This window comes from Physcomitrium patens, chromosome 16 (assembly GCF_059467195.1).
Source record: "Physcomitrium patens ecotype Gransden chromosome 16, ASM5946719v1, whole genome shotgun sequence".
NCBI lineage: Eukaryota > Viridiplantae > Streptophyta > Bryopsida > Funariales > Funariaceae > Physcomitrium > Physcomitrium patens.
In genome coordinates, this window is record NC_143425.1 from 1,249,189 (window position 1) to 1,321,277 (window position 72,089).

General features: G+C 34.4%; 3 protein-coding genes and 1 long non-coding RNA gene across 9 annotated transcripts; 2 read left to right on the forward strand and 2 right to left on the reverse strand.

The window, feature by feature from the left end:
- Positions 1–20,986: 20,986 nt before the first annotated feature.
- Positions 20,987–24,538, reverse strand: LOC112293473 (uncharacterized). The gene is made up of 8 exons (XM_024542934.3): positions 24,102–24,538; positions 23,833–23,888; positions 23,432–23,540; positions 23,088–23,176; positions 22,680–22,809; positions 22,379–22,471; positions 22,047–22,149; positions 20,987–21,922 (listed from the first exon to the last, which is right to left on the reverse strand). The coding sequence occupies exons 1-8, from the start codon at positions 24,267–24,269 to the stop codon at positions 21,594–21,596; spliced, it is 1,077 nt and encodes a 358-aa protein (XP_024398702.1). The 5' UTR covers positions 24,270–24,538; the 3' UTR covers positions 20,987–21,593.
- LOC149987585 (uncharacterized) lies at positions 24,318–26,257 on the reverse strand. Of its 6 annotated transcripts, none has more exons than XR_016506851.1 (4): positions 25,982–26,257; positions 25,132–25,175; positions 24,686–24,797; positions 24,318–24,441 (listed from the first exon to the last, which is right to left on the reverse strand). It is a non-coding gene; the product is annotated as an uncharacterized LOC149987585 (long non-coding RNA). The 6 variants fall into 6 exon arrangements; XR_016506850.1 differs by having other exon boundaries at positions 24,686–24,788; positions 25,132–25,185; XR_016506853.1 differs by having other exon boundaries at positions 25,132–25,185; positions 25,982–26,117.
- A 164-nt stretch (positions 26,258–26,421) lies between these two features.
- Positions 26,422–28,597, forward strand: LOC112293472 (uncharacterized). Its single transcript, XM_024542933.2, has 4 exons — positions 26,422–27,129; positions 27,267–27,524; positions 27,649–27,972; positions 28,183–28,597. The coding sequence occupies exons 1-4, from the start codon at positions 26,422–26,424 to the stop codon at positions 28,243–28,245; spliced, it is 1,353 nt and encodes a 450-aa protein (XP_024398701.1). The 3' UTR covers positions 28,246–28,597.
- Positions 28,598–51,134: 22,537 nt separating this feature from the next.
- LOC112293834 (calcineurin B-like protein 3) lies at positions 51,135–52,953 on the forward strand. Its single transcript, XM_024543740.3, has one exon. The coding sequence runs from the start codon at positions 51,692–51,694 to the stop codon at positions 52,331–52,333; it is 642 nt and encodes a 213-aa protein (XP_024399508.1). The 5' UTR covers positions 51,135–51,691; the 3' UTR covers positions 52,334–52,953.
- The last annotated feature ends 19,136 nt before the right edge of the window (positions 52,954–72,089 follow it).

Genomic DNA, 72,089 nt, shown 5'->3' on the forward strand with positions numbered 1-72,089 from the left:
GACTGGACTAGAAGCGCCTTCTAGATAATGACGCCATTCTTGAAAGGAATCCACGATCGCAAGAAGTTCTTTATCGTGGATCTCATAATTGATCTCGGCTGCTGAGAATTTTCTTGAATGAAAAGCTATCGGATGAAGTTTGTCATTTGTTCCCATTTGTGATAAAACTGCACCTAAGGCAAAATCTGATGCATCTATTTCCATAAAAAATGCCTTGGAAAAATCAACACGATATAAGACTGATGCAGAGACAAACGATGTCTTCAAGGCTTCAAATGCTGCTTCCGCTTCTTGATTCCATTGGAATTTATCTTTACTAGTCAAACGTGTAAGTGGAGCTGCAACTCGTGAGAAATCTTTGATGAAGATCCGATAGTAATTGGCAAATCCCAAGAAACATTGGACATCTCTTACTGTCCTTGGAATCTTCCAATCTATGATTGTTTGGACTTTCTTAGAATCCATCATGAGACCATCATTTGAAATGATGTATCCTAAAAAGTCAACTTGAGTAGTGTGAAATACACACTTTTTCATCTTGGCGTATAATCCTGCATCTCTAAATTTTTGTAATACTTGACGAACATGTATTTCATGTTCTTCGACGTTCTTAGAATAGATTAGGATATCGTCTAGATAGCAGACGATAAAATTGTCTAAGAATTCATGAAATACATCATTCATGAGATGTTGAAAAGCAGCTGGTGCATTCGTGAGTCCAAAGGGCATGACATTATATTCGAAATGTCCATACTTGGTTCGAAACGCAGTCTTCCATTCATCTCCTTCTTTGATCCGTACTAGATTATATGCTCCTCTTAGATCTATTTTTGTATAGATCTTAGCTTGATTCAACTGGTCAAGGAGTCCTGATATCAAAGATAATGGATACCTGTTCTTGATTGTGATCTTGTTGAGTCCTCGATAATCAACACACATTCGTAAAGATCCATCTTTTTTCTTTACGAATAGAATTGGAGCTCCTGCTGGAGATTTTGAATGGCGTATGAAATTCTTCGCTAAATTCTCGTCAATATATGTCTTGAGTTCAGCCATCTCATCTTGCGATAAACTATAAATTGGTCCAAATGGTGGCTGAGTTTCTTCCTTGAGGTCGATTGAACAATCATATGGGTGATGCTCAGGAAGAATATCTGCATTCTTTTTCTCAAAAACGTCTTGATACTCCTGATATTGACTTGGAATGCCAATTGAAGTCTTTACGTTTTCAGAAATAGGTGCAGCATAAATAACAAAAGTTGATCCTTCTTTTGCTACGTGTATAAATGCTTTTGCACCTATCAATACGGGTTTTACTATACTAGACTTATAATTTTTTATTTGGTTGGTAGAACTATTAATAACACTTTGGGAAAAGTCAAGTTTACGTGAATTCCAATCTATTCGAGGATTATATTTTTCTAGCCAGGATAAACCTAAAATAACTGGATTGGACGGGGATTTAATTATGTTAAAAGCTATGTAGCTATCATGACCGTCTATTGTTACTTTTATAGGATGAGTTTCATGAGTGACATCTCCAGAAGACAAGGGACGACCATCTATGACTTCTACATGTACTGGTTTAGGTTTCTGTACAAAGGATATTTTATGACTTTTAACAAATTGTTCATCTAAAAAACATGCTGAGGCTCCCGAATCTAATAAAGCAGAGGCTTTGTAATTCTTAGGTCCTAAATATAAGTCTATTATAAAATAAGGAGAGGGTTCTGAGGAGAGGATAGGACCTTCATTAGGAATTGTACAAGGTTCCAGCTGCACGGTCCCTATTGTAGCTGGACGAATCCGTTTTCCGACATGTTGTCTTCTTTGACTGTCGTACCCCTCATTTTATAGTTGCGTCATTTCTTTGGACAATGTTGAGCAGTGTGCTTAGGTTCTCCGCAATATAAACATAATCCTTCTTGACGACGATGAATCTTTTCTTGCTCAGTTAGGGGTTTAAAACGTACCGCGTCAATTTGCATGTCTTCTACTTCTGAATGTACGTTTGGCAAAGATGTTGATGTTGCCATTGAGTAGTAACGTTGAGGTTCCCGTGAATGATTCTCGGATCAAAATTTGAAAAGTCGATTATCACATTTTACCGCAAAATCGATTGCTTGACTCAAAGTTTGAGGATCAGGTAAGTTGAGCATCAATTTCTTTACTTCGTATTGCAATCCATAAAGAAATTGACTGATGAGTGCAGCATCATCCCACTTGATGTCAATTGCAAGTTGTCGAAATTGTGAAGCATATACTGTTACTGAGCGATTTCCTTGTCGCAGAATTCGGATCTTATTTGTTGCAACACGAGTTGCATCGTGTTCACCATACATAGATCGAAACTCCGCCAAAAAAGCTTCCAAATTGTCAAATATTAGATTTCGTTGTTCAAGAAAAGACGAAAACCACGATAATGTAGAACCAGAAAGTAGAGTGTCAATAAACCTGACTTGTGATCTTGGAGTTGGATAGCTTTGCGGTTGAAGTTCAATTGCCAATTGTACTTGATTGATGAACCCTCGAAACTTTGATCTTGTACCATCAAATTTCTCAGGTAAGGCAATTCTTGGTTCTCTAGTGCTTATAGGGTGTTGTACAATTGGAGAAGGAACGTGATTTGTTATAGATGTTGAAGCAGCTCCGATCATCTCTATATCTCCACTTTCTGCTATTCTTGTTCTTTCTTGTGTTGGTGAATTGAGTTGATGCATCGCAAGTATTAATTCCCTCATTTGCTCTTGTATTTGTGCCATTGCACTCTTCATTTCAACAAGCTCTGCCATAATGACACTAAGAAGAAAAATTTGTTTGATATTGCTCAAGACAAAAGAAAAGAAAGACTTGATAACAAAGAAGATACTAAGAACAATATCAGTTTAGAAGTGGGTAATCCGCAAACTTCTAATACGCTTATGCCTTATCAAGAGAAAGGGGTAATCCACTCTTACTCAAGAAAAACAAAGCTCTGATATTGTAAGTACACTCTTGTCAATCTGTCAAGGACAAGAACTCGATGAGAAAACAGTTCGGACAAGTAAGCCTTCACTTAAAGAAAAGTAACAAAATATGAATAATAAGTATGTATATTGAAAAGAGAAACTAGAATGGCTATTGCCAAAAGACAAGAAAACTAGAGACCCTTGAAACTAGACTAGAAGCAAGAAAGGAGTTGACAAGAGTGAAGAAGCCTTCACTCTTGTCTCTATATATACTATCTAACTAGGGGCTATGTGGCGACGTTCTATAGGACCTCCAATATGTGTTGACTTTGTAGGACACATGCCTTAACTTACAAGGCAAGTTTTTCTACGTGTGGGCCACATAGTTAGCTTGATCTTCAAGCTAACAACATGTGTGGCACATGGCCAACTTGTTGACCACGTTTCTAATCCAAAAAGTCAATTAAAGTCACCTATGAAGTCAAAGCAGTATCTAGGAAGTTTCTAGGAAGCTTCTATATTAAATATTAACTTACTTTTATCTACTTTTACTTACTTCTATCTATTTCTATATGTAATTATTAGCTTACATGATTATGGCCGTGACATACATTTTCATCTCTTCAAAGAAGAATATCCAATCGACAAAGAAATAAGTACTTATATTTGAAGCAACGGAAATGTTTATAATGAATCTCGATCCTAAGACATCTTTGGCTGAAACCAAAGTTGCTAAGTTTTTGCATCTAATACGGATTGCAGATGAAATACTTAATCGCTTCAATGATGCACCTAAGATTACAAGAGTTCCTATTAATGAGGCTCACAATGTACCTACTCAGATTGTAGTACCACTGACTATAATACTTCAAGTTATAACAACAACAACTGAAAGAATTCGTGGACAAAATAAGCAACTATGTAAGAAGAAAGCTATAATATTGACTAATCCTCATATTATTTCTCAAGAAATTTTCACTCATCCTGTAGAACCACTAATTCATGATGATATATCTATACATAATGTACCTTCAATTCTTTTGAAAAATAATCTTAGAATTGGAAGGAATAAGATTGAGTTGAGTAAAGAATTATCTATTTTGTATTGTGCTACAGACAATATTTGGAAGAAACCAACTATTACAGTAGATGAATTATTTACATATATGAATATAGAAGCTCTTTCTTAAAATGAAGATGATCCTAAGCCTCAAACCATCGAGGAAGCGATGCGTTGCTTTAACTAGTTAAAATGAAAAATTGCCATCGAGGAGAAGTATGCTTCTTTGTATAAGAAGAAAGTCTTTGGTCCAATTGTAGACACTCTTACTTCTTATCCTATGGAATATAAGATGGTATTAATGTACAAGCAAGATGCTAAAGATCAAATAACCTCCTATAAAGCTCGTCTTGTTGCCCAATGATTTATCCAATGGTTTGGCATTGATTATGAATCCACATATTTTTCAGTCATGGATTCAATTACATTCCAATATATTATTAGAATGGCAGTTCATACCACCCTTGAAATACATCTCATGGATGTGATAACTGCATATTTATATGGTTCACTTGATGCATATATTTACATGAAAGTTCCACCTAGTTTAGAAATAGGAACTCCAAATGTACCTGCTTCAGGATGATATCATAGTATTAAATTATAGAAGGCCTTATATGGTCTAAAACAATCTGGACATATGTGGTATTAATGTCTCCAAGATTATTTAATTATAAATAAATTTATAAGTGGCCCACTAATCCCTTGTTTATTTATTAAACGAGATAAAATTGGTTTTGTGATCATCGCTATATATGTTGATGATCTTAATCTAATAGGCACTAGATCTGCATGTGTTACAACTACTAGCCTATTTATAAGTGAATTTGAGATGAAAATACTAAAAAAAATAACTTTTTGTATTGATCTTCAGATTATGCATCTCATGATGGTAGCATTTTTTTCTATCAACTAACATATATTAGACAAATCTCACAGAAATTCAATATGATTGATGCTTATTTATTGTCTATACTAATGGTTGGATGTGTTGATGATGGTTATGATTCATATCGTTTGTACGAAGAAGAAGAAGAAATATTAGGAGAACAATATCCATACCTCGTGGTGATTGGAGCACTTTTATATTTAGCCACATCTATCAGATCAAATATTGCATTTGCAGTTAATGTTCTTACAACACATAATGCTTGTCTAATACTACGATATTGGAATGACGTCAAATATTTACTACATTATTTAAAAAATATAGAAGACTTGGAATTATACTACTCACAATTTATAGATCCAAAATTGATTGGATATTGTGATGTAAGATATAGATTTGATATTGCAACAACTAAATCTCAAACATGATATGTATTTTTAAGACATAGAGCTGCAATATCATAGAAATCAGTGAAACAAATTATAATTGCAATTTCATCTAACAATGCAAAAATTATTGCCTTACATGAGGCATCTCGGGAATGTATTTGGTTGCGATCAATTCATAAATTCATTCAAACAAATTATAGATTTTTATATAATGATTCTCCAACTATCTTGTATGAAGATAATAGTGCTTGTGTTATACAGATGCAAATTGGTTTTATTAAAGGGGATAGGACAAAACATATTGATCCAAAGTATTTTAGTTATATCCATGACTTGATTACTGATCAAGCACTTATAATTAAGAAAATTGAATCCGCAAATAACCTTGCTGATCTCTTTACTAAACCTCTTCTATTGTGCAACCATTGTCGACTTATGGCATTAATATGCAGTGGCTTGCTTTTCTTAAATAAGAAAGTTAATGAATTCTTTAAATAATTAAGAAAAATGATGTACTCTTTTTCCTTCATCTACGGTTTTGCCTTTAAATACAATAAGGTTTTCCTAGATAAGGTTTTAATGAGGCAACAATTGTTGATCTTACGAGATTATAGAAAAGTATAGATCATAATTCTATACAAATTTTATATTATGTAAATATTATGATGAGCAAGGAGAAGTGTTGAGAGCATTAAATGTAGCTGATTCTCTCCACAATATATACTATAGTCTACTACAGTAAACACTATAGGTACAATATTTGGAATGTAGTGGAGAGAAACTATTTATCCTCTCCCCTTCTCCTTTTGTATGTGTGACACAACCAAATCAATACATTGTGTGTGAACCTTTCTCTCCTTAGAAACTGCTCTTGTTTCTTTCTAAACATTCTCAACAATTTTAATGTTCAGTCTCTGGAGCATGAAGTTATCTGAGTGTTAGACTGGATACTGGCTCAGATGGAACAGGGAAAACATTCTCAACAATTTTAATGTTCAGTCTCTGGAGCATGAAGTTATCTGAGTGTTAGACTGGATACTGGCTCAGATGGAGCCGGGAAAACATTCTCAACAATTTTAATGTTCAGTCTCTGGAGCATGAAGTTATCTGAGTGTTAGACTGGATACTGGCTCAGATGGAACAGGGAAAACATTCTCAACAATTTTAATGTTCAGTCTCTGGAGCATGAAGTTATCTGAGTGTTAGACTGGATACTGGCTCAGATGGAGCCGGGAAAACATTCTCAACAATTTTAATGTTCAGTCTCTGGAGCATGAAGTTATCTGAGTGTTAGACTGGATACTGGCTCAGATGGAACCGGGAAAGAAGAAAAACGAAATTAAATCATGATGAGTGGTCTGACTGGTCAGGGAGAACCACCCTGAGCATAGATGTTTTCCGCGGATTTTTGTAGTTGAATGGCTTGATTTTTTCTGGGAATGCGCTTCGAGAAGAGACCCTATCGCCACGAGAGGGGCTGCCATGGGCCGCTAGCGTCAGCTCCCGCAACCAGAAGCTTGAGGACATGTATGCCCCATTGCCAGGCTCGTTGAGCTGAATCGTATTCCCAGAAGCGATGTAAAACTGATTCATCGGATCCGCGGGGGCAAACTAGGCAGCGGAGAACGATTTCTTGGCTGATTCGACCTTGCCAAACATTGACTGCCACGGCTCTATGCCATAGTAGCCATGGAAGGCCCGCCTCATTCTTGCACCGGCTCCTTAACCAAACAGTCCGCCACCGGAGGCGGTAGGTGCTCGGCAGGACCCCGGGCCACTTGTTTTCTACTTGGTTGGGAATGATATGTTTATCCCGTAGCATTCCCCGCCCAAGTCTAGTTGTGTAGGCCATGAGAGGTACTGAGCCTTGTGCTGACTGCCACTATCATTTTGCAGTGTCCCATTCCAGCTGATCTACGCGACCGTAGAAGAGTTGTGATTTCTTGTGTGAGCCCCTTGTGATTGAGACTAATCGAACTCTGCGAATAAACCTATGGGCGAGTCTACTAACATTCTGAGCTTGCTGTTGAAGGCAGCGGAAGACGGACTGGACCTGGTATTGTGACGTTCGGCAAGGTAGGGGGCATGCAGCGGCAGCTTCCGCACAGTCAGGCTGTGGGCCTTCCTTGACCTGCCGGACTTCAGCGGGTAGAGGTGCACGAAGGTATGGGTGCATTAGTTTCTCTAGAGCAAAGCTATGAATATTGTTGACTATTTTATCAATTGCTTACATACAACCATGAATCCAAATTCACAAACACCGTGTCAAAGATTCACATGTAAGATTCTTTTACTTCGTCACATTCGAGTTTTTGGCTTGCAAGTCTACATACTAAAAAATAATTGTATTGCTGACAAGCTCTCAATGCGGTCATACAAAGGTCATGCTAGTTGGATTCAACGAATAGACGAAGGGCTATAGATGTTTAGTTCTCAGTTGACATAAGTTGGTAATTTCAAGAGATGTTACATTTATCAAAACCATAGTACTAAAACACAAACTTGATACTAGCGGAAATCCATCTTTGAATCTTGTTTGTTTTACAACTCTAATATTGACATCACCAAATAACGATGCTTCATCAACCTTTCCTGCATCTCCAATCACTGCTGCCGTATTGGTGGATAAGTTACTATTAGCAACCACCAAAGAGTACACTTCTACACAAGACAATCTAACTAATTTCAGTTAAGTCTAGCAAAACAGACCAATTTTTTAGAACATAATGTATATCACCACAAACCAATACTGAAACTCATACTCTCCCTCCGTGTGATCGGTGACCTTCAGTTAGTCTCACAGACAATAAAGTTAGGTACATGAATCATGATTCTAATCTCAACTATATTGCATTTGACTGTTTTTATGGTTTGGCAAAAGAACCTGTAACTATTGACGACCCATTCTCTTATGATAAAGCTATAAAATCCCCGACTTAGCAAGCCGCCATTTAACTCAAAAAAGACAATATTATAAAAAATCAAACCTGAAACCTAGTAGATCTTCTTACAAGTTCTCACCCAATCACAACATGCTGGATTTTCAAGACAATGTTAGGAACAAATGGAAAACCTACAAAGTTAAAAGCAAGATTGGTTGCTTGTAGATTCTAAAAAAAGAAAATATTAACTACTCCAAAGTTATTGCCCCAGTTGCTAAATGGAACAGAGTTTGAACTGTACTTGTTAGGACAACTTCAACTCACTGGGAGTTGTATCATCTTCATGTAAAGACCACCTTTCTCAACAACAATCTTCTTGAACCAATATATATGATTCAACCAAAGGAATTTATTAAGCCTGAATCAGCTCACAAGGTTTGTCTACTTCAAAAATCACTCTACAATCTCAAGTAGGCTCTCACAGCATGGTTCAAAAAAATAGACAATTTTCTTCAGAAGTATGGTATAAATCATATTAAAGAAAATTACAATTTATATTATTAAAGCAACAATGGAGAAATTACAATTTTTATATTCTACATGTATGATTTACTTCTCACTGGCAACAATACTACTTGCATTCACGGATTGAAATTTTTGATATGTTAGATTTGAATAAATTCAAATTCTATCTTGGTATGGAATTCCTATCAATACACAAGGACTTGTTTTTAACATAATGAACTTATGCTCATGGCATCTTGCTAAATTTAAAATGGAAGATAGCAATCCAATATCAATTCATTTTCTAAAAGAGCTTAAATTTGGAAAGGAAGAAGACTCTCTACTTGTCAACAAAAAATATTACTAGAAACTTGTAAGAAAAATTATTTACTTATTAAACTCTAGACTAAATCTAATGTATGCTATAAGATTTCTAAGTTGATTCATGCTCTCACCATGACAAGCCTATCTTCAAGTTGTAAAATATGTATTGAGATATATAAAAAGAACTTTGGATTTTGGAATTCTTTATCTAAAAAATAAAATTATAAAGATACTTGGATATATAGATGTTAATTGGACAAAAAATCCTAACAACAAAAAATCCTTGATAACATACATTTTCAAGCTAATACAAGGACTTATTACTTAGGCTTCAAAGAAACAAACAGAAATTTCAATAACTTCTACAAATGTACAAATAACAAAACAAAACAAAACAATTGAAGAAGGTATTGAGGAGGTCATATGATTGAAAATATTACTCCAAAGAATTGAAGTTAAAAAAATTAAACCAATTTTGATTTATTATAATAATCAAAGTATAATCAAATCTACCAAGAATCTAATTTATCATGCTAGGTCTAAATATATTGAAGTGTGGCATCATTTCATTTAAAAGAATGTTCTTATATACATGGTTGAACTATTTTATATTCCTACATTAGAATAAATTATAGAAATCATGACAAAACATCTTAAAATTCCTCAAATCTAAAAAAGATCTTAGAATCTACAATCTTACAAATATACAATAAGATTAGAATTTGAGACAATATCAAATTCTATCTTTCTCACATAATGTTAAGAAAGATTTAAAATATGTGGCATCTTTTGGCATATAGTCTTGTAGTTAAAATATGAAAAATCCAACAAGGTCTTTACTAAGTTTTTTTTAAAAAATAAACAAATTTATTTCTTAATCTTTCAATTAGGCTAGTATAACTTTGACCACTTATTAAAATTATTACTACATAACTTAGATGATTGATTCTCATAATTTCAAAAGCTTGCTAGTCTAATATTGAAACTACAAACTTCAACCACTTCTAATTTACTTGTCTAAATTGCCAAAATAAAAACAATGAACAAGAATGGTTCAACTTTGGTTAAAGTACTTGTTTTATAATTATATCTAAAATAAAGAATAAAAAAATAGACAAAGGCTTAGTGTAATAAGGAGAGATTATAACAAGCAAAAGAGGTTCTCAAAATTGTTGAGTAATAGATTCAATAAAATAATCTTCTACAAATATAGAAATACGATCATATAGTTATTGCAAGAAAATGAAGCAAGCATAAATTATTAAAAGACATGAAAAATTATATTTTTTTGGAGCAATAAGTCTACAAAAATTTGCTACATAATTTCATAATGTTTCTAATTCTTAAAATTTGGACAATGTGAAATAAGACCAGACTATCTTAAAAAAATCGAAAATCCTTCTATTCCACAATAACATAAAATTTTATTAAAAAATAAGATAAAACAAACTAGAACAAAAATAAATAGAGAGAGCCATGCTCCAAAATGTTGTCCACTTCATATTCTTATTGATCATCAACTACAACTAGTAGTGGTGGTGGTCGTTAGTGTCAATTCAGAAAGTGCTTTGGTTTAGTATGAAATTCCTTCAGTTGTAAAACGTAGAAGATTGGATGGACCCAAATATATGGCGGAAGCTTAAAGTGGTATGCAACATTAGAAATCAGTGCAAAAATGCGGAAAGGTCCAAGCCACCGAGGTGCTAATTTACGGATTTGGATTGATGTAGCAAGTGATAAGTTGGCATTGGAGAGTAATACCTAATCACCTTCTCAAAAGGTCTTGTGTTGCCAATAGTTATCCGCATACTGCTTCTATTGAATCTGTGCATTAAAAAAGTGGTGACATGCTTTTTGTAAGGTTATTGTAAGTCATTGTATAAATTTCTTGCTTGTTAGGTTGTTGATGTTGATAGAACAATAAAGAGTTGTTGGCATAATTGGATGTTGATTGATATTCAAAAAAAAATGATAAATGATCAGTACTTACTTGAATACTATTATTGTAAGTAAATTTTAAGGATGTCAAGTATTCATCCCAATTATTATGATAAACCACCACAAAAGTCCATACATATCTTCTAAGGTCCAATTTATATGCTCTATTTATCCATCTATTTGGAAATGAAAGGCTATAGATATAGTAAGTCGTGTACCTAGAAACTTGAACAAGGCTTGCCAAAAACTTCCTGTGAAGTATAAATTCCAATCTAAAATGATGACATGAGGTAATCCATGGTGATAAAAGATGGTATCAAAGAAGAGTCATGCAAGCATTAGGACATCAATATCTCAGTGTATTGCAGTGTCGGGATAGAGAGAGTTTGCCTCAAAAAAACGTTGGGCTTCTAGCTATCACTAATTATTCAATCAAGCTTGAAAATAAAGAAAGGCCTAAGTTTATATATAAATTTTCTCTTTTTGAGCAATTACACCAAATACACAAGCCTCAAGTAACCAAGAACACCCAAAATATGATAAAATCCTCTATAACCTTGTATATTCTTATGTGGAGATTTTTCCGAACTTCAACACCTCATATCTCCTAATCCGACCGTCCAAAAAAACTCAAATTTTACATGAGGTATTTATATATTCTTATTAACTTATATAACAATTTTCAACTGCAAATTCGTTGCACATCTTGAGATATCTTGAAAATACTAATAGTCGCTTCAAATCCTTGTCTTTATATACCTGCTTGAAATTTTCTTTATATCTCAAAAAATATAAGCTTAAATGCCACGAAATTTGTATGTATAGTTTTTTAATACAAAATTTAAATTCTCCAAAAATTTTGAGCCAAAAATTCGTCCGAATACTCAAGTTATGGCTCCAACCATTACTACAAACAAAACCGCTTATTTACTGCCTTTGATTTGGAAGCACCGCCTTCAATTCCTTATAATTCCTTTATATGAACTCCAAAAGCAATAATTCTTTCATAAAAGATGGAGGCCTTAAAATCGCCATTCCAGTTGCACCTTCTGATCTTCAAAGCTACTATAAAACTCCTCGTATCCTCAAAAGAGTAATAGTATGTCTTAAATTAACACCTTAACTTCAAATGGCTATAACTTCTTAATCTGAACTCTAAATCCTCTAATTTTTATACAAAAATTGTACTCCAAATCCTAAACTTTATAAACCTAGCTTGTAATCTCTGAATGCGTTCTTTGAAGTTGCCAAAATCCTGGTTAAGGTCGCGGGCACCTTCCTCAAAGCCTATTGGGCATGGTATTTGACCAATAGGGATGAAGTTCCCCATTCCTTGCCTTCATCCAACCATGCCTTGCTTTCATCCCTCCCAATTAGCCTCCTACTAGTTTAGATTTTCATCCTTAGGCTTCCACCTTCTCCCAAGGCTTCATACTAAATATTTAGGTCCTATATTTTTTTAATGTCAAAATCAAAACAAGTATAGAAACAAATTAAAGTTTCTTATATCAACTCCTTTTAATTTAATCTACTAGCCACTCTAATACACATCTAGATTTATTAACATATAATATGTTTTAACTAATTTTTACATACTATAAGCATTTACAGTATGATAATTGTGTCATACTGTAATTGCTTATATTATGTAAAAATTAGTTAGAACATATAATATATTCATAAGTATTGGTGTATGTTAGAATGGTTAATAGATTAATTTAAAGAGAGTGGATTTAAAAAACTTTATTTTGAGTTTTATCTTTTTTAATTATAGCATTTAAAAAAATTATAAGATCTAAATATTTAGTATGAAGCCTTGAGAAGATATTAGAGCCTAAAGATAAAAATCTTAACTAGTAGGAAGCTTATTGGGAGGGATGAAAGCAAGGCATGGTTGGATAAAGGCAAGAAATGGGAATCCTCATTCCTATTGATCGAAGGCCATGCCCAATGGACTTCAAGGAGGCTACTTAAGGTCTTATTAGGAATTGGGGTTTCTTTTTCGAAGTCATTCAAGCTTTGAAGGCTAGATTCAGTAAGTTTAGGTTTTTGGATACAAATTGGATCTAAAGTTTGTGTGATTTGGAGTTTTTATGAAGAAGTTATTGGCATTCAAAGTTAAGGTGTCAATTTCATACCTACTTTCACTCTTTGGAGTATAACATACGTTTACAAAGAGCAACGAAGGATCAATGACTAGAATTGGAGAAAACACTTCTTCAATCATACTTTTCATATACTGTTTAATGAATTTTGAGTTTGGATAAAGAAGTTATAGAGGGTTGAAGTTAGCACAACTAAATCAAAGGTAGTAAGTAAGTGATTTTGTTCATAGTAATGGTTTGAGCCATATCTTGAGTTTTTGAGCAAATTTTTGGCTAAAATCTTTTGAAAAAGATATATTATTGTGTTAAAAAGCTATATATATAAATTTTGTGGTATTTTAATACTTAATTTTTGAGATATGAAGAAAATTTCACATGGGTATATAAAAACAAAGGTTTGAAGCTACTATTAGGATTTTGGTGATATCTTAAAATCTGCAGTGAATTTGTAGTTGAAAATTGTTGTGGTAGTTGTTAGAAGTATATTAGTACTTCATGCAAAATTTGAGTGTGTTTGAATAGTCTGATTAGAAGATATGAGTTGTTGAAGTTTAGAAATAATATCCTATAAGGATATATAAGGATTTAGAGTTTTTTTTTTCATCATATTTTGGATGTTTTTGGGAACTTAAGACTTATATATTTGGTGTTATTGCTCCTAAAGTATTATACATATATACAAACTTGGTCTTCCTTATCTCAAGACTTGATTGAGCAATTGGTTGTAACTAGGAGCCTAGTGCTTTCTTGAGGCAAACTCTCTCTACTTCAACAATGGTCAAGTGAAGTTACTTTGAGAGTTAATCTACAAAGATGGCAATTGAAGTATGATTATAAAACATTTATGGCAAACACATAATGAGATCCATAGTCACTTGCTTACAACATACCATAGTTAACAAAATTGGCTGCAATAGTCTAAAAGTTGCTGCATTGCATGCTTTGTTAGATTGACATGCCTTGCAGGAGCATACAAAGGCTCAAACATCATAATCCAAACCTATTCAAAACCATATCCTTGAGATCCATTCTAGGATCTTTTCTCATCCCAGATGTCTAGATATTGGAATGTCATGTTCTTCCAAAAGTATACACATCCAAAGTTTAGCATTGTGGGGTGTATAAATTTGCTTCTTGAAATAGAACAAGCCATTACTTAGAATGTAATATTAATATTATATATTTTCCACCTTTAACCGATCGCTAATCATCTTGAAATAAGCATCCCATTACATAGCTCCTTTTTATTCTATCTCTTTGATTAGATCTAAAATGATACTATTAATAGTAGTAATTTTATTCTTATCTTCTAATTTATCTTTCAAGTTTGGTCTCCATGATAAACTATCTAACACAGTATGTTATCATCCTTACTTATATTCAAGATCGATATCAAAAAGCTACATTTATTTTTTCCAACAATATTTCCATGGTTCCATATTTTCTAAATATAAATCATATAGCAAAGGTCAATAGTCAATCTAAACAACCATTGGCTTTTTCAATAGATACTATTGCAACACCTTTGTGGCATGTATAGTTGTTAATTGCTCTCAATCACATGCAAAGTAATTGTGTTCTACCTTTCTAAGCTTGTGTGATTCATATGCCATAAGTTGAAGGCCCCTACCATAGTCTTATTGAAGAAATACTCCAATAGCCAAGTTGAAAGCATCAATGTCAAGCATACAAGGAAGTTTAGGATCATACAGTTGCAATATAGGAAGAGTAATGAGTGTCTCATTCAACTTATCAAAGGCGTTTTGTTGCTCTAGTTTTCATTCAAATGGGGCATCTTTCTCCAATAGATTTATCAATGAGGCAGCAATATGAACAAATCACCAAAAAAAACGGCAATGGTATCCAGCAAGGTCCAAAAATGACTAAATTTCAGAAGCATCTTTGGAGGTTGAGAAATCCTCCATTACTTTCACCTTATCTTGCTCCATATGCATGCTTTCAAAGGACAATACATGCTCCAAAAAGGTGACTTTTGACTTCCAAAGTTTATATTTTGATTGCTTGCAATAGAAGCGACTATCTTGCAGTCGATGTAGTACCTCTCATAAGTATTGCTCATGTTCTTTAGAAATTTTACTATATACAAGGATATTATCAATGAAAATGATTACAGACTTGTCCAAAACATCTCAAAGCAATCTAATTATATGACCTATGAAAGAACCTCGAGCATTGGTGAGGCCAAAGTATAAAGCCAACCATTCAAAATGTCTATAGTACATACAAAATGCCATCTTTTTTACATCTTCTCTTGCAAAAGGTGTTTGTCAATATTTGCTCCAAAGATCTAATTTACTAAAGATTGTCACACCTCAAAGTTAGTCAAAAAGATCATCCATGCATAGAAGTGGATATGCATTTTAAACAATTTTCTTATTGAGACCTTGATAGTCGATGCATAGGCGAAGTCCACCATCTTTCTTGAGTGCAAAGAATACAGATGCCCTCCATGGTAATGTTTTTTTTCAAATGAAGTCTTTTTCTAAAAATTCATCTAATATTTTTTGCAGCTCTTCAAGTTCTTTTGGTATTAAGCAATAAATTGGTCGACTCGTTGGTTTGGCTCCAAGCATTATTTCTATTTGAAAGGGGGCATATAACATGATATAGATAAAATAAATATATAGATAATTAGAACCATCGAAGTTTCTAGAATTGAGGTTAGGTTAGTGGACTAGATAGGATCTATTGTAGAACATTTTAAAAAGAATTTAGGGTAGTTAATTAGATAGAATCTACCATAGAACCTTCTAAAAAAAGCTTAAGGTGGTTATTAAGGTAAGGTCCACTATAAAACCTTTTAAAAAATGAATTTAAGGTGGCTATCTAGTTGAAATCCACTACCAAAGAACATTCTAGAAAATCTATGATAGTAAGATAAGATATAATAAAGAATGGCCAGGTTCTTTTGAGGCATCTGTTCAGGTATGGCTTTAGACCTTTTTTCTTAATAAAGTTTGGTTTTGCATGTTTTTGTTCAAATTTGTTCAAATTTGTTTCTAGTTGCTTAATTTTGTCTTTTATATCTTATTTTATTTAGGTCCATTCAATTTTTTTTCATCTATTTTTTTCTATTTTGTGATGATGCCATATGTTGTTGTGTATTAGAAAGATCTTGGGTTTTTAATATAGTCTAGTCTTGTTCAAAGGCACCTTGATCAAGAAATATGCCACTAGGTAGGTCAATTGAAAAGATATCTTGATATTTTTGTATAAGTTTCTCTACTCGTTTTATTCTTTTAGCTGACTTTTCCACCACTAATAGAAGATTTGGAACCACCATATACACCAATTGTTCATATTGTAGTTGCTTCTTTATAAAATTTATTCCTACAAGTAAGTCTTTGGTTGCAGGTTGTCTTTCTTCTTTACTTGATGTAGAGGTGCAAAGAGTTACATTGCATCATCTATCTTTAAAAGAGATTGTTCTTAGTTTCCAATCAACTTTCTTATTTTTCATCTCTAGCCATGGCATACCAAAGATAATATCATACCTTAGCTTTGTCACCTTGAATCTCTCTCTTATGATGTTGGTGTCTGTCAATCTTAAGGTTTTTTCTTTATATATTTCACTCAATACATTCTTTCAATCATTTGTAAGGTATATACTTCTTCCCTTAATTTCCTTGATTTTAATTCTAAGTTGATCGATGATTTTAGTTGAGATGTAATTTTCTGTAGAGCCACAATCTATAAGCACTTGACGTGGTTGTCTTCTTCGTAGTCCTGTTAGATGCATCTATCAACTTTTTTTATAGTTGTCCAAGGCTATGCCATTTGTTTTCAAGAAATAGTAGCTATTTCTAATACTAGTCTACAGTGCCTTTACTAGAGAGCCTCGTTTTCCTACTCTAATTCATTATCAGCTTAGTGAATTTTGAGACTGAGATCTTGCCTTAACTTATTGGTACTTGTATTTGACGTTTTGGACAACCTTCAATCAAATGGCTTGGCTTCCAATAATAAAAATAAAATTCTTTTTATACCAATATTTGTCGTATTTGTGGTATCAATAATTCTTATAGGGCATCAAACTCCATTGGCATTGCTTGTTGTGCCATAATATTAGATAGTGGCATAAGACTTTATACTATGGGTTGTATTCCATGTTTTCTAAAATCTATAGCATTGACCTTCTCTATAATTCAAATTGTCTCTTTGAATGTTTATAGATTTCTTGGTTCCACCTCTTACTAGACTCTAGATTTCAAACCTCATAGGAATTTATCCATTATCTATGTCTTTGAAATATTGTCAATTTAGAGATATAGAGACTTCAATCAAGAGACATAATCTTATATTGACTTAGCTTGTATAAGATTTGTCAATTCATCGCATACTATCTTCTCTATATTGATGGGCCGAAATTGATTTCTAAACTTGATCTCAAAGTCCTCCCAGTCACAAAATCCACCTTGACCTTGATAACTTTGAACTCGATGTCACAACCAAATAGCTACCACATTTTTTAAATAGCTAGCTGCATATATAATTCCTTCAATGGTATTTGCCTTAGATAGTTAAAAGTATTATCGCATGTTAAAGAGCCATTGACATACATCTTCTTATCTTGAAGTTCCACAATATGTACTAAGCTTACTCAATTTCAACTAGTAGATGTCGACTTTCTTGTCTTCGAGGCTTCTATTTGTCCTTATTAAGTAGCTATCTAGCCTAAGTAATATTATATTTGAGCCTCCATCTGGGATTGCTCTGCCATATCTTTCATACTCTAATTTCTCCATTGGACTCTATTATTGTAATATCTTTTTACCTTCCAATTGTCTTTTCAAGAGTAGCTTATAGTAGCCTCAATATACTATCTAGAGTGACTACAATAATTGATCTTGGATTAAATGATGATTATTGATACGCTATCAAAAGTAAATAGTCTAACACTTTCTTTAATACCAATGAAAGAGGGCAAAATTATCTCAAAAAAATCCAAGATCCTTCTATTCTACAGCAACATAAAGCATCATCACAAAATAGGACAAAACATACCAAAACAAAATTGAATAAAAGTGAAAAAAATAGGATATGAAAGACAAAACTAAGCAAACAAAAACTTAGTAGAATAGAACTGAAAAAAAAGATGCAAAACCAAACTTTACTAAAAAAACAAAAGGTTTAAAGCCATACTTGGCCAGATGCTCTAAAAGGCCCTGGCCAGTCCTATTTATATCTTGTCCTATCACCTTGGACTTTCTAGAATGTTTATAGGTGGTAGATCCTACCCAAATAATTGCCTTAAATTCTTTATAGAATGTTCCACAATGGGTCCTATCTGGTCCACTAACCTAATCTCAATTCTAAAAATTTCTATGGTTCTAATTATCTATATAATTATCTTATCTATACCTTCTTACATAATAAGAAGATTGCATTGCTATAATATAGAGATGATATTAGACAACTAAAAAAAGAAAAATCAACATATATTTTAGAATATGTAACCTCGAGATGTTATCAAAGTGATAGAAGGTGTTAGTATAAAACGATAATCACATAGTTACTATAATCATTAATTAATAATAAAAGATCAAGATAAGGCTCTATCTACTAAACTCTGTCATTCTTGATAATGCAAGTGATAGTTCAAAAAGACATATTATACTAAATCTAGATAAAGATGTATTAATTATTTTCTACTATTATGAATATATAAAAGATCTATATTGATGAGAGTTTTCAACGACATGTCCGTAAGTACGTTATAGCTTTTGCCAAATTTGCACTGATAATCCAAATATTCTTACACATATAAGATAGGAGCCTATAAGTCAAAAACCTAAGATTTAAATTGGATGGTTTGCAATTATTTGTAGTAGTGATTTGAGGACTAATATTATAGATCTATTGAATTGTGAATTCCACAAATGGCTTCAACTTACATAAAAGGTGGTTAAATGTAAGGACTTATATTGGGTGCTTGGTCTCCTCCAAATCTCTTAAAGCAATTGTGGTAAAAGAAGTTGTAACCAATTGATGGTTAAATTTTTTTAAGAATGTATTAGATTTGAGCATGAAACAATTTTTATTATCTCATAGCAAAAGTATTAATGGTATGTATTGAATATAAAAGTTAAATTAATAAATCTAAAAATTCTATTTGGAGGTGAAATAAGAGGCATAAAGATTATATTTAAGATGTGATTATAAATATATGTAAGTAAATTATTTTTTATTATTTTTCTAATTAAATTATATCAACATCAAAGTTTATTTTTTATTTTTTATGTCTTCTTTCAATTAGTGTTACAATTATTATCTAAAATTTAATTGATTTATTTTTTAATGTAAAATTAATGAAACTTCATAAAAAAAAAATAAAAGAATCATGGTCTATTAATATATGAAACATCAAAACAATAAAATTAAATAAATAACTCTTAGAGGATCTTTAGATTTAAGGAATTTTATATAATTAAGAAATAAGGTGAGAGGTTGCAACTTTTAATCTCTTAGGTGGTTAAAATTCAAAAGTTTTGCTTATTTAGCTTTGTATTGAGAATAATTAATCCAAAGGCTATAAGAAGAAAAATGGGATAGAATATATTTTGTTTTCCACATAGCATATATACTACTATTTCTTAGAATTTTTGTTAGGCCCACCTTAATATATATTTTTCATACCTTAAGAATTATATCAAATTTTATTAAAAATAATAACAAATGAATAAACAAATAGAAATATTTTATATTTTTTATAAGTATTAGAATCAAGATATATTTGATTCTAACACAATGTAAGTTTACACATTTAGACTTGTAATAAAAGAATGATTTAATATATTTTATAGCTTCTTTTTAATTTATGTTGTTTTTAAAGGCCAAAGCTTTTAAATGAAAGTTTTTTTTTTTTTTTTTTTTTTTTTTTTTTAATACTAGGAGGAAGAAATTTGTAGGACTTTTGTACCATGATCTTTGAATTTAAGCTTTTAGATATAAAATCTCCTTTAAATTACTTAACTTGTGTTACTTGCACATATTCTCCAAATATCAATATTAATTATTATAATATATTCTTTAATGCGATGTGCTGAAATGTTTTGTAAAATAAAATAAATAATATATCTTGAATACTATTTTTGTATAAGTTCATAATAAATCTAGAAAATACTTCAAAAATTGTTGGATATTTCTATTGCCTATGAATTATTTATAAATAGACATGATAAAATTGTACAAGTTTTAATTATTATTCAATTAAAAATATTTTTTATTAAATTAGTCATTATAAGAATATAATATCTAATTTTGTGAAAAAAATTTAAAAATTAGAAATATTCTCAATATTATTATGAATTTTTTAAGGTAGATTATTAGTATTTAATTTTTTATTGTGCAATAAAAGAAAAAATAGCCTTTTCCAACTAAAGTGACTCTTTTGCTCTTAGGATTATAAAATATGTTTTTCTATAAATAAATTTTATCATAGATAGTACCTACATGACTTTAATTAAAAACTTTATTTGATATAAAAATGATTAGAATCACCATAAGTACCTTTATGCACTAAGAATATGAATTATTTACAACTATGTCAAATTTATCTTACGAATATGTACAAGGTTTTTAAATCTATTTTAAAAAATTATTAAAGATACATCTTTATTTCATAAAAGAGATATTTAAAAAAATAACAATAATATACACCAAACTTTGTTTTTAATAATTTCCACAATATACAAATAATTATTTTTCAAGAAATTTCATTAATTTAATACTGTTTAATACTTCTACTATCAATGTATTGCAAACCTTGTATACTATTCACTTACTTTGTTAGAAGATCTTTAAATGTATCTTTATGTAGAAACTATAATTGTTCCAATGAAACCAATGTAAATGAATCAATAATATTGTCACTTCACTCCAGTATTAGATACAAAAAATGGTCAAATGCATAATATATCAAGACAATAGCAGAGAAGAACCATTTTAGAGAGATTGAAAAATACGAGTTATTGATTGACCACAGACATCATAATTCACGGATATAGAAACCATGAGGATGTACGTGTTTTGATAAGTCGGCTTGTATCCGGTTCCCGTAATCTATTTGCAAAAGCTTCCATTGCAACAATTGCAATTAGACTAACATACATGAAGAAAAGATTACCGCAAGACATGAATGGTTGAGGGATAGTGCAAGGGGGTGCAGTGAGTTGCGATGTCACATAAGCAAAGATGACGAAGGGTGTAATCCTTCATCTCATCACACCGCCACCGTTTCAGTATGAGACACTAGTAAAGACAAGAAGACCTTGACAAACACCTTGACAGGGAGATATATAAGTGGCTGCTGTACCAGGAAAACTCCTCTGGACGAGGATGTGTTGATTCTGCCCGATTGAACTTGAGGGGTGGTGTAATACTTGCAAGGATAATGCTGGTAAGATTGTTCTCCAAGCCACCAGATTCAGTTAGACCCCCAGTTGATCCCACGTATTGTTCATACTGCCTGTTGCAAGATTCAATATTATATTGCAAGTCTCTTTCCCTTGCACCTGTTCATCTTTCCAATCCGTCACCCTTCTGCATCTTCCACGCCTTTCTTCACTAGCTTCGGGCACGTTCTCCGGCTGTGACCTGTCTGGTGACAGTGTCCACATTTATAAGTACCTCGCTTAACACCCTTGGCGCGAGGTTTATACCTTCGAATTAGAGATGTTGGATCAGAAGCCTGCACACTGTCCTTAAGTGGACAATGTCGTCTCGTATGACCCACTTGCTGACACAGTCCACATCGGTACACGCGGGTTGGATAACTCCGGCTCTTTTTCACATAACCAAGTTTAGGACAAAAGTGCCTGCGGTGTCCTTCTTTCCCACAATGTCTACAAGAGAACTTCACTCCTGCACAGTTTCTTAGGCTAAGTAACAAGCCTGTGGCAATTCGTCCGTTTCCAAACACATCAAAGAAACCTTCAGAACTAAAAGAGCCGTGATCACATTCGACACCAACTCCTACAACCTGTACCTCTCATTTGAAGTCCTCGCATCCTGCGGTTTTCAGGGTTTTGGAAAAATAGTTTCTGTTGCTCAGAAATTTTCCTCCTCGCATCCTCAGTGCTCTTTGCTCTCTGCATACACGACATCCACAAGACATAAGGGATGTATCATCAGCTCACCATCAGACATTGTCATGCTGGTAACATCTGGAGGATAACGACTTAGTAGATCCATGCCTTCAGGGGTGCTATGTAATCTCCCTAGTAAATTAACAGAAACCCCACGAAACTAGATATACTAAAACTTCAAAAAACCGTATTATAAATCGAGAAAGCAGTTGAAAGAGGATAAATCAATTACCTTGATAGCAGCCACCATCCGTGAATGAACAGTGAGATTTTGATGCTGGCGCTTGGCCCGCTTACTGAAAGCCCCCGTCCGCTTTTCTAACTCCTACAACAATTCACAAATATAAATGTAACAGCTGAGGGAAAAGAACGTAAACTGTTGAAGGAAAGTCGAAATAATAGTGAATTAATTTAAAATTTGTTGGTCAATTATTGGTCAATCTCTTCCAATCAAGTAGTGTCTTTAATACATAGTCCTTCACTAACCTAGAGTTTCATTTCATTCAGAAATCCTCCTGGGTATTAAAACAGACCTTCATCGTGCGACTTATCCTCATTCGAATAGCTTCTGGTCGAGGCCCATAAACTCGTCTTTCTGTTTTTTCAGGTACATCAGGATCAAATCTGTCAAGAACCTCGTCGTCCTCAACCCTCAAAGGTGACCTACATTGCAAGTGCAATCACATAATCACAGGTCATGGCCAACTAATTTGAGCAGTTTCTTCACGAAAAAAGGTGCTTTACATCTAAATGCACGATCAAATACCAATTCTGCATTATCTTCTTTATACTGGGAACTTACGTTTGAATTCTCGACGAAGTTAAATTAAACTAAGCTATCCTAATGGGAGTAGAAAATCCAACGGTGCCCAAAAAAGATGATTGCATGGTAAACACCAGCATCTACTACTGATCGTCTTAGACAAGCCACATTAACTGACCGAGTTTGAGCTGTTTCCCAAGCTGACTCCCATACTGAATCCTCCAACACCATTCCTTTTCCTACACAATAAGAACAGCTACTTGGACCCTGTACGCATGATCCACAATGTCAGAAGAAGTAATGTTATCTTCAAAGCAGGCCTCATTGTAATTCCCAGAACTTCAACTATTTGCAAAGCTTGACTTGAGTTGAGACGGAGGCGACGAGCTCAACTCATGATCGAGCTTACAATCGGATCTAGAAGATTAAAATTAGACAAAAAGGAGTGATGAGGTTGCCCCCATGATGATTAATACTCCAGGAAAGTTGTACACATCAAACAATATAGGAAGAAATAAAAACCTTGGGACTGTCCAGAATGTAACCCCTCCCCCGGCACACTGGACAAGGCACGTTCTTCTTGAATTCCTCCTGGAAAGACTGAGGGCCATCTATGCTCTCTGCTTGCTTCCTGAAAATTCATGCTGACAGATGTCCGTAATTCTGTATGAAATCTTTTCATAAAATCTTCAACATATTATGTTCACTAAGTACGAGAGTATAAAGTGATAAATTTTGTGTCACAAGAAGTGGAGTAGAGCATTAATATGTTACTACAGTATACAAAATTTGAACTTACACTGACCAACCTGACTGTAGATAAAGTCTAATATGTGAGGCAATCGCTTCATTAACATCGTCCTAATTCACAAAAGGATTTGGCAATGACCAAAGAAAAGTGTATAGAGATTATGGACACATACCTTGTCTTCATGTCGAGGCCTAAGCCGAAGAAATCCTCGAAGGGGTCATAGTCTACCTGCTCCATGAAGACAAGTACAGTTCAGATTAGCAGTGCTGACAGACTAGTTTCCCAATTTTGGGATAAGCACCGGGCAAGGCAGTGGGGTGCTGATCGGCCCCCGATGCTTGCAGAATTACTGACCAAGAAAAAACAAATAAAATAAAAGACTACAAAGCGACAAAAATGAATGGGTCCAGAAATTCAGATTGAGGAAAAACTTTCGCTCACCGAGAAATCTGGAGGTTTTTGCGAGTACCCACATCGGACACCAATTGAGAACTTCACCAAATCTCGAGCAGGATAATGGACAGGAATGGTGAGTCCAATTCCGACTGTTCCTGGAAGAAGTGGAGGGCTAGAGTGGCAGATGTACCACGATTTTGATTTAGCAATCATACCTGCAGGGGAGGATGTAGTTTCGAGGCGAGACAAAGCAGTGCTCTCTTTCAGACATTAAGTCGAGGACGAATTCGACAAGGCATTGGGATAAGGATGGAAGAGAGGGAGAAATTTGGAATTGAAACGATCTGGCGATGGAGATAGCTCTCAAGTTGGCGGTGTCAAGGATCTGCAGGAAAACGATGCTGGTTGAAGCAGGTGAAGGTAGACTGCCGAAGTTAAGAAACAGAGAGGGCGAGAGGAGGAAGAAGAACTCGCATAGAGCAGCACATGGAATGAATGCCCTTGCGCAAATTCACGTCTGTTGGGGGCACTCCCTCCATCACCACTCAACTCAACTCAACGACATCAACCCTGAGGACTCGATCGAGTCTCATTGGCTCCCCAGAACACACGTTGATGCCAACCCTCACCTCGACTCGCCACATCAGCAGATAATATCTTCATAATATGTCTTCAACAATGTGAACACGTATGCCCAGAAGTCCACGAATATGGTTGTATCCTTTTTCATACCTGAGAGTTCTATTTTTATTTCAAATCCAAATGTTAACGATAGTAGACAATATTCTATGCACAATTTTTAAATTCTAAGAAAGCAGAAAAAATTCTAAGAAAGCAGAAAAAGGCGAAACAAAAAGGTGCGCATGTGTGTGTGTAAAGATAAATATAAATAGGAATATTATTTCATTTTCTTTTGAATTTGAAAATGAAATATTATTGTGGCATGAGCAAATATCCTTATTTAAAATAACAAATAAAAAACAACAAAATTAATATTTCCACCGAAATAACTGAAATAAAAAGTAATCTATAGACTTTGAAAGTATATTTTTAAAATGCTCTTTTTGTTTGTTACCTTTCAAGTTCTAAAATACTAGCTGAATTACATCAATGTGTAGTCTGATGGCAACTACAATACAGGACAAGATTTCACAATCAATGATGTATTTTTTCTTTTTGCAATAAAAAGTGGTGTGTGTGTGTGCATATGTATATATATATATATATATATATATATATTTGTACAATTTTGGTAGAAGATTTTGAACATGTACTATTATTTAATTTGTTTTTGTAATTTTTTATTCATTAATATATTCTTTTAGCACTATAGGTTAATTAATAAGACATATTGTCAGCAGGTCTGAATGGTGATATAAGTAGAAAAAATTGAGCATCTTCTTTAATTAAAGAATATATAAAACAAGTTATAAAAAAAAATTATAATGAAATAAAATATTGATTTAATTAATGTGCTTATATATATGTTTATTTATTTATTTATAAAATTTATATTCCATCAAACATTATCATTAATAAAACTGTGGAATGATGTATCAGCAATACACAAAAAATTGGGAATATATGTATGTGTGTATGTCAATGTATATATATAGACATACAATAACAAAAAATTCAATGATATGTGAGATTTGTTGAGCAATGTGTGTGATGAAATTTGCATTGGAAGATAGATAATAACAATCTAAATTTGTATAGTTCATCTTGAATCACTTAATTTTAAAATAATTAGATCAACCCAATCTTGAAGCCAAAAATACAATCTTCTCAAAGAAAGGCATGCGGAAAGAGAAAGTCCAAGCAAGAGGATCTTTACTTGATAAAGACATGAAGTGGACGTGGAAGTAGAAGACAGGGATGCCCCCAACTAAGTTAGAATCAAAGTTGCACTGAAGGGCAAGCACCTGGATCGATGTGAGGAACAGAAGTGCGTAGGAGGGGGAAAGGGGGCTGAGGTCCAGTCCCAAGGTTCCAACGAGTCCAAGGCCCCCTCATTGTGAGGCAAAGCCACGGCGAGAAAGCGCACACACTGGCACACATGCCTGTCTTCGTCGTCTTTCAGGGGATGCTCGATTGAGGCGAGAAAGACCGGTCCTCCTCCTCTTCTCCTCCTCCTCCTCCTCCTCCTCCTCTCTGCAATGGCTTGCAGCCATATCTGGACGCCGTCGATGTTGGCGCATCCCACCCTTTCCTCCTCTCTCTTCCGCTCCCACAATTTCACCTTGTCTCCCTCTTCTTTATACTCTCCTCTCTTCCCTTCACTCTCTCCTTCCCACTGCTGCTGCTGCCGCCTCCCACATTTCCGCTTGTCTCTAATTGCACCCGTACCATTCTCGCCTTTAGCATGAAGCGCTGCTTCCCTGCTTCCCACCCCTACCCTGCCTCTTCATCTCCTCCCTTAGTATGCAGCAGTCCCTCCATGGCAAACGAGTCCAGCTCTCTTGATCACCCTCTTCAATTCCTGCCCCAAGTCCCTTTTCCCTCCTCTGCTGTTGCTCCTCACCGCTCTCCCTCCAATTGCACTTCTGTCCGACCCCTAGCCCCCATGTCTTGCAATTCTTCTCATGTTCCGGCTGCTCCGGATCCAACCACTGACCCTCCACGTCCCAACCCCATTGTTCCCCACCATGACAACACCGCCACTCTAGACTTCGAGCGAAAGAAGCTCGAGCGGGATCAGCGGCGCAAGCACGAAGTAGAAATGAAAGCAGCGCGAGCAAGAGAATACGAGGCGCGGTGGCACGCGAATTGCGCACAAGATATGAGTGAGGATTTATTTGCTTCTGGATGGAAGCAACCCCCAATGAGAGCAGATGGATTCGGAGGCTGGGAATATGCGTCGATTCACGTTGAAGCTAACTCGGCTGCACTGCCTCAGTACCCGAGTTGGAAGAGAAACTTGCATCCGCAGCATTTGGACAGACGTTACGGAGGATGGGATCAGTATCCTTCCTCTTCCTCCGAGGACACTGCTCTTGGTGGCTGGTTGTACTCCGATCCATCTGACCAATTAGGTGATTTTCAAAAAGAAGTGGAAATTTTGGGCAAGAAGGTATACTCTAACTCTTACACTTGCCTCTTGTCTTCTTTTATTTGCCTTGTACCTGCAACAGATGAGCTTCTCTGGAGCATTGTCCTCTCATTTTCTAGGGTTTTCCTTGCCGCAGCTAACTCGACAGCAATGTAAAGGTGATGGTCACAGTTGCATCCAAGGGAGCTACAGTGGAGAAGTGGCTCGAAGTACGCAAGGAGGAAGTCAAGTGGGGATTGGACATCGAGTGGCGACCTACGTTCCAAAAAGGCGACTACCATAATGCAGCACTCTTACAACTCTCTCTTGAGGAGTGTTGCCTTCTCGTCCAGCTGCGATTCATAGACATGTTGCCTGCATCCCTCAAAAGCCTTCTTGCAAATCCGAATATAAAGATGGGTGGAGTAGGTATTTTGGTAAATTTCTATCCTTGATTCAGATTGTTCACCAGACCTTGTAGTTAGAACTTCCACCGAAAGCTGTGAGGAGCAGTGCAGGGGCAAACAGTAACTCAAATTTGTGAGTGTGGTGCGGTTGCAGGCAGACACGAAGAAGCTGAAGAAGGACTACGGTTTGATATGTGCCGGCGAAGTGGAGCTGACAACACTAGCCGTGTCCACGTTGAAAAACACTTCTCTCAAGAAATCAGGCATTGCAACCCTAACTGAGAAGGTCCTTGGGGTTCCCTATGAGAAGAACAAGCGTGTGACCATGAGCAACTGGGAGAACCGTGATTTGACATATGCTCAAATTCATTACGCTGCTGCAGATGCATGGTTGTCATATTCGATCATGATGGCGCTCCTGAATTACAAGGAGATGCCACCCTCGGCTTTGTCATTGGAGACTACGCCCGGCCGTACGGTACACTGTTCACTCAACCTCCCTAGTAAACGAAAGCAAATGAAGAGGTTTTTCTCAGCTGCATTACTCTTAGAACTTTGCCTGTATCATTTACATGTAATAGGTTTGTAGAACCTTGTCGTTTTCTCCAGTGCACAATTGATGCTGAAATTAGATACATATCGGTCAATAACGATTTTGAGTGATTTTGAATGGACGTTGGGAATGCAGGCCTCGGATGTTGGGGAGAATCTAGTTTCAGTTGAAGATGCGGGCCCGCTTTTACAACCCTAGCATCTTAATTACTGCGCCAACTTCATCATGTGCTCAATGTTGGATGACTACTGTGGAGTCAAGGATTTAGATTACATTCACTTGCCATGTCTGGACTGATCTGAAACCTCGACTGTCTGTTAGATATCTCAGTGCGTAGTGCGTGGCTTTTGCTATGGCTATTATTCTTGCGCATTCAAGTGAAACAGACAAAGTGTGTAGTGCTTGGATCGGAATTATTGAGCTTTTGGTGGTGACAAGCCTTTACTAAAGCAGCTACCACGATGTGATGATGTGGGCAGTGTTACAACACTTAGAATGACGAGCTCTGAATCTTTGATTGATGAATTCAAGTTTGTTCTATTGTACCAAAGATTCCCTCTTCCTGCAACCTTGCATTCATATCAAAGGGACACTTTATCATCTCGAGTCACAAGTGGGAGGCGCAGACGTGAACAGCTTCGAATTGTTTTTCCATTTCGGATGAACAATCGGCAACAGAAGAATCTGGAGTTTGTGGTTTTTGTAAATTTTGGTTAACAGGTCTATCCAGTTTTTCTCTAGTCTCTGTTTCTTGTTCTCTCATTCATGATGAGCTATGTTTTAAATTGATGCGGTTTGTTGGAGCTATATCGATGTCGATAGAGTAAGGACGAGCTTGTGTTGATCGGTTTCAACTTCTGTGTGATTGATGAAGTGGATTCTATCCCTAACGATGAAGATTGCGCTTTTGTCAACATATCAAAATCTGCCGGAAGACCGAGTGTGAAGTTATGCAGCGGTGATTGGAAATGCCTTTTTACGTGAATACCATCACACAAGAAATGAAATGCTCACGGGTCAAAAGTGAACTAAGGCGTCGAATCTGACTGCCCAAGGAACAGTGGGCCTGGTCAATCCACGTTTTCACCTCACGTGTAACCAAATAGGTATCTAAAGGTGTCGCGACATTCACTTAATGGCTCGTCGAGGGGTTTTAGCATGTAGACATGCACACATGCGAATCGAGTCGTCCTGTTATCCAATTTGCGCTTGAGACAGAACCGTTCCTCCTGCAAAAAGGAGAAATTTCTATCAGCACAGGCAACAAGTTCCACCGAAGTCCTCTTGTTATGAGCTGAATCACAAGGGCTTCCAATGTGTGAAAATCAACGTGTTATTTCCGGCCGCCCTCCACTGGTCAGAGTATTCTAAATTTTGTAAGCGGGAAAGAGTGACAGCTCTGCAACACAAACCTCAGTTGCATGCTCTCGGGAAAGTCACGAAATAGGAAGGAAATACGTGGGAGGAAGGGTCACAAGTTGAAGCGAACACTTCTCAGCTGCACATCATCAAACCCTCTTCGGAGTTTCTCGGACAAAAGTAGAGTCACACCTCTATCGGAAAAGCGGACACAGTTTACACTCCGATAGTTCGATCACAAAGCTCAAAGTAACCAAAGACGAAATTTGCGCTCCTGTATCAGCAGGTTACCCTGCCGAGGAGCTACAAATGTGCAGGGACATTTTCCGAGGATCAGAAATTCCATTGCTTAATGGAAAGTGCAGCCAAATAGTAATCACCACTGATCTCAATCTGCCGAACAGGTCAGGATGAGGGAGCCATTCTCCCGGTTTATTTCTGTATAATATTTCTTTCGGTGGCGTAATTGTATTTTGTTGCAAGCATCAGAAAAAACTCGCCAAACAGGTCAAACTGGGTAGTTGGAGATAATTGACCCCCACACTCACCTGGGCATGAAAGGAGGCCAGAGACCTTACAAGGAGCCCTGAAGATCTTGTCAGTGTATTTTTTGGAAAACTGGACAGAAATTTTGATATCCGAAACATTCCATGAACATAGGTATGAAATAGAGGGGAGATTTTTCACATCCACCTTCCCCGGCACCATTGGTGGGTGAGCATGCGGCCAAGTCTCTCAAGCCGATAAACGGACATTGTAGAAAGGTGATGTGCTAGGGAGTGTAGGTAGAAAAGTTCAACCCTCTCACTTGCTTGCTTAAATAGTTAGTAAAGAAAAAGAGGTTAATACATTGTGAGCCAAGACACCTCCTATGTCCATGGAAGTACCATGGCAAGGTGGCAATAGAGAGGTTGGAAGAGCCACATTCTTCACCTTGAGGTTTACATTATGCAGGGGTATTATGTGGAGCGAGGAACGTTGGAACTTGGAGATGAGTCCTAGGTGCCTCAAAAAGAAGTCCCCCAACCCTTCTCCCTTAGGATCTGAAAGTGTAATTTAGATTAGACTAAGAATCGGAAGTCACCTCTTAAGTAATTAATATCACTAAGAGACAACTTCTAAGCATTGGTGACAAGAGGTTGTGCCGTGACATAAAATTGCGACACAATATAGAATTGTGGTACAACTAAATCTCAATCTGAATCAAGTTTGGTTCAGATCCAAAGAAGATTTGATAGGACTGTTTTGGGACTGTTTTAAGGAAAAAATAGTCCTATTTTGTTGGGTACTTTTAGAAGTAAAAGGAGCTCAAAATGAAGCAATATTACATGTGATATCAGAGCTTTTAAGATTGGAATTGGAAATGAAGATTCGGAAGAAAATCTCCACAAAATATTTTGGCTAAGATAAGAAGAATTAGTCAAGATGGTAAAAAAAACTATAAAATCAACTTTCCAATGATTGGAAGAAGAGATCCTTGAGATAAGTGCATAAGAGGTACAAGTGAATTAAGAGATGATAAAACCAAAAAGAAAATTGGTTAAAAAAAATCCTTGCTAGAAAAAGAATCCCTTCTTTTTCTAAAAATAGATAATAAAGAGAAGATCCATAAAGAACAAATTGAGACCTTACAAGAAGCTTTAGATCTTCAAAGTGAAGAAGAAGCAAGTGAAAGAGAATAGAAATTTGAGATCACAAAAACAAACTACTTCTACAACCTCTAGAAATTCAATAGATGGATTAAAAGCAAAAAATAATAATAATATATTGTCTCTCTTGATGAAGTTGAAAAAATTATTAAGAGACTTATAGAAGAAAAGAACAAAGAGTTTGAAAAGAAGATGGAAAAAAACCAACTTCTTATAGACTTTTTGATGAGAGAGAATATGAAAAAAGAAGCTTTATTTGAAGGCTAAGAAATAAAGTCAATCTTTCATAGAGTCAAAACAAATCAACTTAAGAAATAGAAGGGTATAGAGTACAAGAGAATTTTAAGAAGGTTTCTTAAGGAAGTTGAGCATTGGCATTTGACCAATGATTATTGGAGTAAATAAGTAAAAATAAAAATAAAATAAGTAACCTTATAAAGATATTATCTTAGATAAGTTGCTAATGGTCAAAGAATTGACTCTTGGTATGTAGAAAAAACATCCTATGGATATAAGACGAGGTCAAGGACTAAGAGTCAAAGTCAAAAAGATAAAGTATTAGGTAAGAAATATCCAAAGACAAAATAAGAATAATTAGCATTGGACATAAGATATCTTTGTAGTAAGTTAGATGCTAAAGGATCCTAAGCCTATGTGTATAAAAATCAAAGAGTGGAAGTTATCTTTTAGGGTAGCAACCACCACATATAAGTATTGGATGTTAGAAGTTAGAGACATCTTATTTCATACTCTTTTTATGTACAGCTTTGTTCATGCTATGTGCTATGATTCTAAATTTCTTTTTTTTCAATAATAACAATAGAAATGATATAAACAAGTTTAGGACCTTATCAGCATTGTTTGAAGAAAGAACTTTAGATTGGTTTGATGGAAAATTCAAAATCAATTCTAATTATGCCAAAAAAATCACTTAGATTGAAGTATGTGATGAACTCATTAGAAAATTTAAGAATAATTGACAAAACTTCATAGAAGAGTTATAACTCCTCAAGGTAAGAATGAGAAAAAATCTCACTCTTGAAGTATATTTGATAATTTCAAAACCAACTTGCTAATACTCAATTGGACCATGAAAAGTGGCTCTTATTATTATTTTTTATAATGGATTAAGTGTTGTAAGAATGAAAAGGTATTAGAAGAGAGAAACCATTCCAACTAATATCAATGATGCTTTTGCATTGGCTTTTCAATTGGAGTTGGAAGAATAAAGGATTGGCTATAATAAGCAAAGTATTATGACCAAGACTTAAGAAGGAAAAAATAACTTCCGAGAGGGAGCCAAGTTCTTCTATAGTAACAAAAAACCTTTATTTATAAAGAGAAGGTTTGATAAAAATAATCCTTAATTTTCAAAATCTAAGACTAAAAAAAGTCAAAGAAATAATATTAAAAAGGAAAAAATAAGTTCAATGAATGTAACTTGTTTTAAGTGCCAAAAGAAAAGACATTATGTTAATAATTATAATGATGAAAAAGTGCCTAAAAAGGTAAGTGAAAATTCTAAGACTTCTTTGTTAGTTGAGATTTATGAAATGAAACAACTTCAAGTCATGAGTCTTAGCAAGAGGGTCTTAGTAAAAGAAGGGAGTTTTGAAGGAAAATTCACCTTAACAAGTTTACATAAGAAATTTATTTATTTGAGTTTTAAGATTGAAGGTATTGAAGTTTCCATGTTGATTAATACATGGACAACCAATCCATTTATAAGTCCAACTTGTACCAAGAAACTAAAGTTGAGTCAAGAACAAACTAAAGAGATGAAGGTTTCTTTTGTATATGGCAAAGAACTAATCTATTTAGTTGTAAAGGATGTAAAGTTTAAGTATGAAAACATAAGGTTCTAAGAAGATTTTACAATGTGTAATCTTTGTAGAAAAGATGTAGTATTAGAGAATACTTTCTTAGACTTTTATACAATAGGATTTTGATGGAAGTTCAAAGTGAGAATAGTCATGGTTGGAAAGAATGAAAAAATGGTAAACTTACCATTGTTGCTTCAGTTCTTTTTGTAAGTAAGTAGAATAGAAAAGTGAGTATGTGCATTGATTTTAAAATCTTAAATAAGATCACCATAAAAAAAAAACTATCCACTTTCAAGAATTGATGACTTATTAGATAGGTTGAGTGGTATTAAATATTTTAATAGGATTGATCTTAAAAGTGGTTACTATCAAATAAAGATTGTTCAAAAAGATATAAAGAAAAGTACTTGTAGAACTAGATATGGTTCCTATGAGCTTATTGTTATGCCTTTTGGATTGTACAATGATCATGCTAACTTTACTATCTTGATGAACTTAATCTTTTTTAATGAAAGTAATGAGTTAGTAGTAATTAATATTCATGACATTTGATCTTCTCTAAGAATAAAAAAAAAATACAAACTATATTTGAAACTAGTCTTAAAAATATTAATAGATAATCAATTCTATTCCAACATGAAAAAAATGATTTTCTTCTTGGAAGAGCTGAAATTTTTAGGACATATTGTCAATAAAGAGACTCTAATACTAGATCCAAAGAGGATAGAAATAAGCAAAATTTGAGAAGTACCAAAAACTCAAAAAGAAGTAAGGTCCTTGTTGGGACTAAAAAATCATTATATAAAATTTATAACAAATTTTTCAAAGATTGCTAGTCCCTTCACAAGTTTCTTGAAAAAAGATAAGAAGACTTTGAAGTAAAATTGGAAATGTAAAAACTCCTTTCAAGAAATAAATGATGTTTTAATGTCAAGTAGTGTCTTGTTCTACACCAAGTTTGATATGAAATTTGAAGTCCATATCAATGTAAGTGACTTTAAAATTAAAGCAATCTCAATATAATAATAATAATAAAAAAAAACTTGTAGCTTTTGAAAGTAAGAAGTTGAGTGGAAGACAATTAAAGTGGCCAATACATGAAAAGAAGTTATTTATAATAGTATATTGCTTGAAAGCTTGGAAACACTAATTGAGAAGTAAGAAAAATAAAGTATATATTAATAACATATCCCTTAATTACTTTACTTCAAAAGCCTAAGCTTCTCTCAAAGAATTAAAGTGATATGATGCAATAGTTTTAATGAATATTAAACTTATTTACAAACCAAACAAAGAAAATTTAGTGCCAAATGTACTAAGTTGAAAGGAAGAGTTTATAAAAAAAAGTTCTATGATACAATGATACTAAAAATAATAGTGAGTTTGATGACTCTCTACTCATGAAAAGTATTAAAAAAAGTTACAAATAAGATGAAAATGTACTTGAAATAAGAAAAGTATTTGTTTAAATCAAATCTATAAGAGAACATAGAAGACTTATAGGAATCTTCTTTATAAGAGATGGACTTATTTAATTTAAATAAAGTAGGTTCTATGTGCCATAAGGCAAATAGAGAAGAAAAGTAATATTTAAAATATATGATTCTCCAAATAGAAGATATAGAAGTATAAAGACTATACTTAAAGATGTGACAAAATCTTACTATTAACCTTCTGAAAAAAATATTCACCAATATGTACAAAATTATTTAATGTATTAAAAAAATAAATACTCTACATAATTGAAAGTAGGACTTTTAAAACCATTGTAAAGTCCATTTCTATTTTATAGAAATATTTCAATGAATTTCATAATTAGCTTATCAAAGTATAGTAAAACTAACTTTATATTAGTAGTTGTTAATAGATTTAGCAAGACTATCAAATTTATACCAATGACTAAATTTTCTAAAGATTCAAAATAAGAAATATAAATTGCCATAGAAATAATAATAAGTCTCTTTTTTTATTGTTAAATTTTTTTGTATAGAATGCCAACTTCAATTGTAAGTAGTAGAGATGTGAGATTCTTAACTCAAATTTGGCAACATGTTATGAAAAAGTTAGGCTTCAAAATAATACTAACAACTACTAGACATCAACGAAAGTATGGCCAAATTAAAAGATTCAATGGAGTTCTTTTTATATACCTAAGATACTATTTAAAAAGTGACTACAAAAAGTGGATCAAGTAATTATCTATAATAGAGTTCAATTATAAAACTACTCAAAGTATGTCTTTACAAAATACATCTTTTCAAGTGGCTCATGGTTTTAATGCACTTAGGCTAATTGACTTGATAAGAATTAGGCAAAGTGACGAAATTACTTCTAGCTTCTATTCAATAGAAGGAATAAGGTGGATGGCTAAAAAAGAAACCATAATAAAAATCACTAAAGATAGGATTGAAATAGTCCAAAGAAGATATGAGAAACAAGCCGATAAATGTAGTAGAGATGTGTATTATGTAAATGAGATAAAGTACGGCTAAATACAAGCAACTTCACTTGCCGAATACACCTCACTCTCAAGTAGACTCAAAAGTGAGTAGGTCCTTATAAATTTGAGAGAGTATTATATAAAAATGTATATATCTTAGACATACCAAAGATATTAAAGTTGCATCTAATTTTTTATGTAAGTATCCTTAAGAAGTTTGTGGAGGACGCAAGTGGCTTTTAGAAAAAAATGCAAAGATTTCACTTCAAGAAGAGGTGTGGGATCAAACTATGGATCAAGTAGAAGCAATATTTGACAAGAAATGTATGGATGTGAGAAGAATTCTATATTTGTGTACTTTCAAAAGTTACTCACTACATGAATTTTAATAGATAGTTAAAAGGAAGTTGAGACATATATAAGGATTAGTCAAGGCTTTTAATGACAAAGAAGGATGACTATAGAAAATCAAAGACCATAAAAAAATAAATTTAAAATCACTAAGAAGACCCTTTGAGATAAATTTTAAAAAATGAAAGTGACAAAGGAGATGAGGACATCTTTACTCCAAAGTAGAAGAGGATTACAATCCTATGTGATATGAAAGATATTATTACTTCTGAATCAAAGTATGAAAAACTCCAATAATATCAAATGGACAAGACATGTTAGTAAGGGATATTTCTTGAAAGAAGTCTAACAAAAACTATCTAAAAGACTAAGATGGAAGAAGTTTTCAAAAGATGAAAATATTGCAAAGATTCCAACCCATGAAGCCTTCATATAAAGAAATCTTAAAAAGCTTGTATGTAGCGGATATAACATTCTAAGAAACTAAACCTAAATGATTGGCCTTTTCTAAATGAGATTCTCATTAGATGATTGCAAGTCACTTCCATATAATAGAAAAAAATAGTAAAGAAAGGTGAGTCTTAATTAAGAAATTTAATAGTACTAATAAAGTATACATGAATACAAGAAAATATGAACTTTCAAATCAAAGAATTGAGAGAACTTAGAGAAGATTAAGGCAAAAAAGAATTTGTACAAAAAATGTAAGATGAATGTATTATCTCATTTCAACAAACAATGAAAAAGAAACCTCAACTTTTAAGAAGAAAAGAAGAAAAGAAGAAAAAATAAGATTGAATCTAAGTAGAAAAGAGCCTTCAAGCTACATAAGGTAAAAAAAGATGTAGTGCAAGATATCTCCGATGTCTATAGAAGAACCGTTGTCATGTGGTAATGAAAAGGTTGAAAAGACCAAATTTATCATCTTCAGATTCACATTGTATAAGAGCATGTCACAAATATAAATATATACTCTAGTAAATACCTATATGATTAGATAGAAGTAGGTAAAAATAAATAAAAGTAGATTAATTTCATAATATCTTTTAAAAAAGCTTCATAGATGATGTTTTGATTTTACATGTATTTATTGTTGATTAATAGGTTAGAAACTTGATCAATAAGTTATCCACATCTTAGTAGCTTACAAAATAAGCTAAATATGTGTCTTACAATGTCAACCCATTTTGAAGGTCTTATAGGATATTGTCACATAGCTCTTAGTTAAGAATATATATGGAAGCAAGAGTAAAACTTTTTTCACTCTTATCAATGCCTTTCTAGTCATTAATCTTATTTAAAGACTTTCTAGTCTTCTTGTTATTAGCAATAGCTATTCTAGTTCTTTTCAGTGATACAAGAATATATTGAGGATTTTTTTTCTTCAAAATTCATATCATTGATAATTTAACAAGAGTACTATTTTATTATTTTTTGTCTTATTTTTGAAGTGAGTGAATTATCTCACTTCTATTGTTATATTTTGAAGGTTGTATACTATCTACTTTTAAATAAATAATCATATTTTTTAACACTAATCTTTTCCTTAAACAAAGTGAATTATACTTCTTTGTGAAAAAATTCATTTGATATTAGAAGTTGTAGATTACCCTCTCCTAATTTAATTTTTTTAATTTTTTTGAGTTTTCTATAAAAAAAAGATTATGGATTCTATTCTTAGCAAAAGTGAGAGTAAATTTGTAACTATTGAAGTTCTTCATGAGCTTATTGATATTCTAAAAATAAAAATCTCATATATTTCTAATGTAAATCATAGAGGAAAATTTGCTTCTATAAGTATGATGGGAATAAGGATTAGTATGCTTGAGAAGTTTCATGGAATAAGGTCAAAATTTCAAGGATTTTTCTAACAAATCAAGCTCTATTTAAGATTGTATCTTTTCAAATACTTCAATGGATTTACTCAAGTTGGATTCATAGGTGCATTATTATTAGGAAGTGCTCTCTTTCATTTGTATCTTTAATAAAAAAATATTTGTGACTCTTTTATGATTTGAATTCATTCTTAGAAGTATTTACGGCCACATTTGAAAAAAATAATCGAGAAAGAGTAGCAAAGATCAAGCTCTTATCTTTATGGCAAGGATCACAGTAAGCCACTATATATGTTGTTGAATTCCAAAACCTTACTTACAACATGGACTAGAATGACAAAGCCCTTATCAATTAATTTCAATATAAGTTGAAGGATAATGTCAAAGACTTGTTACTGAAAATGCCAAAGGCAAAATCTTTGGAACAACTTATTGCTCAAGCTATTACATATAACAATCAATTATTTGAAAGATGTCAAGAACAAAGACTTGATTGGAAAGGAATAAATTAAATAGTAACGGCAGCTATTAAGTTTTTAGAAATTTATTCATAAAAGCTAGAATCAATACAAATTGATATGATACATTTTAAATCTCTCACAAAGTAAGAAAAGAATTAATGACATCAAGAGGGCTTATGCTTATATTATCGAAAAGCTAAACATACTGCTCAACATTGTCCAAAAAAATAATATAACCACAAAATGAGAAGCATGGTTGCCAAAAAAGACAATGTGTTAGTAAATAAGTTTCTCAAGCCACAATAGGGACCATGCGGCTAGAATCTTATATAATTCTTAATAATGGTCATATTCTCTCCTTAGACCCCTCACCTTGTTTTATAATAGAAGTTTATTTAGAACCAAAAAATCACAAAGTCTTAGCTTTGTTGGATTCAAGAGCCTTAGCCTGTTTTATAAACAAAGATTTTGTCAAAAAAGAAGAGATAACATTAGTAAATAAAACTAAATTCATACATCAAAAAACCATACATAGTTATTTTATCTTTAAGAAATGTTATGCATGAGACTACTCCTTTAAATGTAACAATTAAAGATCATAATAGTATAATAATATTTAATATAATAAGATCTCTATGTATTTTAATTATCTTAGAATTAACTTGGGAAAAAATATATAATCTTCAAATATATTGGATTTCTTATAACCTTGATTTTTTTTAATAGTTTAATCTAAAATCTTATTAGTTAAGTAGAAATAGATAAGTCTAGAACATCCAAACGCTTAATGATAGGTGCAAGAGCTTTTATACATGCTGCAAAAGAAGGGTTATTTTTTTTTTTTATGCCATGCCTATTTTTGATGGTGAGAAGATATCAAGTGGTATTCTTAGGTAGTAATAAGATTTTTAGGATGTTTTTGAAAAAATAATGCAAATATTCTTTCAAAACATTGTCCTAATGATTATTCCATTAATCTTCACGAAATAGCTCAACTACCACTTGGACCAATCTATAGCCTATTACAAAACAAGTCGGTGCACTTAAAGAATATATTAATGAAAGCTTAGCTAAGAATTTCATACATTATTTTAAATGTCTAGCCAATGCTCTTATCTTATTTGTGAAGAAAAAAAACAAATCTTTGCGGATGTGTATAGACTATTGAGGACTCAATAAGATTACCATCAAAAATATGTATCTTCTACTTTTGATTTCAAAATTTTTTGATTAACTCAATCAAAAAAAGATCTATACAAAAATAGATCTATAACGAGCATATAATCTACTATGCATTTAAAAAAGAGATGAATAGAAAATTGTGTTTTGAATCAAGTATGGGCCTTTTGAATATAATGTCATGCCTTTTGGACTCACAAATACACCAATTTTTTTTCAACATTTAATGAATAATGTCTTTCATGAATTTTTTGATGATTTTATTGTCTATTATTTGGATGATATCTTAATTTATTCTAAAAATAAAAAAGAATATGAAGTTCATGTTTATTGTATGTTACAAAAACTTAGAGATGTAAGATTATATGCCAAGTTAGAAAAGTTTATATTCTACTATTGAAGTTAACTTCCTGGAATATATTATTTTCAATAAAGGACTAATAATAGATCCAAAGAAGATTTAGACTATCATGGATTGGAAGATTCCAAAAACAATAAGAGACATGTAATGCTTTTTGAAATTTAACAATTAATATCAGATCTTCATCAAGATTTTTTTTCAAGTTGTAGCTTTACTTATACATTTGACTTATAAAATTAAATGAAGCTGAAGCATCATTTGATGCTTTAAAAATGAAATTTACTTTTGCATCAATCTTATATTGTATTGACTTTTCTAAAGTATTTTTCATGGAAATAGATGCATCAAATTTTGCCTTGGGTGTAGTATTATTACAAATAAGAATTCATGACAAATTTCATCTAGTAGCTTTTTATTCCAAAAAATTTCAATAATTATAATTAATTATAAGAATCATAACTAAGAGCTTCTTACAATTTTGATTTCATTTTAAAAATAGCGTTATTATTAAGAATGTGCTTCAAGTCTAATCACCATGTATACAGATCATAAGAACCTCAAATATTTTATGTGAGCATATATTTTGAATCGTCGCTAAGTTTATTAGAGCATGTCTTTACCAAAATTTGATTTCAGGATTTCTTATCGATTTATAAAACAAGAAGGTTTGTTGAATGCATTTTTTAGACGTTCTTATCTTGCACCTATAGAAAAAAATTCATCTTTTTATCAATAAAGAATAATTTTCTTGAAGCCAAAGTATTTTCACCTTTGAGCAATAAAATCAATATTGATTGTTGATTTAACCTTTGTCAAGTAAATTCAATCAAATATTTCCTTTGATCCTCTTGTCTATGACATGAAGAATAATTCTTTTAAGTCTCATGATACTTCTAAGTTCAAGTTCAAAAACAACCTATTCTATTTCAAGGGACAATTCTATATTTTAGAAGGTGGAACACAATTACTTGTTCTTCAAACTTGTCATAACTTTTCAACATTCAAAACTTTTGGATACAATATAACTTACTATCAATCTTATGGACTTCTTTAATCATTACTTTTTTCAAAAAAATCATGGTCTTTTGTTTCTATTGCTTATCAATTATATCTATTAGAATTTATGAAGATCCATCTTATATTTCACATATTTCTTCTTAAGCCATATAAGATAATGAATATCTTGAAAAGAAGACAAATGCCACCTCTTCTTGTAGAAGTGGATAACAATCAAGAATTCGAGGTGGAAGAAGTCTTAGATTCAAGGCAGTGCCAAAATAGGTTGGAATCTTTTGTTCATTGGCATGAATATGATATTAGTGAATGCTCATGGGAGCCAACAAAGAATCTTGAAAATACAGCAAAGAAATTTGAAGCTTTTCATCAATAATATCTACCAAAATCAAGATAAAGAATAATAAATCTTTATTATAAAAGAAACAAGATCAAAAGAAGATAACACTCTACGTTCTATCTTTCATTGTAGCTTCTATTTATTTATGATGGTGAAGAGATGGAGAACCAACAACATAGAGATTCAACTCAAGAGCTTTGATTTGCTGACTTACTAGACAAGAAATTATGATTGTCACAACCTAAAAGACGTTAAAATCGAAATAAAAATCCTAAAAAAAAAACATGTCTTTCCTTAAATAGATGAAAAGATATAACATATTTGATATCACGACTTTAGAAGAGACTTTTAATATTTGGTAATTTTATTAGAAGTAAAAATAACTTGTGACAGTATTTCAAATATTTTATTTGAAGGAAGTTACAAGGACTTCAACAACAATCAAATAATAAGGTGGTATTTTTGTTCTAATATGGGACATTATCCATGAATGAGAGGACATATTAATTATCTTCAAAGATGAAAAAGATCAGAGTATGTGGCAAATATAATTTGTTGCATCTTGGATTCCATCAAAACATTATAACCACTTTTTGTGGAACTTATTTCTAGAAGAAGGAGGGAGGAGATAATATTAGAGATATATATACGTATTCTAATAAATACCTATATGATTAAGTAGAAGTAATTAAAAACAAATAAATATAGATTAATTTCATAATACCTTGTAGAAAATCTTTTTAAAAGCTTCATAGGCATTGCTTTGATTTTCCATGTATTTTGTGAGTTCCTTAAATTTATCTTAATTAATAGATTAATTAAAAACATAATTTTAAGTTATTTAATTATAAAAATATTAAGATTAGAAAGTCTTTTTTACTATCCAAGTATTAATTATAATTTAGAAGTATTTATCATTTATAAAAGTCTTACTAGAAAGAAAGTTATAAAAATGGAGTCTTAATAAGTCTTGGAAGAAATTATCTTAGTTAGTTTAGTATTTTTTTTATTATTAAGTATTAAAACTTAATTATTGATATTAATTTCTTTATTAGCTCTCTATCTACATGTATTACTTATAAAATCCTATCAATGATTAGTTAGTAGTTAGAAGAAGCATGAAAAAAAACTTCATGTCTTTTTAATTAATTATATTGAAGATAGAATTTTTAGTTGATTTAAGTTGATTTTATTATTATAAAAAATCACCAAAATAGAAATATATAGCTTTATATGGATATTATTATTATATAAATATTATAAGATTTTTTAGAATTTATTTAGAATTTATTTAGAATTTTTTATGAATTTTTAGAGAAAATTGACTTTTACCACCTTGAGAGCTATTATGAAGAAATAAAGAAAGATTTAAAGGCTATACATAGATTTTAATCTAATTTGGTATTTTTGAATACCATGGTAAAGTCAAAAATATAAAAAAAGAAATTTTACTAGTAGAAAATAGGAGGACTCGCAGCTAGTATAATCTTTGTAAGAAGAGAGGTGTACAATTCCTCTATGAATTGTAGCACCTTGGATGTAGGTAGGAAGATAAGATTGAGGCCTCAAAGACTCTTTAGACAATCTATATTAACTACTTGTGAACCTTGGTGAGGCTCAAACTCAAGATTTCTTAAGAAAGTTATCATTGAGATAAAAATTATTCACTTAATTTTTCTATTATTTACATTCTAACTTTAATCTATCATAACTTACTCACAATATATTGGAATTATATAATTTTTATGTCATTGAAAAAAAAATATTTCTATCTAAAAATATAATTTTTACTTTTTATTTTTTATTGGGTGAAAATCTATTGAACAGATTGTGACTTAGTTTTGGATGTTGTAATTACTTGATTTCATTTCTTTCACTTCTATTGTGGTTGTTCTTCTTTGATTTTTTGCCAATTGCTTATTTCACTTTACACCATCAATTACTAACAATTCTTAATTGAGGCCATCTTATAATTAAATTTGAAGAGTGAAATTTACACTTACATATTTGTAATTGATTGGTAAGTTAGAAACTTGGTTAATAAATTAACCATGTATTAGTAGCTTGCAAAACAAGCTAATTATGTAGTGGATATATAAAAAAATTCTCTTTGTAAAGTTAACTGGTTTTAAAAGTGCTATAAGATATTGCCATGTAACTCCTAGTTAAGAGTATATATGGAAACAACAGTGAAACCTTCTTCTTACTTATCAATGCCTTTCTAGTCCTCAGTTTTGTTTCAAGACTTTCTAGTCTTCTTGTTTTTAGTAATAGCCATTTTAATTCAATATTATATCATCTTTGAATGACATTCTAGTTTTTTTTTTAATAATACAAGAATGTATTGAGGATTTTCTTTCTTTGAGATATATGTCCTTGACAGGGTACCATGTGGTATGAGAGATATTGAAATCTAAAGATGAGTCCTATGTACCTTAAAAAGAGGTCCGACAACTCTTCTCCCTTAGAATTTAAAAGTGCAATTTAGACTTAGGCTAAGAATCAAGAGTCACCTTGTAAGTGACCAATGCCATGATATTATATGGTTAATGAATGAAAGAAAGAAAAAAACATTATATTATAGAAGATCTTATTTTAAAATATTATAGCAAATTATCTTAAAAATATAGATAATAATCAAAAAGATAATATTTCCTTTTTATAAAATAGGCTTCTACTTATTTTGTAGAGCCATAATTAATGCAAAACAAAGTAGTGTCACGGACACAAAAATACACACTCGAGATCTAACAATAAGTTCAAGAAGAACGGCCAAGAACTAGATTAATCAGATGAATACAAGAACAACACCAGAGAGGTGAGCTAGAGCTTGAAGAGATGTGTTGTCGAGACTGAAGAACTCTTCAACCTCGATTCCAATATATACTCCTATTTAAGAAGCTTCTCAAGCAACTTCTACTAACTAGGAAGCTTCTAGAAGGTTCTTGAAACTTGCTTCTAGAAGGTTCTAGAAACTTGTCTCTAGAAGATTCTAAGGACTATGTCCCTAACATCACCCCCTCCTTTAGCTTCGAGGTCTCTGAGAAGCAATGTTGTTGTTAATCAGTACGAACGCAAGAAAATGAAGATCTGTCACATAACGTCTGTTATGAACTCCAACTTTTGTTCACGAGGCAAGTTGTTCATCGGCCCTTGAAGCCAATGGTAGTAGCCCACTCCTTCAACTTCTGACCAAGCATGAACTTCCGTGTCCTCATTGTGAAATTGTCTTGCAAACACACCTTCTCGCTGACCATCGTAAGTAGGCTCGGACTCAAATACTATCACCAATGATTGATTATTCGGTATCCTCCGTCGTCGTCGTGGTATAGGCAGTTCTTCATCTCGGGGTCGCCTTCGTGAGCTAGTCGGTTGAGATAATCTGACTGGCATAGTATCTATCTCTTGGCTATCCATATCAGAAGACCAAACTATGGCTACTGAAAAAATTCTATTTTATCTTGGAAAAAATAACTACATCAACTACGAATTTTGGTGGTGCTCTCCCCCTTTCTTATATTCTTAGGTGAGCAAGCTTCAGAAGGAAGCTATCGTCGAACTGGCTTAGGTTTATGAGGATATTGTTGATGAAACTCCTGTACCTTTTGCGGCACATTGGCGAGATTTTTAGCTAGCTCCCACGTTCATTCATTAATGTCGTAGCCGCACCAATGAACAAGATACTCCAACTTGTCCACCTTCGCCGTGAATCCAGTACCTTTTCAACCTCGTATTCTTTGTGGTTCTCGATCTCAATACTAGGTGGCGGACATTGTACTCTTCCAAGAAAAGAAGACTCTCGATAAGGCTCTAACAGAGAAACATGAAAGACTGGATGTACCTTCATAGAAGCAAGTAATTTTAGACGATACGCCACTGGATTGATTTGCTTCTGGATGATAAATGGTCCCAATCTTCGATAGTCCAACTTATCATATCGTCACTTGGTCTTGATATTTCGTCGAAGAAGCCCTGCTTTATCTCCAATTTTGAAAGTAGGTGCTTGATTTCGAAATCTATCTACAAACGCCTTATAGGATTCTTGAGCGGATTGTAATTGAAGCTTCAACGTATTTTGAAGCTCTGATTGTTGTTTCGCAAATCCTTCAGCTGCTAGATTGTTATTTGTTGATGGAATCAATAAATCAAGCTTCGGATGATACCCATAGTTGGAAAAGAATGGTGTGTGTTGAGTCGACGCATGGAGGATGTTGTTATATGCAAACTCGGCTAGCGGCAGATATGTGGTCCAATCGTCTTGCTGATAGTTGATGCTGCATCGTAAGTATTGTTCCAAGACTTGGTTCACCAGTTCCGTTTGGCCGTCAATTTGAGGATGAAAAGCCAAAGAAAGTTTGATATCCACCTTCAGTATTTCAAAGAGAGATCTCCAAAACTTTGATACGAACTGGGTTCCTCGATCTGATACGATATCATCTAGTAGTCTATGATATTGATACACATTATTGAGAAAGACCCTTGCTGTGACTTCACTGGATGATGTCTTCTTGCAAGGAACAAAGTGCGCTATCTTTGTAAGCCGATCTACCACGACAAAGATGCTGTCAAATGAGTTCGATGATGGAAGGTCCGTGATGAAGTCCATGGAAACTGAAGACCATGGTCGACGTAGAATCGGCAGTGGCTGTAGGAGTCCATAAAGGCGATGTCGAGGATTCTTGGATCTTGAACAGATGTCGCAGGAGAAGATAAAATCTTTCACATCCTTCCACATTTGGAGCCACCAAAAATCCCGAGAAATAAGCTTCAAGGTCTTGTTGAATCCAAAATATCTCGCAGCTGGAAAATCGTGGCGAGATTGAAGAACTCGGAGTCGTGCTGGTCCTTTTGGGATATACAATCGCTCCTCAAAGTATAAAAGATCTCTCTCCACCTTGAATTTGTCATCATTGGCATGCTGCTTGATATTAATGGCTACTGAATCTTTAATGGTCATGGCACGTACTTGATTCAAGAAGTCAGCATCAATTGGCACAATAGTAGTGCAAAGCCGAAATTGCTTTGGCTTCAACAACGTCGTACATTGTTGATCAAACGTTGCTTCTCCAGCCTTTGGTACAAGATACGATCTCCTCGATAAGGCATCAAATAGTCCTTACTGCTTTCCAGGTCAATAAGTAATAACAAAATCGAACCTAGATAGCAACATACTCCATCGAACTTGACGTCGATTTAGAACTTGAGCTGATATGAAATACTCCAAATTCTTGTGATCTGTATATACGGTCACTAGGTGTGCAGCTCCTTCAAGAAAATGACGCCATTCTTGGAAAGAATCCATTATAACAAGAAGTTCCTTATTATGGATCTCATAATTGATTTCAACAGCAGAGAACTTTCGAGAATAGAATGTAACCGGATGGAGCTTCTTGTCTTCTCCCATTTGTGAAAGTATAGCTCTCAAAACAAAATCCGAAGCATCAGTTTCTAAATAAAAGGCCTTTGTAAAGTCTGGATGTACCAAGATTCGAGCCATAGTAAATGCGGTCTTCAGGTCTTGAAACGCCTTCTCCGCTAGAGGTCTCCATTCCAACTTATCCTTGCATATCAACCGAGTGAGAGGAGCAACAACTTGAGAGTAATTCTTGATGAAGATCCGATAGAAGTTGGCAAAGCCAAGAAAGCATTATACGTCTCTCACCGTCTTCGGAACCTCCCAGAACACGATTGCTTCCACCTTCTTGGGGTCCATCTTCAAGCCTTCCATAGTCGCAATGAACCCCAAAAACTCCATCTCTATTTAGTGAAATAAACACTTCTCTAATTTGGCATATAGTCCTCGCTCGTGTAGTTTCTCAAAGACCGAATGAACGTATTTTTCATGCTCTTCCTCATTTTTGGAGAATATTAGAATACATCCAAATAGATGACAACAAAATCGTCAAGATACTCTCAAAAAATGTCATTCATCATATGTTTAAAGACCGTTGGAGCATTGGTAAGATCAAAGAGCATAACATTATACTCAAAATGGCCATACCTTGTACGGAATGCTATCTTCCACTCATCTCCTTCCTTGATTTGTACGAGGTGGTAAGCTCCCCTTAGATCAATTTTTGTAAAGATCCTTGCATGTCCAAATTATTCTAAGAGACCAAAAATCAAGGGTAACGAGTAACGATTTTTCTTTGTTATCTTGTTGAGGCCTCGATAGTCCACGCACATCTGCAATGAGCCATCTTTCTTCTTCATAAATAAGATGGGTGCTCCAGCTGACGATTTTGAATGACGGATGAAGTTCTTGGCTAGATTCTCGTCGATGTACTTTCGCAACTCCGCCAACTTCATTTGCGATAGATTGTAGATTGGGCCAAAAGGTTGTTGTGCTCCTTCTTATAAGTCTATGATGCAATCATATGGTCTGTATTCCGGTAGCATGTCAGCATTTTCTTTTTTGAAACACGTCTTTAAAATCCTTATATTGCTCAGGTATACTTGCTGTCGAGATCTTCTCCCCGGTAGTTGGAGCCGCATAAATGACAAACGGTGTGCCTTTCTTGGACGATCTTATAGACGCTCTTGCTCCAATAAATAAAGATTTCTCTATTTGGGGTTTTCTACTAGGCTTGCTCTTGGGTGATTTTGTGGGAAAGGTCATCTTCCGCAACTTCCAATCTATGGATGGGTTATGCTTTTTCAACCAGGAAAGATCAAGAATAAGAAGATTTGATGGGGTTCTAATAATATTGAAAATAATATGACTACTATGGCCCTTAAACGTCACTTCTATAGGTTCTGATTCATGGGTGACACTACCAGACAATAAAGGTCGTCCATCTATGACCTCAACGTGAACAGGTTTGGATTTTTGTACTAAAGAGATCTTATGATGCTTCACAAATTCTTTGTCTAAGAAACAAGCAGATGCTTCGAAATCTAATAATGCTAAGGTTCTTAGTTTCTGAGGGCCAATAAGCAAAGAGATTGTAAAACAAAGGGCAGGTTGAGTAGATTTGATACGTATTGCATCAATTTACATGTCTTCTACCTCTGAATGTAAATTCACGCTGCTTGCCGACATAGTTGGGGCATGGCGAACCATATGTTGTCTTGAACGTTGGTCTTGGTAGCGTCGGAATAGGCGGTTATCACACTTCACAGCTTGGCTAATAGCTTCGTTGAGCATTTGCAGATCAGGAAGAGTTAACAGTAAATCCTTCACATCGTCCCTTAAACCCCAATAGAATTGACTCATCAACGCTTCTTTGTCCCAATTGATGTCGCATGCTAATTGCCTGAAATCCGATGCATAGACTGATGTAGAGTGCATCTCTTGTCGTAGTGACCGGATCTTTGTTGTAGCCCATCGAACCTTGTCGTGTTCACCAAATGCTTTCACAAATGCCTCCAAAAAGGTTTCAAAGTTGTTTAGTATGGATGATCGTTTCTCAAACAAAGGAGCAAACCATGATAGAGCTTGTCTTGTAAATAAGGTTCCAACAAGCCCAATACATGACTCCTCTGTTGGATAGCGTTTAGGCTGTAAAACTATTATCAACTTGATTTGGTTGACGAATCCTCGAAACTTGGAATGCGTACCATCAAACTTGTCCGAAAGGCTAACTTGGGGCTCCTTATATTGTAGAACCAACGGTGCTTGTCGAACCTGAGGCAAAGTTGCTTCTCCAAGTGCAGAAGTTTGAAGTTAGTGTAACCTAAATTGTGCCATCCCAGATGCTCCATCATTATGAAGCCTTGCTACAACTCTTTAAATCTCTGTAGTTCTTTGCAATAACGTAGCGAGGACATTCATGATAGCATCCAACTTGGACTTCGAACTTTTCGTCATACTAATATCTTGGCCCCCGACCATTCTAAGAGAAGAACAAAAATGATTCTACAAGAAGACAATATTGGTTTAGAGGAGGATACTCCGCAACCTCTAAAATGCCTTAAGAACTTCAAGAAAAGGGGTAATCCACTTTCTCCAAGAAGAATAAGACTCCAATATTGTAACAAAAGAAGTATCAGTTTAGAGGAGGGTAATCCGCAACGTCTCAAATGCTAGTACACTTCCAAGCAGAGGAGTAATCCACACTCTAACAAAGAAGAAACTAGCTCTAGTATCTGAGGTGAGTGAAGTCTTGACAAACTGTCACGGACTTAGAAATACATGCTCGAGATCTAACAAGAAGTTCAAGAAGAATTGGCAAGAACTAGATTAATCAGATGAATACAAGAACAACACCAGAGAGGCGAGCTAGAGCTCCAAGAGATGTGTTGTCGAGACTGAAGAACTCTTCAGCCTCGATTCCAATATATACTCCTATTTAGGAAGCTTCTCAAGCAACTTCTACTAACTAAGAAGCTTCTAGAAGGTTCCAGAGACTTGCTTCTAGAAGGTTCTAAGGACTATGTCCCTAACATCTTCTACCAACTAAGAAGCTTCTAGAAGGTTCCAGAGACTTGCTTCTAGAAGGTTCTAGAAACTTGTTTCTAGAAGGTTCTAAGGACTATGTCCCTAACAAATAGATTGATGTGCTAGTTGTAAATATGTGTACAAACTTTGAAGTCAATCAAATAGTTAGATTAAAGTGTGTGAAAATTTTTGTGGATTGATGTCTCAGAAATTGGAGTTTGAAGGTTAATGAATATTTTCAAGATCTTTAGTGATCTATCTATTAAATTGAAGAGATTTCTTTTCCTATAGATATTAGATTTTATTTTTAATATTTTAGGTGAAATTTAAGAGTAAATCAATAATTCAAGAAGGCAATATTAGCAGTGGAAATTCAGCATTTAGATTGAAATAGAAGGTTGTCTCATACTTGATTGGATTTTCTTGCATTTCTTCCAATTGATAAGTATGATTGATTTCATCTTTCTTATGCTTGTTCTTTATTAAGACATTAAGAAGTATGAAAATTTTGAGTTGATATTAATAATTTGATTATTAGTTGTTGAAGTTCTATTTTGTTATAGGATTTGTTAAGAGTTTGTTTAAGATCTAGGATTTGATTAGGATTTGGTTTAGGATTTGATCTAGGATTTGATTAGGATAAGGATTTGATTAGGATTTTGTTTAGGATTTGATCTAGGATTTGTTTAGGATAAGGATTTGCTTAGGATTTGGTTTAGAACTTGTCTAGAGTTTGTTTAGAATTTTGGGATTCATTAGGATTTCATTAAGATTTGATCCATGATTTGGTTAAGATGTAATTAGGGTTTCATTAGGATTTGACTTAGGATTTGATTAAGATTCAATTAGGATTTCCATTAGGATTTGATCTAGAGTTTGGTTAAGATTCAATTAGGATTTCAATTAGGATTATATTAAAAAATTTATTTTTTATATTTTAAAAGGATTCTTTTTGTTTCTTTTGTAACTTCTTTTAAATTTATTTCAATAGATTAAAGTTTGATTAGGTTATTAGGAATTACTTAAATTTATTTAAGGCTCTATTAAACTTGGTGGAATTTTTGTTGCATTGTTATTTATCTTCCACAATTAGGTGCCAAGTGCATTCTCAAACAAGAATATATTTAATATGACACCAATATCACCAAGAGACAACCCCCAAGTGTTGGTGACAAGAGGTCATGCTACAAAGCACCGTGATACAAAGTCGCTATGTAATACAAAGCCATGAAAGCACCGCAATATAAAGTCGCTATATAATACAAAGCCATGATGTGGCTTTGGAATGCAGTGTGATTTGATCCCAATCTAAACCCAATTTGGTTCAAATCCAAGGAAAACTTGGTGGTACAATTTTTAGATTATTTTAAGGCAAATTATCATTTTTTTATTGGGTGTTCTAAGAAGTGAAAGGTGCTCAAAGTGAAGCAACGTCACAGGCAGTCTCGTGAATGGAAACTCCCAAAACCCGAAGTTGTGGGAAGGATAGGCAGAGCAGGGTATTGCAGGGTAAATTCTATGCTGGGCACCACATCACCCCTGCAAACACTATCTTCACAAAATATATATATATATATATATATAAATATATATACATATTGCATCTCTGACTGTCTGACATCTTCCTTTTCCTATGCTCTCGACATGGCTGTAAGTTTCGAGGATTTCTAAAAAGTGACTAGGATCATTTTTGGTAGAAAACTCTAAAAGAGCAGTGATGGTTCGTGCAGTGCCTGACAGCAACGTGCGGCAGTAAAGAGAAGGACCGACATTGTGGAGAAATAATAATAATAATAATAATAAGATGCAAGGGTGGTGGTCAATCTCTCCCGTCCCCCCTTCTTCTTCCGCAGCTCCCGTGGCACCTCATCGGCATCACTATTTCCTTCTTTCCTCTCCATTCCTTCCGTCAGTGGCTCTTTCTCTCGGGTGCCCGTTCTCTCCATCCTTCCTTCCACTCGTTTTCCCCTTCCACCTCCTGCTCATTGAGGCAGTCCACTCGTCAGTTGACGTTTGCATGTGCTGTTCCCCTCCCCCACTTATGTCCTCTCCCCCCAACTCTTCCCCTTTCCTAACCCTCCTCTCAGGTGCCTCTTCCGCTGCTACTCCCCCCCATTACTCTCCCTTTGCGATGCCTGTCGCTATCTTCGCGGCTGTCATGCGGCAGCGCCCACAGCTCCTATTGCTCCCTTTCCCCACTTTCCCTGTCTCCTCCTCTGATGTGCTTTGACTCTTCCCCGCTCCTGCTGTTCCCTCTCCTTTCCTCTCCTCTTTCCTGACGCCGGGTCGTGCCGGAGTTATCTCGCTATGGCGCCCTTGCTCCACCTCTTCGCCCCTGGTGGTGCTACTGCTGCCCTCGTTATTGTCTTATCGACGGTGTGAAGTGGTCTTGTGTCTCTTCCCTATCACTCCTTCTTGGAGGGCGTCGCATGATCATGTGTTGTGCTGTTCCATGGGTTGCTATGGGTCCAAAAGCTTGGAGCACAATTCCCATACCCTGGCCGACCCCGAAGCCGTTGCGCGCAACACTGCGTTCAGCGTGAGTGAGGTGGAGGCGCTGTACGAGCTTTTCAAAAACATCTCTAGTGTTGGGGTGTATGATGGTGTTGTTAACAAGGAGGAATTTCAGTTGGCGCTGTTTAAGCAGAGTAACAAGGGTGAAAGTCTCTTCTCTGACCGAGTTTTCAACCTATTCGATGAGAAGCAGAAGGGCTACCTGGAGTTCTCAGAGTTTGCACGCGCTCTGTCCGTGTTCCACCCGAATGCGAATGTGGAAGATAAGATTGACTTCGCCTTCCGGCTCTACGATCTGCAGCACCAGGGCTTCATCGAGCGTGCTGAAGTGAAGCGTATGGTGGTCGCGACGCTAGCTGAGTCCGGTCTGAATCTTACGGATGATGTTATTGAGGACATCATCAACAAGACTTTCGCTGAAGCTGACACTAAAATGGATGGCAAGATCGACAAAGAAGAGTGGCATACTCTTGTTCAGCAGCATCCATCACTTCTGAAGAATATGACACTGCCCTACCTCAGGGATATTACCACGACATTTCCAAGTTTTATCTTTCACTCTCGGGTCGAAGATAATTGAGGTGATAATCGGCTGCTTGAAGACCTGATGCATGGCCTGGGTGTTGTCGGTAGATGAACTTCGTAATGAATATGGAACCACTTTGGAGGTGACATTGAGTTAGGAGTTTTTAGATTGATTAGCGTGCAGAGTATGTTAGGGTATCATGTCTGATGTCGTGAAAAGCGCCACTGGTCGAGATTGGTGAGGATACTGCCTCAAGTAGGTCGATGGCTGTTTGCCATTTTTCATATGAAGCTTGAATAGTTCAGCACGTTTATATCCGATCAGAAATTCGGCCTAGCCAGATGTGGAGCTGACTGCATGTTCCTACCAATTGGTTTTTTGGTTTGGACGTTGTAGCTAGGTTTTTTTTGTTTTCCACTGTTTGACAGCCTTTATAGAATCTACCACGCTAGTTTACGTCCTCTAGAGATCTCTGAGTTCACCTCAATTTCAGATTCAAGGAGGATAAAATTGTGCGGTAGAATCCTAGACTTTGAGGCTTGACTATCTAGCATCAAGAAGGTTGCAAGAAAAGGAAATCTGCCTTCGTCGAACTCGTGAATGTAAGTCCCAGTGCATTCTGCTCATGCATAAAAGCTCTCTTTTGGAGTTGATTTTCTCCAGTTATTTTACAACGAATGTGTACTTGTGAATTTGGAGCTCCGGCATTGCCAGTCTGACCTTGAAGGTTACATATCCTGCCCTCGTGGGATTGTTAAGTCGAAATGGGTCACTAGTGGATCGTTTTGTCTCCTGAAATGTAGAATTAGTGGTGCCTTGCATTTCTATTGAAAAGGTTTATAAAAATCTGGAAGAACGCCATTGTGGTCGCAGAGTTTACAGTTGATTGTCAGCCTTGGTCTTTCCTGTTGAGTAAATGATCAGCGGTGGTGGGCGTGCAGATCAGTACTCTGTATTTTAACAATTTACCCTTGCCGAATCCCTCAAGTAAATTTTTATTTTGAATTATAATCTCCTATTGTCTAGTATTGATTCCAAGAATTTGAATTTTACTTTTGCTTGATACACAAGTTCTACAAAACAGTAAGAGGAAAGATGACTTTTTGGTAATGACATTTTTAAAATCTTATTATGGCACAATACAACACTTTAAAAAGTATGTAAGGTTTCAGAGGTTAAAATATGATATCATTCGTTATGTTGTTGCTTTGAACTGTTGATTAAAGTAATATTGTGTTTGAGGTATTTTTGAGAGTGATACTTGTAAATATCTATATTAATTTATTACTATCCACATATTAAAAAACATTGATTACTTTTTTCTTATTTTTGTTCAATTAATTAATTATATAAAAAAAATATAAGACAAAAATTATAACTTCAAGACCCCTTTATTTTGATGATAAATATATATTGAAGATTAAAACTTAAAACTTTACAATTTTTATACTACTATCATTAGCGACTAAAAATAATAAAACATGGCATTATTTAAATACATAAATAATTTTTATATGAAGATTTTAAATATATGACTAAGTATATTTGAATTTTGTTGCATGTTTCTTCTATTAGTAAATTATACCAAGCTAACATGTTTGTTTTTACATCAAATATTCAAAATTTTAAAAATAAAAAAATAAATTTAAAACATATACTAGAAAATAAAAATAAAAAACCATAAATTGTTTAAGAATTTATTATATTTTATTTTATTTAATAAAATATACTTTAAAGATGTTTATTATTCAAAGGATGGATTTTATTTTATTTTATTTTTTGTTGATAAATGCGTATTATTATAAGCAAAATTTACATATTGCATAATTTTTTTGCAATCATTTTATTAAAAGAATATTCTGCAATAAAGATATTAATTCAAAACTTTTTGTATATAATTAATTTAATTATTTGTTTCTATATGACTTGTATAAAAATTTAAAAAGTTGTTAAAGCCACATTTTTTTTGCCATCTCATGATTGATTCTATTTATTCTATGTCTTCGTCTTCCATTTTCTTTCTTTGTTCTATATTCCTCATTGTTGTATTATAATTGTTTATAGTATGTAAAAATTAATTAAAACATATAATATGTTTATAAGTCTTGATGAGTATTGGAGTGGTTAGTAGGTTAATTTATAGAGAATTGATGTAAGAAAATTTATTCTGAAGTTTATTTATTTTGATTGTAGTGTTTAAATTATATAGGATTTAGATATTTAGTGTAAAGGTTTAAGAAAAAAATGGAGCTCAAAAGTGAAGATCCAAACTACTAAGAAGCTTATTTGGAGGGATGAAAGCAAGGTATGGACGGATGAAAGAAAGAAGTGAAGGTCTTCATTTCTATTGGTCAAATGTTGTAAACAATAGACTTTTAGTAGGCTGTCTATGACCATAATAAGGGTTTTGGAGACTTCAAAAGGGACATTCAAGAATCAAAAGCAAAGATTGTAAACTTTAGGATTTGGATTACAATTTGCACATAGAATTTAGAGGATTTGGAGTTAGGATGAAGAAGTTATAGCCGCTTGAAGTTGAGGGGTCTTTTAAGACATATTGATACTCTTTTGAGGATATGAGGAATTATACGGTAGCTTTTGGAGATTAAAAGATGTGCCTACAAGGACAATTTTTAGACCTACATCTTTCATGAAAGAATTGTTGTATTTGAAGTTTATTTGAAGGAATCATAAGGAATTGAAGACAATACAAGTAATTCAAAGGTAGTAAGTAAATTGTTTTATTGATAGTAATGGTTGAAGCCATATCTTGAGTTTTTGGACGAATTTTTGGATCAAAAATTTTAAAAGTAGAAATTATTAGGTTAAAAAGCTATATACCAATTTTTGTGGTATTTAAGTGATTAGTTTGTGAGACATGAAGAAAGTTGCATGCGAGTATATGTAAATAAGGATATGAAGCTATTGTTAAGATTTTGGCAATATTTTAAGATTTGTAATGAATTTGTAGTTGAATTTTTTTTTGATAGTTTTTTGAAGTCTATCAGTACTTTATGTAAAATTTGAGTTTTTTTGGATAGTTTGATTGTGAGATATGAGCTGTTGCAGTTTGGAAAAAATTCTCTTTAAGGATATATAGGATTTTTAGAATATTTTTATCACGTTTTGAATATTCTTGGTACTTATAGAATATATAAATAAATTTTGTGGTAAGTTACTAGTTGGTTATTGACAACCTTGAAAATTAGACTTATGGTTAGGTAGTTTAGTTGGTAACAATAGGTTGTTAGTGGAACAAATGGTTAAGAATTCAAAGGATCATAACCTTTGGAATCTGCTGGCCGACGGTCCATCTTTTGGTAGGATAAAGAGGTTGAGAAAAGAGAGATCGGGGCTAGACTGTGAGAGTCGTAAGCCGGGATAAGCTTGGTACTACCTCTTTTTGTTTCTTTGTTGTTGAAGAGTAATGGATAGTTTCTGAATACTGAGAATTGAGTGTGTGGAATAAATCAGAGATTGATTTATGAGGGCCACACTCTGAGGATCATAAGCCAGAGTAAGCTTGGTGCTACCTCTTTGTTTACTTTGCTTTTATTATTTGCTTATGAAGAATTGTGATTGAGAGAAGTATTCTTGAAACTATGATTAGAGTATTGTGGAATATGACTTTGGACTAATTGTTTTGGAGAAAATCTGTGACCTTGAGAATTGAGATTATTGAATTGTGTTGTGTTAAGTGAAGATATTGAATTCTATGTGTTGAATTGAGAAATTGAATATAATAAGTAAGTTGGAGATCAGTAATTGAATATATATAAACTGCAAAGAGAGTAAGTGGGAGATGAACTGATAAGAATATGGAAGTATTGTTGAATTGATAGTCATAGAATGGATTATGTGTTCAATTAAGACGGAAGTAGTAAGCCTTGGTGTTTTTTAATTTGATAATTAATTTCAGATAGCTAGAGTACAGTCAATTGTGACACTAACAGACCCAATTCATATAACCAGTCTTTTCTCGTGTTCAAATCTACCTCTATTAGTTCAATTGTTTTGGTATATTGAACCTTGAACACAACGAGAACAACATTTTGGTGTCGCTGCCAAGGAAATGATAATAATATGAAATGTTAGAAATTGATTGTATGGGAGATGGAATTATATATTGAATGTGAATGTGAAAAGAACCAATTTTAGGATTATAAATATGTGAGTTATAATTCAAGGCAGTATTGATTTTGTAAAGAAGAATGAAAGATTATGAATGATAATCATGAAAGGAAGGATTATCAAAGAATTAATTGACAAGCAAAAGAAAGATAGGAGCGATTACGCATAAGAAATCTCCTACAAAAACGACAAAAAAGAATTTTAGGTCCAAGTAAAACCAAAGGAAGAAAAATTCAAACAGCAAATAGACCGGTGATAACGAATTTTAGGTCCAAGTAAAACCAAAGGAAGAAAAATTCAAACAGCAAGTAGACCGGTGATAACACCAATGGCCACGGAAGTGCCAGAAGTACCAATTGCGGTACAAATAGGAGCAATAGGAGACCGCACTATAAGTGTGGCATCATTACCTACTTTTAGTGGTTGGCCAGACTTTGATTCTGATCACCATATATGTCAATTCTTGACAGTCTACGTGGCTAATAATGGTAGAACTCAAGACATTTGATTGAGATCGTTGCCAATAACTTTAAAAGATACAGCTTTTGAATGTTATAATTGGCAACCAATGGATAGATTTTTCAATTGGGAGGCCTTGAGGAATGCCTTCTTAACCCAGTTTAGACCAATTGGATTTGAAGATTGGCTTAGAGAAAGTTTTATGAATAGCAAGATATTTGCGGGGGAATTAATAGAGTCCTATTATGGCCGGGTCGTGGATATACTTCAAAAATGGCCAAATAATCAAATACCAGATCCATTTATATTGTCGATATTAATTAACGGTTTGCATCTATCATAATTAAAAATGTTTGTAAAAGAGGCTCGACCAGCTACGGTAGAGACATCATTGGTATGAGCAAAGGTATGGAAAGAATGTCATTATGATTAATTATTAACAGTAGGGGCCACGATGATTTCAAGTTCAGGAAGCCAACAAATACAACCGGGAAATGTGTTGATGGGTAATTATTCACAAATGCCTGCCTCCAATGTGAAGAATGTTATGTTACAAAAACCAATTAATGCTACCCCACTCTAAGCAATAGCGCCAATAACAATGACATCTTATTTTACATCGCCAACTTATCAACAATTGAAGTTGTTCACAAATGTGATTGTTAAAGATCCAAATGAAGCCTTGTTATTAAATTTAATAAAGAAGATCGAAGAATTCGCCATGAATTTGGCTACAAATAAAGAGAAACAACATAAGCCTTTTAATATGAGACCTAATGTATGATGTAATAATAGTAAGGAACAAGGTTATTTTGATACAAAATGTCCATCACTCAGATAAACAGGTGTTCAATGTATATTTTGTGGAGGAAAGTACCCTATCCAAAACTACTGGCATTTACAAAGGCAACAATAGTTCAATAACCAGACATTAATACAACCAATTCAATAGGATGTTAATTAAGTATAGAATGGAAATATGGGTGGTTAGAATAGTTATCACCCAAATCAACCTAATTGTTGCTTTGGGAATTTTCAAAATACTAATTATAATTCGGTTTATGGAATAAATATGCAGAACGATGGAAATAATCAAGGAGGTAATCTCCAAACTATATCATTTCAGTAGTCCAATTCTTGACTAATAGCAACTAATCAGCCAGGATTATTTACTATCGCTTCTTGGAATCGGCCTAGTAGATATATTCCAATGGAGACTTCAAGTGTACCTGATGGTATGGGCCAAAAACCACTACGTTGCTACCGATGTCAGAAAATTGGTCATTATGCTGGTGAATGCCCTAATCCAAGGCTTATAGACGAATATGCTCTAGTATGTGGAAATTACAAGCAATCGGGTCATTTTCATTATTAATGCAATGTTCCATTTAATCTTAATAATCATGATCAGAAGATACAATTGATTGTGCAAATTCTAGAGGAAAGAAATAATAAGACAGAGCAATCATCAATTCATCAGATAGAAGTAGTGCAAGCTAGTCTTACAAGAAGTCAGCAAAAGAGGAAAGGACCAATTTAACATTTAGGTGATCCTGAAGTGAAGGGCCGATTAGATCCAATTATGGGGCATCTAATCCAGGTCTTGATACAGGCCCTTTACTCAGTATAAGACATGAATCGATTATGCATCCTAATGAGGTATTAATTACGGAGGCTTCGGTTTTGTTTCAAGCTGTTCCGTTCTCTATATAGCTTTGGAAAATATCTTTTTCATTGAATGATCCTCTCAAAGGCATGAAGTCCAAGGAACCAATATCAATCCAATTGGAAGAACAATCTTACCTATTGAAAGAACCAATTTTATAGGCTTCGTCAAATTTAGTTCCAGTAGCTTTATTAATTTTTAATATAGAAAAAATTAATTTACTTGTGTCGGTGTCTAAGATTGGGAAGAAAAAATGGACATTAGAAATTATCACTAATATAGAACCATATGATATTTTAAAAGATTTGGGCACCATACAGCCCACGATTTCCATGAAGCAACTATTAGCGGTAGCACCTGAGTGCCAAACTATCTTGAATTCCTCATTAATTTGTCACAGATCTCAAAATAAAGAATTCCGAGAAGTAAGTTTGAATCCTGATCCGGATGCACCAACGATTGATGTCTCAATTGATGGAGTGTTAGTATCGGGAGTGCAAGTAGACGAAAGATCTAGTATAAATCTTATAAATGCCGCTACAATAGAAGAGTTGGGTTTGGATCACTTATTACCTACTATAGTGGTTTTGAGAATGGTTGATTCTAGTCGAGTTAAACCTATGGGTATTTTATAAAGTATTGATATAGTAATTGTGGAGATTACATACAAAATTGATTATATTATTTTCCGATTATGAAGCTCTATATTGTCATACCTAATTTTATTGAGGCAATCGTGGTTGTATAAAGCTATAGCTTGAAATGACTAGGGCCATGGTACATTGACAATTGAGAAAGGTAATGATAAAATTGTGCTTCAAATATACCTTATCTAATATCACAGAGAAATTCAATTTGCCAGTTCAGAATTCACGTTAGATTGTGAAGATGAGTCTATAGAAGAAGAAATTGGTGCACTTGACCCAATTTATGCTGCTACAAGGTAAGTTGTCGAGTATACTAGAATGAAATACTAGTGCTAGGGACCGGGCGAGTACTTAGTTCCTCTAAATATTATTGACAGTTGTGAACATATGATTGCATATTGGATGAATAGACAGGATGTTAATCACGTTAGTACTATGGAACTAGAGTTGGAAAGTTCTAATTTATCACGTTAGTACTATGGAACTGGAATTGGAAAGTTCTAATTTGTCAGATTTTATGAAAGATTATGGAATTGAGCAAAACATTATTTCAGAGACTCTTGAAATTCCACGATGTCAACTAATTAATTTAGGTATAGGAGAGGCTCCTCAAATCATTCAGATTTATGATGGTATAAAAGGCAAGGAGAAAGAAATTTGGATAGATTACTTCTTAATGCATAAAACTACTTTTGCATGGTCGTATGCAAATTTGAAAGGAATTCCAACTGAAGTTTGTGAGCATTGAATTATATTGGAGGAAAACGCTACACGAGTACGTCAAAGATAACATCGACTTAATCCAAAATACTCATTTATGATAAAAGAAGAACTAGATAAATTCTTAGAGATTGGATTTATCTATCCAGTTCCTTTTAGTGAATGGGTTTCACCAATTGTTATGGTACCAAAAAAGAATGAAAAAGTTTATATCTAACAAGATTTTTACAAATTAAATGTGGCTATCAAGAAGGATTATTTTCTTTTACCATTCATGGATAGTATATTGGATGTTGTCGCTAAACATGAATGTTATTCATTTCTTGATGGATTCTCTAGTTATAATCAAGTGAAAATTAAAAAACAAGACCAGTTAAAAACTACTTTTATTACGGATTCAGGGACCATTGCTTATAAGGTTATGCCGTTTGGACTTTGTAATACATCAGCTACATTTCAAAGGATAATGATGCAAGCGTTCCAAGATTATCTACGAATTTCAATGGAAATATTTCTAGATGATTTTTGTACATTTAGTACGAGAGCCAAGCATTTAGAATGTCTAGATCAATATTTGAATCAATGTACCAAATTTAGAATTTCTTTAAATTCAAAAAAATACTAATTTGGTGTGCCTTCTGGTAAAGTGTTAGGTCATATAGTTTTGATGGCACGTATTGCTATAGATTCAGATAAAATAAAGATTATTGTAGAATTAAAACAACCAGAGATTGTTACGGTGTCGTATTACGTGCTTTCTTTTTCAAGAACACGTCGGACGTCTGGCTGTAGAAGGTAGTATAGAGATTTGCTAATATTCAAGCAGTTTATCGGTTTTTGACTATTGGAATATAAACAACTACAAGAATATACCGTAAATCTATATGAATGTCCTTCAACTGCTCGCCGAAGTCCTTTTTGTCCCAACCTGTAGATCTCTAGATGTTACAGAGAACCCCGAACAATCCAATCTGCTAATCTCTGATACCGCTGTCGTGTTGTGGTTAAGCTACTATATGAAAATAATGTAATTATGTACTTAATATATAATTTATTAAGTAACATGGTAAGAGCCATGTTAGTAGATTTTAGTTGGTTGTAGGATATAATTTGATTATTATTTTGAGAAGAGGTTGTTTAAAAAGATTACTATAGAATTTTTATAACTTTAATTTCTTTTGATAGTGGCTTTTAAGATTGGTTTTGGTTGATAGTAACTTCTAAATATTAGAATCACCTTTGTTAGACATTGGTGACCTTTCAAAACTTCTTTTGGATTTTTTATTTGGTGTTAAAAAGACTCATTGTAAAAATTTTATAAGAAAAGGAATGAAGAAGGGGGTTTTGGTAGCAAAAGGATTAATTAGGGCACCAATATGGATGAATGGAGATAAATAATAAAAATCTCCATTCCTATTGGTCAAAAATCATGACCAATGGGCTTTGAGGAGGCTGCCCGAGGCCATATTAGGAATTAGGGTTAGTTTCTCGCGGCCATTCGAGTTTTCGAGGCTAGGGTCAGAAGGTTTAGGTTTTTGAATATGGTTTTGGTGCAAAATTTGTGTCATTTGGGGTTTATATGAAGAAGTTATAGGTGCTCAAAGTTAAGGTGTAAGTTTTCGTCGTACTGTCACTCTTTTGAGTATACCGCACGCGTACAGACGGCAAACGAGGATCGGCGACCGGATTTGAAGAGAAACCTTTTTCGGCTACAGTTTGTGCATACTTTTTATCGAATTCCAAGCTTTTATGAAGGAGATATTGGCAGCTGAAGTCAGCGCTTGATATCTAAGGGTAGTAAGTAGCCCGAATTATTTGTGCTTGTGATTTGAGCTATATCTTAGACAATTTGATGAGGTTTTAGCTCAAAATTTTCCAGATTGAGTGTAATCTTGTTATAAAGCTTTCTATACAAGTTTTGTGTGATTTAAAGCTTGGGTTTAAGAGATATAAGGAAAATAGTTTTCGGGTGCTTGTAAGTTAGGGTTTTGTGCACCTGCTAGGGTTTCTTAGATGCCGAACGATCGGTGATAGATGTACGATTCAATGTTTTTGTGGTAAAAGTTAAGTATAGCATCTAGCTTATGTAGAAATTTGAAACAAAGTGAACGGTTGGATTAGCTTTAATGAATTTTCAAAGTTTGATGTAAAAAGGTCCTTGGCGGGAAGAAATATATTTTGAAGAATTTTAAGATATTTTGAATTTTTATACAAAGCAAGGAGTTTGTTTTTGGGAGCTAAGGCATTATATAAAAAAGAAACCTAAACTCTCTACAGCTAGATATCCGGTGTATTCCCAGATAGAAAATCACGCCATAAGACACCGCTTTATATTCACGACCTTGTATCCACTGACTGTCTTGTTAGATTAACCCAAAAATTTTCATTCACTCTGCATACTCAATCCTATAGACACCCTATTATTCTTCAATCACAAACGTAACTTCGATTTCACAAAATAGTCAAGAATAATCACACCCACTTCATTAAAAATCCCGATTCACCATTACAACACTGACTTCAGCAACAATTGCCTCAGTCTTCTCAAAACCCTATGAAGAAAAAAAAAACCCCAATTCTCTGTCTTTTTTCTCCCTCCCGAAGCATGAAGCTAGCTCTCCGATCCTTCTAAAAACTTATTCTCTCCCCCTTCATTTCTTAACCTATCCTCCCCTTTAACCCTAATTCTCCCCTCTTTCAAACCCTAGCCTCTGAATTTCTTCAATCTTCCGTCTTGGATCCGGAATTGGCTCCGCCATCAGAGCTTTCTCTTCCATTTTTACCTTTAAGAGATCTTTTTACCGAAAGGACATTCCCGAAATGGCACAAAGGACGGAACAGTCTGAAACGGAATCGGAACCCCTGTAATCGGGACCACATTGAGTCGCCCGACCAATTCAAGTCTCATATTGGCTAAGAGGCCCGTAATAGGACCTGGATTGGATGTCTTGAAATTGGATCCAATTGGCTCTTCGAACCAAGCTCATTTGTCGTTGAATTGGTCCTTCTCCTTTCTGCTGACTCCCATTATTGGAATCGAACGGAGAATTTCAGTATGCCCCGGCTGACTGCAACGGGGTGACTGAACCTGGCCTCTCAGTATTTGCACTGGAATTGGTCGTTGCTTCCAATATTCGAGGTAATTGAACATTAATAAAAGTCCCCTTTCTTTATATTTTCACAGTATACTCGTATTACAACATGACATCTACCTCCTCTAGCCCTGTGCATCCTTCGGTATGCACCAATTTATCCAATTGCTGTTTAATTTAGAATATATTCTCTACGTCTTTGTCCAGTTCGTCTTCATCACCTTCATTATCCAAATCACTTTCATCTTCTTGCTGTGGAATCTCTATACCTTTATTAAGGCCTTCCATATTCATCTCTGCGTGTCTTTATTTAAATATTTTTACTCGCTTCCTTGCAATTGGTATTTTTAATTTTGTACCATTTAACTCCCGTAATGAGTAAGTTGCATTATCATGAACAGTTGTTACTACATATTGTCAAGGACAAGAACTCGATGAAAGCTAAAGAGTAAGTGAGACTTTTCTCAAAAAGAAATAGGACAAAATAGAAATATGTATATTAAGAAAGAAACTGGAATGGCTATTGCCAAAATACAAGAAAACTAGAGACCCTTGAAACTAGACTAGAAGCAAGAAAGGAGTTGACAAGAGTGAAGAGGGCTTCACTCTTGCCTCTATATATACTATCTAACTAGAAGCCACGTGGCGATGTTCTATAAGACCTCCAATATATGTTGACTTTCTAGGCCACATGCCTTTGCTTGCAAGGCAAGTTTTCTATGGATGGACCACGTAGTTAGCTTGTTCTTTAAGCTTCCAACATGCGTGGCACATGGCTAACTTGTTGACCAAGTTTCTAACCTAAAAGTCAACAATAGACTCCTATAAAGTCAAAGCAGCGTCTATGAAGCTTCTAAGAAGCTTCTCTAGAAGATATTACACAATTAACCTACTTTTATCTACTTTTACATACTTTTATCTATTCATATAGGTAATTATATGTATGTCCGTGACATTACCCCCCCTTCTAGGGACGAGTTCCACGAGGAGCGGTGATTATATATTGAGAAAATCTAATATGCGGCGAATTGTATTTGCTACATACTCTGATCTTTGTTCTCTTCGAAGATAGTTGATGGGTCCTCTTAGCCATCGATAGTGTCCCATTCCAGGGCGAGAAGACCACCCTGTTATTTGATCACTGTTGAGGCCTTCATAACTTCCTTCAAATAATACATTTGAAACACCATCAGGAGTCGTTCCTATCTCCAATAATATCACCAAACATCGAGAATCTCTTCCAAGGTCGTGGTACCAAACGCGTTGTATCTCACCATCTATTCGAGGAAGAACATGTCGTTCTTGAGGATCTTCATCTCGGTTGCGTCGTCTTGAAGGTTGTGACAATCGCAATGTCTCATCCGGTAAGTCAGCAAACGAAGGTTCTTGAGTTGAATCCGCTGGTTGTTGGCTCTCCATCTAATTAGCGTCACAAATGCAAAGAAGTTACAAACAAGGATAGGAATTTGAATGTTATCTTGCCTCAATCTTGTCTCTTTTATAAGAGAGGTTTTCATCTTGGTTTTGATGGATGTCGTTGATGAAAAACTTTGACTTTAGCTGATGCATTTGCTAGATTCCTGGATGGCTCCCATGTGCGCTCACTAATATCATATCCGCGCCAATGAACAAGATATTCTAGCTTATTTCGGCACCGCCTTGAGTCTAATATCTCTTCCACCTCAAATTCTTCATTATTATCTACTTCTATAGGAGGCGGTGGCATTTGTCTTCTTCCTTGTATATCCACTGTCTTATATGGTTCAAGAAGAGACACGTGGAATACAGGATGGATCTTCATTGACTCCGGTAGATGTAACCGATATGCAACTGGGTTGATCTGTTCAGAAACAGAAAAGGGGCCAAGCCTACGATAGTCCAATTTGTCACAAGGTCGAGTGGTCTTGATATTGCGACGAAGTAGCCATACCTTATCACCCACGTTGAGTTGTGGTTGCTCTTTACGATATACATCTGCATTTATCTTTTGTCGTTCTTGAGCTTTCTTCAACTGCGCCTTCATTATTGCATGTAACTCTGACAACCGATTTGCCATATCTTCTGCTGCAGGATTATCAACTTTTGAAAAATCAAAAGTATCAAGTCGTGGATGATAGCCATAATTGGCAAAGAAAGGTGTTTGTTGCGTGGAGGAATGTACCGTATTATTATAAGCAAACTCTGCCAATGGCAGAAGGTTTGTCCAATCATCTTGTTGGTAGTTGATGGTACACCTTAAATACTGTTCCAAGACTTGGTTTACGCGCTCTGTTTGTCCATCAGTTTGAGGATGGAAAGCTGAAGATAGCTTTATGTCCACTTTTAAAATCTTGAAAAGAGTCCTCCAGAATCTCGACACAAATTGAGTTCCCCTATCCGATATGATATCTTTAGGTAATCCATGATAGCGATAGATATTATCAATGAAAAGCTTAGCTGTTTCTTCACCTGTGATAGATTTTGTACATGGCATAAAATGTGCCATCTTGGTGAAACGATCTACTATCACAAATATAGAATCATAAGATCTTGAGCTTGGAAGATCTGTGATGAAATCCATAGAAACAGAAGACCATGGTTGTTCTGGTATAGGTAATGGCTGAAGAAGTCCGTAAGGTCGATGTCGAGGAATTTTTGATCTTGAACAAATATCACATGATTGTACAAAGTCTTTGACTGACTTCCACATTTGTGGCCACCAAAAATCTCTTGATATGAGTTCCAGAGTCTTATTATATCCAAAGTGCCCTGCTGCTGGAAAGTCATGACGTGCTTGAAGAACACGCAAACGTGCTTTTCCTTCTGGAACATATAGGCGTCCTTCAAAATATAATAGATTATTCTTGAACTCGAACTTAGAAGAATCATGAGACTTGGAAGAATTATTCTCGATATCATGAACAAGAGGGTCTGAGGACATACTGGACTGGATTTGCTTGAGAAAAGTTGAATCAACAGTCAGTGTTGATTTCACTGCTCGGAGATGAAATTGCTCCGGTTTCAAGAGGACCATTCTTTGTTGCTCAAAAGCTGCATCTCCTTCTTTTGGTGCAAAATAAGAACGTCTAGACAGGGCATCGGACAAACCTTGTTGTTTTCCTGGCCGATAAGTGATAATGAAGTCGAATCTTGACAAAGACATACTCCAACGAGCTTGACGACGATTCAACACGCGTGCTGACATGAAATACTCGAGGTTCTTGTGATCTGTATACACAGTGACTGGACTAGAAGCACCTTCTAGATAATGACGCCATTCTTGAAAAGAATCCACGATTGCAAGAAGTTCTTTATCGTGGATCTCATAATTGATCTCGGCTGCTGAGAATTTTCTTGAATGAAAAGCTATCGGATGAAGTTTGTCATCTGTTCCCATTTGTGATAAAACTGCACCCAAGGCAAAATCCGATGCGTCTGTTTCCATAAAAAATACCTTGGAAAAGTCAACACGATATAAGACTGGTGCAGAGACAAACGATGTCTTCAAGGCTTCAAATGCTGCTTCCGCTTCTTGATTCCATTGAAATTTATCTTTACTAGTCAAGCGTGTAAGTGGAGCTGCAACTCGTGAGAAGTCTTTGATGAAGATCCGATAGTAATTGGCAAATCCCAAGAAACATTGGACATCTCTTACAGTCTTTGGAATCTTCCAATCCATGATTGTTTGGACTTTCTTAGAATCCATCATGAGACCATCATTTGAAATGATGTATCCTAAAAAGTCAACTTGAGTAGTGTGAAATACACACTTTTCCATCTTGGCGTACAATCCTGCATCTCTAAGTTTTTGTAATACTTGACGAACATGTATTTCATGTTCTTCAACGTTCTTGGAATAGATCAGGATATCGTCTAGATAGCAGACGACAAAATTGTCTAAGAATTTACGAAATACATCATTCATGAGATGTTGAAAAGCAGCTGGTGTATTCGTGAGTCCAAAAGGCATGACATTGTATTCAAAGTGTCCGTACCTGGTTCGAAACGCAGTCTTCCATTCATCTCCTTCTTTGATCCGTACTAGATTATATGCTCCTCTTAGATCTATTTTTGTATAGATCTTAGCTTGATTTAACTGGTCAAGGAGTCCTGATATCAAAGGTAATGGATACCTGTTCTTGATTGTGATCTTGTTGAGTCCTCGATAGTCAACACACATTCGTAAAGATCCATCTTTTTTCTTTACGAATAAAATTGGAGCTCCTGCTGGAGATTTTGAATGACGTATGAAATTCTTCGCTAAATTCTCGTCAATATATGTCTTGAGTTCAGCCAACTCATCTTGCGATAAACTGTAAATTGGTCCAAATGGTGGCTGAGTTCCTTCCTTGAGATCGATTGAACAATCGTATGGGCGATGCTCAGGAAGAATATCTGCATTCTTTTTCTCAAAAACGTCTTGATAATCCTGATATTGACTTGGAATGCCACTTGAAGTCTTTACGCTTTCAGAAATAGGTGCAGCATAAATAGCAAAAGTTGATCCTTCTTTTGCTGCGTGTATAAATGCTTTTGCACCTATAAGTGCGGGTTTTACTATACTAGACTCATGGTTTTTTACTTGATTAATAGAACTGTTACTAATGCTCCGAGGAAAATCAAGTTTACGAGAAATCCAATCTATTCGAGGATTATACTTTTCTAACCATGATAAGCCTAAAATTACTGGATTAGAGGGAGATCTAATTATATTAAAAATTACGCAACTACTATGACCATTTATTACTACATCTACAGGAAGTGTTTCGTGAGTTACATCTCCAGAAGACAACGGACGACCATCTATAACTTCTACGTGTATAGGTTTAGTTTTTTGTATTAATGATATTCTATGACATCTAGCAAATTCTTCATCTAAAAAACAAGCTGAGGCTCCTGAATCTATCAAGGCAGAGGCTTTGTAATTATTAGGTCCTAAACGCACATCTATTATAAAACAAGGAGATGGTTCTGAGGAGAGGATAGGACCTTCATTAGAAGTTGTACAAGATTCCAGCCGCACGGTCCCTATTGTAGCTGGACGTACTCGTTTTCCGACATACTGTCTTCTTTCACAGTCGTACTCCTCATTTTGTAGTTACGTCGCTTCTTTGGACAATGTTGAGCAGTGTGCTTAGGTTCTCCACAATATAAGCACAATCCTTCTTGTCGACGACGAGACTTTTCTTGCTCAGTAAGAGGTTTGAAACGTACCGCATCAATTTGCATATCCTCTACTTCCGAAGGTATGTGTTGAGGAGACGTCGGTGTTGCCATTGAATTGTAGTAACGTTGAGGCCCACTTGTACGACTCTCGGATCGAAATTCAAAAAGTCGATTGTCGCACTTCACAGCAAAGTCAATTGCTTGACTCAATGTTTGAGGATCAAGTAAATTAAGCATCAATTTCTTTACCTCATATTGTAATCCGTAGAGAAATTGACTCACAAGTGCGGCATCATCCCACTTGATATCAGTTGCAAGTTGTCGAAATTGCGAAGCATATAATGTTACTGATCGATTGCCTTGTCGCAAAATACGGATCTTGTTGGTTGCAACACGAATTGCATCATGTTCTCCAAACATGGATCGAAACTCCGCCAAAAAAGCCTCCAGATTATCCAATATTGGATCTCGTCGTTCAAGAAAAGATGAAAACCATGACAATGCTGAACCTGAAAGAAGTGTACCAATGAATCTAACTTGTGACCCTGGAGTTGGATAGCTCTGGGGTTGAAGTTCAATTACTAGTTGGACCTGATTGATGAATCCTCGAAACTTGGATCTGGTACCATCAAACTTCTCGGGCAAGGCAACTCTCGGTTCTCTAACACTCGAAGGGTGTTCCATTCTGGGAGAAGGGACATGGTTTGGTGTAGATGTTGAAGCAGCCCCAATCATCTCTATATCTTCACTTCCTACCATTCTTGTTGCTCCTTGTGGTGGTAAATTGAGTTGATGCATCGCAAGCATTAACTCCCTCAATTGCTCTTGCATCTGTGCCATTGCACTCTTCATTTCAACAAGCTCTGCCATAGTAGCACTTAGAAAAGAGAAGATGTCTAATAACGCTCAAAACAAATAGAAGAGAGGAATTGATAACAAAGAAAATACTAAGAACAATATCAGTTTAAAAGAGGGTAATCCGCAACTTCTAATGCGCTTATGTCTTATCAAGAAAAAGGGGTAATCCACTCTTAATCAAGAAAAGACAAAGCTCTGATATTGTAAGTGTACTCTTGTCAATCTGTCAAGGACAAGAACTCGATGAAAGCTAAAGAGTAAGTGAGACTTTTCTCAAAAAGAAATAGGACAAAATAGAAATATGTATATTAAGAAAGAAACTGGAATGGCTATTGCCAAAATACAAGAAAACTAGAGACCCTTGAAACTAGACTAGAAGCAAGAAAGGAGTTGACAAGAGTGAAGAGGGCTTCACTCTTGCCTCTATATATACTATCTAACTAGAAGCCACGTGGCGATGTTCTATAAGACCTCCAATATATGTTGACTTTCTAGGCCACATGCCTTTGCTTTCAAGGCAAGTTTTCTATGGATGGACCACGTAGTTAGCTTGTTCTTTAAGCTTCCAACATGCGTGGCACATGGCTAACTTGTTGACCAAGTTTCTAACCTAAAAGTCAACAATAGACTCCTATAAAGTCAAAGCAGCGTCTATGAAGCTTCTAAGAAGCTTCTCTAGAAGATATTACACAATTAACCTACTTTTATCTACTTTTACATACTTTTATCTATTCATATAGGTAATTATATGTATGTCCGTGACACATATGGTCCAAACCAACGTTTTGAAAATTTCCACAAAGTACTATGTTGATTATCCAGACTATTGTCATAAATAAGTACCCAATCACCTTCCTCAATTGCTTTAGGTCTCAATCGATGTTGCTTATCGAATCGCGCCTTGTTTTGTAACTTTGTGCTTTTTAATCTTTCCAATGGTATTTGCACAATTTTCGATCTTTGCTCCAATTATCGAATCCTAATAACCAGAACTTCTTCTCTTGTCAATCCATCTTCCCATGGTACCATACTCCAAGTAAGTACCCTTTCTTCAATCGGCATAATTGGTTTTCGACCTGTCATAAGTTCTACTGGCATATATCCTGTTACTGAACTATGTGTTGTTCGATCAGTCCATAATGTAAATGACAAAAGCCATGGCCACTCTTTAACTTTTCCATTACAAGCTTTAACTAATGCTTTCACAATCGATGGGTGACCACGTTCGCTTTTTGCATTCCCTTCCAGATTATAAGCAGTAGTAAGTGATAGTTTAACTCCACATCTTTCAAAGAACTTACGAGCTTCTTGTGCATTTAATTCTCTACAATCTGCAGTGATTTTTCCTATGCATTCGTAGTAGCAAATGACATCTTCAAGCAAAAACCTACAGATCCCCTCTGTAGATTTTGTCTTCAATGCTCTTCCTTCTACTTGATTTGATAAATCTTCACGAGCTAAAATCAAATATCTCATCTGCCATAACCCAACTAGCATAATAACCAAATCAACAACCTATTTAAAATGAATAGTCAGAGGATACATAGGATGAAGACCATCTCGATGCCGAATGTTAAAATACGATTGACAAATTTTACATGACTCTACAAATGAAAGCACATCTCGATACATATTTTTCCACCAATATCGTTCCTTGAGTTTAGCAAAAGTAGCCCAAATTCCTCTATGCCCTGCCCATAAACTATCATGGAACTCCTTTAATAATTTTAGTTTTTCTTCCTTTTTGCCTATCACTTGTTGTGGCATCCCAATTCCTTTCTTCGGTCTCTTCCATAAGAATCCATCTCGAAGTAAAAATCCATATGTTTTTTTTCTTATTTGTTTGAATTTTTCTGTAGACCAATTCCCCTGCTTAGACAAGGTATTCAAGTAATGACCAATATCCAATAATTCTCCTTCATAAGATTCTTCAAGAAATAGCTTGTCTTCTCTGTTGAGATTTGATATTAAATAGAATTTCAATCCGACGTCATCAATGTCTTCAATCATTTCGTCCTCTTTCTCGTATCTTGCTCGAGATAGCATGTCTGCTACTAAATTATCTTTTCCAGTGATATGCTTAAATTCTGGATTTAGTGACTTAATATAAGCAATCCATCTCAATATTGCAATATCTGGCGTTGAACAGTTAGTAATTATTCCAAGCAATGGCAAGCAATCTATTTCGATTACTACTACTATCCCTATCAAATAGTCGTTTTCAGCTTTCATAGCCGAAACAACTTCCCAAAGTTCTCTTTTGACTTGCGAATATGCATGCTGACGAATACTTAAAACTTTAGCTCCAAATCAAACTACAAATCTATTCTCACTTGAATCATCTTGACCCACAGCCCATCCAATGGCAATTGGACTAGCCTCCTCAGTAAGAATCACTGGTCTATTGCACTTATAATCAACCTTCCTCAATATTGGAGGTGACATCAATAATTTCTTCAATCTTTGCATTGCCTAAATATGCCTTTCTTCCCATTTAAATCGGTAGCCCTTGCGTAACAATTCATATAATGGATCCGCTATGTGAGCATAATAAGGGATGCAGATTCAATAAAATACACATGCACATAAAAACCTGCGAATCTCTGTTAAAGAATCACAATCCTCTTTCATCCTTCCAATTGCATCAACTTTAGTCGGATCTGGTTTTCTTCCGTAAGATCCACATAAATGTCCAACAATCACAACCTCTTGTACTCCAAATACAGACTTCATACCCGATAATGTAAGATGAACTTCTCCAAGCTGAGTTAAAATCTTTTCACAATCTTGTATATGATCAACAACATATTTGTGATACCTCCTCTTATCTAAAGTTTCATCCTTGTCTCCTTCTCTGCACCTTTTTATAAGAACATCATCCAGAAAAGGCATAGTCTTTTCTTAAATAAAATCTCTCAATATCTTATTCATCCCATTCATCATATGTGTAACTGAGTTGGTCGCGCCTTGAGGAAGAGTGCACATTCTAAGCAATCCAAGTGGTGTCTTCATCGTCATCATATCTCTACCTCCTTCAGGAAGTTGAAATTGATCATAACCTGAATACCAGTCCCCATTGAATAGATCGCCCT

Excerpts from the sequence above, each read along its gene's own strand:
- LOC112293473 (XM_024542934.3), bottom strand. The coding sequence starts at position 24,269 with ATGATTGCTAAATCAAAATCGTGGTACATCTGCCACTCTAGCCCTCCA. Across the intron at positions 23,177-23,431 it reads ACATTCTGGACAGTCCCAAG|GGTCCAAGTAGCTGTTCTTA; the intron begins GTTTTTATTTCT and ends TCATGCGTACAG. Across the intron at positions 21,923-22,046 it reads GCGAGGACTTCAAATGAGAG|GAGTGAAGTTCTCTTGTAGA; the intron begins GTACAGGTTGTA and ends GAAACTGTGCAG.
- LOC112293472 (XM_024542933.2), top strand. The coding sequence starts at position 26,422 with ATGAAGCGCTGCTTCCCTGCTTCCCACCCCTACCCTGCCTCTTCATCT. Across the intron at positions 27,525-27,648 it reads TGGGTGGAGTAGGTATTTTG|GCAGACACGAAGAAGCTGAA; the intron begins GTAAATTTCTAT and ends GTGCGGTTGCAG. Across the intron at positions 27,973-28,182 it reads AGACTACGCCCGGCCGTACG|GCCTCGGATGTTGGGGAGAA; the intron begins GTACACTGTTCA and ends TTGGGAATGCAG.
- LOC112293834 (XM_024543740.3), top strand. The coding sequence starts at position 51,692 with ATGGGTTGCTATGGGTCCAAAAGCTTGGAGCACAATTCCCATACCCTG.